Source organism: Mizuhopecten yessoensis, unplaced genomic scaffold (assembly GCF_002113885.1).
Source record: "Mizuhopecten yessoensis strain PY_sf001 unplaced genomic scaffold, ASM211388v2 scaffold11159, whole genome shotgun sequence".
In the NCBI taxonomy this organism is placed as follows: Eukaryota; Metazoa; Mollusca; class Bivalvia; order Pectinida; family Pectinidae; genus Mizuhopecten; species Mizuhopecten yessoensis.
In genome coordinates, this window is record NW_018408909.1 from 348,827 (window position 1) to 409,124 (window position 60,298).

At 35.4% G+C, this 60,298-nt stretch overlaps 2 protein-coding genes across 4 annotated transcripts; both read left to right on the top strand.

Annotated features, from left to right (window-relative positions):
• Positions 1-8,266: 8,266 nt before the first annotated feature.
• Positions 8,267-26,652, top strand: LOC110467080 (serine/threonine-protein phosphatase 4 regulatory subunit 3A-like). Of its 3 annotated transcripts, none has more exons than XM_021523985.1 (17): positions 8,267-8,389; positions 8,500-8,774; positions 9,821-9,876; positions 10,192-10,290; positions 10,704-11,327; positions 14,781-14,930; positions 15,746-15,790; positions 16,571-16,687; positions 17,296-17,350; positions 17,573-17,649; positions 18,006-18,117; positions 18,564-18,722; positions 19,468-19,637; positions 20,133-20,278; positions 23,074-23,258; positions 23,951-24,204; positions 24,986-26,652. In XM_021523985.1, exons 2-17 carry the CDS (start codon positions 8,627-8,629, stop codon positions 25,085-25,087), a joined length of 2,499 nt encoding a protein of 832 aa, XP_021379660.1. In that variant the 5' UTR covers positions 8,267-8,389; positions 8,500-8,626; the 3' UTR covers positions 25,088-26,652. The 3 variants fall into 3 exon arrangements, with proteins under 3 accessions (XP_021379660.1, XP_021379658.1, XP_021379659.1); XM_021523983.1 differs by having other exon boundaries at positions 8,270-8,389; positions 23,047-23,258; XM_021523984.1 differs by having other exon boundaries at positions 8,270-8,389; positions 18,006-18,108; positions 23,047-23,258.
• A 5,276-nt stretch (positions 26,653-31,928) lies between these two features.
• On the top strand, positions 31,929-44,581 carry LOC110467099 (mitochondrial amidoxime-reducing component 1-like). Its single transcript, XM_021524014.1, has 7 exons — positions 31,929-32,459; positions 33,478-33,654; positions 33,892-34,066; positions 39,497-39,637; positions 39,858-39,919; positions 40,590-40,664; positions 44,101-44,581. Exons 1-7 carry the CDS (start codon positions 32,227-32,229, stop codon positions 44,210-44,212), a joined length of 975 nt encoding a protein of 324 aa, XP_021379689.1. The 5' UTR covers positions 31,929-32,226; the 3' UTR covers positions 44,213-44,581.
• Positions 44,582-60,298: the final 15,717 nt, after the last annotated feature.

Genomic DNA, 60,298 nt, shown 5'->3' on the forward strand with positions numbered 1-60,298 from the left:
AAACTGAGGGAACTGAACCGCCAATAATACACGATCGACAGCCTTTAATATAAACTGAGGGAACTGAACCGCCAATAATACACGATCGACAGCCTTTAATCAAAACTGAGGGAACTGAACCGCCAATAATACACGATCGACAGCCTTTAATATAAACTGAGGGAACTGAACCGCCAATAATACACGATCGACAGCCTTAGCTGAACCGCCAGTAATACACGATCGACAGCCTTTAATATAAACTATGGGAACTTCAAAGTGTCCCACCTCAACATTTTCGGGACCCAAACTGTTGGATCAGATTCCTGTCATCTCTCCAATATCGTAATTATGATCAACGACGAAAACGAGTATTGGATCCAATACGAACGACGTCAAGATAGCTGTAGAACAAACGGTGGACATTTTCCGTAAGATGCAAGGACACGTGTTCCCGAGACAGGAAGGAAACAAGGAAAATGTGTAATAAAATAGTGCTGAAATGATTTTTGGGGAAAGTCCTTATACAGGATATAAATTAATCATACTATTTATTATCAGTTAAAACACATGTGTGCATCATCCTTTGTTCTCATTGTACATTATATAGTAGAATGCACAATGTTTATTCATTGTTGTGCATGCGTGCTTGTGTGTGTGTGTGTGTGTGTGTGTGTGTGTGTGTGTGAGGCATGGTTTATGGTGGTGTGATTGCCTCCTCGTGATCGTGCGGATCTGATGCCGACTTTATTGTGCTATCTCACTGAAATACCATGCCGAATGCACCCAGCTCAGCATTCCGCCCGGTCACATAATAGTTATATACTGACAACGGGTGAACCAGTTGTTGTCATTACCCTCAATGCTGAAAGTTATAAGGACTTTGGTATGTCCTGGCCAGGAGACAGAACACATTGCCTTCCTCACCTGGGAGAACGCTCAACACTAAAGACATAAGTAAGGTTTCGCCAAACAAGGCACTAGGAACTAAAAGGTAGTTAGAAATAGAAAGAAAGATGAAGATCCCAAGTATTGCAATGGCACAGATTTATTTTTGTCCCTTTTGTGTTGCCAAAAAGAGGGCACAAAAGCAAATCCCCAATTCTGCAGGTGGTTCCCACATTAGTCGCCTTTTACGATACATGCAGTGGGTAACAGCAGGCGTATTCTTTTCTCGATCCCCGACCTACAGGGATGAAAACCAACAGAAATTTGAATTTGACCCAGGATGATCGAGCTGCCCATATCACTGCTTAGTTTTATTGAGGAGAAAAGTCTTTGAGAACAATTAATACTGAATGCTGTAGAACTTACTCGATGAGGGAATACCATTATCCAATAACTATTTTAAAATATGAATATTGATGGAAAAGAAAAAACATCTTGATTCAGGAATTATCCAATAGATCTTCGCACACAATAACGACCCATACTTGGAGGTAGAATTAATCCAACAGACATTTCCTGTTGTTTCATGAATATAGTGGTAATTTCCTGAAAGTGATAAAATGTAACTGCTTTCTATCTAACAAATAACAGTTGACTAAATTTTGTTTCATTTTTATAGTTACTTACCTGCAGAATTTCAATCTCAAGCTGCGGACCTACACTGTAGAAAGGAAAAATAATTATAACTTCACTTTTCATTCATAGCATCACAAATGTCAGGATGTATTCAACCTTTGGGCTGGGGGCCCATTATATGGTGTACATGATATACACAAAACGATGTTTAGAGAATGTATGGAGATGATGTACATTATATACAAGACAATTAAGTTAAGGGTTCAGATAGCTTCAAGATAAATCTCCCTAACATACATATCTGTTTACTATTTTGACACTTAACAACTGAACAGCCTTAAGGAAAACCACACTGCAAGATTTTGAAATTTACTACAACTTAACAGAACGCGAAATTCATCTTTCATGTCTGTGGAGTTACATTCCTTACAATGCCTTTGTTCTCTAGGAACATTTCTTAATCTTCCAGTCTCAACGAATGCGAAGAAGTACTTTTTAGTGAGAATACATGTATTCTATACTTTACTGGAATAGGCTTCGTAAGATAAAATTGAAGAGAAATGTTGGTACGATATACCGTGGCCAATAACACCGTCGGCATGTGGTATAGACGGAATAGAAAATGAAAACTACTTTGATTATGTGTTTACCGTTATATTGCAAAAATCATTGAGTAAGGTGTACAAGATGATGTACAGTTAACATGAAAATGACCCTTCGTTTTCGATTTAAATGGTTACATTATATTAAGAAAATACTAGTTACTCGGGCTGAACTTATTGGGATATATCAAGAGACATGTACTGTAGGCAAATTATTTTTGAAACATACATTGAAAACCAAGGTTACATGACGAATTTATTAAAAAAAAAAATGGTATAATGATGTTACAGCCTTGACCAGAGGAACCACTTACGTAATTTCGAGGAATATTTGGTCACGAAGAATACTTGAAAAAAGTTAGGAATATGGGAAGAGAAATAATATGTAAAGTTAGGACATTAAATCTGAAATTCCCTAATATAATGATGAAGTCTTTTATATATAAAGTTGAAACAATATCATAAATAAATAAAGTTTAACAGCAAATATTCATATGGTAAGACACTTTATAGTACAGACTATAGTTTACCTGTAATTAAATCCTATTGTTCTCTAACTGACACCAAATCTCACCTAGCATACACCTAACACCTTACCTGTATATATAGGAAATACCAAATGTAAGATTCAAGATTCAAGATTTTTTATTACGCTCTGACACACAAAGGGTGTAACAACAGGTAAAACAAAATAACATCAATCAAATAAAACATGACAGAGAGAGTAGATTACACATGGACAGATTAAGCATTATTTCATGGACAGATTCAGCATTATTTCTTAAGTATGATAAAGCAAGATTACACTCAGATATCATTATCATCATAATCATCAATCACCAACGTATCATCCTCCTGATCCATTACCAATCATCATCATCGTCATCATCATCACCAAAGCAACGTGTATGCTACGTGAGACGGCACCGAATTTGTGAGGTGATGTGCAGTATAGTACCTCTATTTGTACCTGTCCAATAAGATTTTGAGGACTTCCCACCATTCGTAATACACATGTTTTTCTTATATTTCGCTTATTCAGGTTCATATTACATCATATTTACCAGCATAAAAGCCCATAACTGTTTTATTATATGCTTCAACAATATTTTTTTGCATATTTTTTTTTGTATAATTGATTATCAACGTAAACTTGTATCTACAAATACGAGAAAATCTATATATGCTACTTTGTATACATGAACATTGGGGTCCCAGCGCATATAAAGTGTTGTGTGTCGGAGCAATCACCCGGAACACTATTACCTCCGACAGCGCTGTAATAAGAGTATCAAACGAATAAAATTGTTCAATTTCAAAGCGCTTTCTTCAGTTTGATAAGATATGATAACCAATGATATATTTACGTCGGTGAAACGTTTCCATGATAAGTGCGATATGCACCCTGTCACCTTCATCCGATAAATGAATAAAATATAGATCTAGAGAGTAGGATATTTTCTACAAAGGCCATTATTCTACGGAATTGACCAGTGAAGTGTGCGTAAACTTGGATGTTCAGAATTTAAAAATATGTAAGTCACATTCTGTAAAACAGCACGTACTCTATCTTGAATGTACCCATTGTATATTTTCTTAATATCACATGTAAATTGTGGTTTAAAAGAATAAAATCTTATCTTGTCTTGTCTTGTGAAGAAGTGTAGATCAGAATAAGCTAATCACTCATCCGTGACCGTGTTGCCAATTAATTCAAAGTTTTTTTACAAGTTTTATTTTTACACTCACGCCACACGTATACGTGCGTAACAAGAGGTCACATAATATATAGTATACATTGATGGACATAGTACTCACATAATATGACACATGATACAATTCATACAATAACAACCCATTTCAGTAATTCTTTTAGCTAAATTATTTTAGATATTAAGTAGCTTCATTACTCTTTGTATAAATTTACTTACTTTTGTTAAGAGTACCGTGTTACAAATTGAGAACGTTCCTTTCATTTTGATATAAGTTGGGTTGACATAATAATAATTTGGTATATAAAGCTGTCTAAGAGCTACAACAGATACATTAGTACATTGGTATAAGTAGTGGTATTCGTCCCCAACACAGTTATTACATAGGGGACATAACCTTTCCTCGCGTGGGACTCTATTCCATCTTCCTGTTTCTATAGGAAATTTTATATTTGATGTTCTAAATTTACATATTACTTTTCGTTCATTACGATTTAGCTTTAAAAGATATGGTTCAATATTAAACTGAAATTTGAATAAGGAGTAAACTTGCCCTCGCGAGGAGGTTTCAACATCATGAAACCAACTTTGAATGAATTGATCGCATAATCTCTGCTTAATGATATTTTTCAAGCATTGTCTATTAATTGTACATGATATTTGGAAAGTCCATAAATTATTAAATCCAGTATTGTTTAAGATATCTCGTATATACGTTAACCATTTAAAACTTAATAAAGAATTCTGGTGCAAATTGTACATTAACTTATACATTACACTAGATAATTTCGATCCACCCGTTATAAGCTTATGCCAGAACATAACCATTCTAACACTGATTTCAATTTCTAGGGGATACCTTCCTAACTCACCATATACCATATAATTTGGGGTGCTCTTCCGAATGTTAAGAATTTCCTTACAAAACTGTAAGTGTATTTTTTCGATACTTTTTGTATTTTCATAGCCCCAGATTTCACATCCATATAATAAAATTGGTGACACAAGTGCATCAAATAATTTCAGTTGAAGATCTACAGGAATGGAAATATTTCTAATCTTAATATACAATGCATATAAAGCTTTTTTTGCTTGCTCTGTTAGTTTACTTTTGGCTTTTGTAAAAATACCATTGTAGTTTAATATTATTCCAAGATATGTGTACGAATCTTGTATCTAAAGAACAGCCTATGTCACAATATTACAATAGGTCCTGAAGACATTTAATCATTGATTTATTCAGTTGCAGATTTAGACTAACATCGACATTTTAACTCAAAATCAATATTTGAACAGAGACGTATAAAGCCAATCAAACATGATCGATGGTGACAATTTTTGATTTTCTTTTAATATGTCAGAATGGTTAGATGAAAATAATAATAATAATGTAATGGTAATAATCATGATAAATCATGATGTCAAAATGATGGAGATAAATTAATGATGCATCAATGATGTTATTTGATGCTATGGTGATGTGAGAGTGTGTGAAAGTATATTTTTTTATGTAACTGTAAAATATTTTGTGAGGTATGATTTTATTTTATAAACAAACGCCTCGCTCCGCTCGTTGGAAAGAGTTTAGAAACCCAAAGTAAGACCAACTTCTTTGCCTGAATCTACTTGTCTATAATCATAGTATCGGCCTCAATTGTACATGTGGTTTGAAAGAAATGATAAAATAACCAAAGGCCAAAGAAAAATCGAACATTAAAAGAACTTGAACATTATATCTATTGTTCAAACCAAGTATAGATATGTTTCGGAACAAAGAGCTATGGAGGTTTGCTATGCCTGTTTCCCCAAATCAATGACCCGCTATAGCTAGTGCGCGCGTCCAACCGTGCACTGTTATGACGCGTACTTCTATACAGGAAGCTCTATTGGAATCCCGTATCTAAGAATAGATTATTGTATAAAACACAAGATCGTACAATCATTACCAAGTTTGAAAGGATTTAATTCTCATTGCTATTGCCTACGTCATGCCGTTTCATGTTTTCTTAAAAGGCACGCATCTTGTTTTTGTTCTTCCTGTACCCTGGAATGGTAAAATTACACATAGTTTTCGAATAGCATGTCTTACACGTGTATTGCGCTCCTAACTTTGTGCTGCAGTCTTCCTGCATATAAAATAAATGAGACTGTTCTCGACGATGATTTTTCCGCATGTTCAGTAATATTTTGCGATAGTAACACTTCCTTTTTTTTGCTTTGCCTTTTTTTTTATTCTGACGCAACAATCCCGTATATTTTGTATTTCGGCATCATTTGTTTATATTTAGATAATAAATAAAAATACTAGTGCCAATTGGAGGGTAAAACAATTCATAAAACAAAGCGTAGCTGTACTGTGCACGCGTACAGGGATTTGTTGACATGATCCCATAGAAGATAAATCAATAGATATAAATCAATATCGATAAAATGTTCCATTGATTTGAAAACTATTTTTCACTTTACTAAGGAAAATGATCACTTGCCTAAATATTTAAAAAAAAAGAAGAAGAAAAATGTCTAACTGAATGTGAATTCGAACCTACACCGTTCATATTTCTGGTCACAAGCTAACTGCGTTACACCGGATATAGACGAACATGGAAATACAAACTCCTTTAACCCAAGAAACATCTGTCGCAGTTTTGAAAACTTGATCAACCCTGTTTTTCATTATTTTGAGCACTTTCCCAAAGGAGGACCACTTTTCCATCATACGATTTGTTTTTGCATATTACATCACGGATTAAAAGTTTATTCAAAAGTTGGTCCTCGGATGGGAAAGTATTTAAAGTATTTTTTAAGTCTAGGAAACCCCGTCACTTTCATAGATATAGTGAATATGGCTGTATTTGCAGTATTATATTAACAATACCGAATATCTCAACAGTTCAAAAATGCATATTCAATTGGTTTTATATCTATTCCATGCATTTTCGCAACTAAAAATTATTTACTCATCAATATTTTTTTCCGTTTTCAAAAATGCCGACGTATGGGAAAATACAGGCAGTTTTCCGCCATACCTCTTTTAAAAAAATGTAAGTACTTCTTTTAAAATCATAATTTACCACTCTGTACCCAAAGAAAGGGGGAGTATGCACAGACAGGTGCCCCTACCCCTCCAGAATACAGTTGTTGACCAGTATTTTATCTCCATGTACAATATACTATAGGGGCTGCGACGTACACATACGTTACACGTACGTCCCCCGCATGGACACACTAACTGCCTTAAGAGTCACATGATTGCACAGAGGATAACTTTCTAGGACAATCTAGGCCTACATATGTCTAGTCGTTTCGGTAACAAGTCGTTTCGGGACATGACACAAGATTTTTCGGAACTTAATCAAGTCGTTTCGGGACATATACAATTTTCATTTATAAATTACATTTCGCTCCCGTTTCATAAAAAGTCCTGTAAATACACAAGTATGGTTTTAGACTACGACCTGCGTCACGACCTACCCGTGCTTGGGATCATTAGTGTGGACAGATTGATAGAACTTGAGGGGATACCTACCAACATTTACCCGATTGACAGTGTCTCTGTGTTAATTGTTACCTGGTGAAACTAATCTCATTATTAAATACAGATCTAGAGGAACTTATGAAATTCAACATTCAATTTCTTTCGTTATTGATAGGTTGATTCCTTGTTTGATATTGTAATACATGTAATATGTTTTCAATTCACTATATTCTCCATTATTGACATTAAGAGACGAATCGATTCTAAGTGTTTTAAACATTTTATTTTTGCTATATTGAAATTAAATTTCACGAAAGTAAAAACGTGAGACACGTAGACTATATTTTAGACATGCGAATCGATAAATCCATGTAAATATTTTGCGGAGCGGATGTTTTTATGTTGTGTATTTATGTCAGTGAGAATATTATATATATTTATCACGGAATTAGATTCTAAGTCCGTGATATTTTTTCATGATTTATTAAAATCATGTAATGGTAAATGTATAAATGCATGACGGGAGAAGGCTATGGTTGTAACACGGAATAAGATTTGTTATCTAAGTCTGTGTTGTAATAACTTTTATCCAATCGATTGTTTAAACTTAAAAAAAAAAATGAAAAATCAAGAAACGACTTTTGACATGTCCCGAGACGACCCGGTAAAGGTCCCGAAACGACTTTCGTCTTGTTACCGAAAGGACTTGACACCATGTAATCAGCAGAGCGGGTCACTACGGCCAGAGACGTATAGGCCTACTGTATATTACATACTTCTCTGCTACGGTGACATTAAAAACATGCAATATACATCATATGGTGACAATTCATAGCTTGAAATATCCTTTTGGACCATGATATGGTAGAAATTTAACAGGAACGCACGACAATATTAGAAATTATGAAGCGTGACAGCGTAAAGGAACAGTTGATGTATTAGAACTCTTCAATAAATTTGAGCAAACGCGGGAACCGTGGAAATACAACTGTGAACCCCGTAGACAAGCTTAACACATTCAAGATGGCGACCATAATGGACTGAATCCGATGTTTATGGTGCAAATGTTATTACAAAGAACCCCTCGAAATCCAAAGGTATGAACAGATTATGATGCTAGTGTGTGCTATTTACAAATTGTGTGAAATGATTTTTGTTGTGACATCATTTTGATTGAATTATAAATAGGCGAATTTGAATTTTGCAGATCGAGTGGCGGTGGATTCAATCTCGGCCAATGTCTCGTTGATCTGGATAAAAAGTGTTATATATGACAACGGGGGCAACATCTTTTGTCAAATAAAATCAGATCGTCCCCAAGTTGATACCTGAAAATGGCTGATTCTAGTACAAGAAGGCGTGTGAAATTGTACATGCTAAATGAAGACCGGCAATGGGATGATCGTGGGACAGGTCATGTGTCATCGGCCTATGTTGAAAGATTGAAAGGAATGTCCCTGCTGGTCAGATCGGAAACAGATGGTTAGTAAATTTAGATGTTGTCAGAATGTTATACTGTTTTTGGGTCATCCGTATTAGATGAAAAGTTTACCACCCTCGTGTTTAAAATATTGTAGACTAACGAACATGTTGATGTAGGTCAACCGTCACTCTCCGGAATATGATGTGGTCGGTATGGACAACAAAGCACACGTACATGTAACGTCAGATCCCTAAACTATCAACATTTACGTTAAGATTATCAAGATATAGTTCACATTATAAAATTTTCCCATGGCCTTCAAAGTAGCTGATGTTTTCTGTCTTTCTTGTGTGGTTGCATTGACGTAGATCATCGTTGACAGTGCACCCGGTGACCCGACTAAATGAATGTAAGGACAAATGTTTGCGTTTGCATCAGTGTCCTTTTCGTAATCGAGTAAAATGTCAGTGTATTTTGTAATAATACATTAAGTCCTATTGCTACAATCGGTAAAAAGCCTACGGTTACTTCACAAAGATCACTTTATTAGTGTGTAACATCAATGTCTAGGCAAGAAGTGTGTGTGTGTGTGATGAGTGACGTATTGGAGACACATTTTTACCAATAACAGATTTACTTTGGTGGACAATGTATTACAATTGTATATTTGATCAAGTACCACATCCATTCACAATTTGAAATCTCTGCATTCTGTTTATGTACAATTAAAATCTGTAGCACCTCTCTCCCACTTTTCACAAATGTGTTCACTCTCAAGGATTCTTCGAATTTTGGAATGGTCTAACTTGACATTGTGAATGCACTTATTGTGTTTATTTTGTAAAGGCCATATGGAATAATTAAATAGAATATTTTGTTTTAAATATTTGTCTTCATGCGACATACCTGTAACCTTCAAAATGCAAATATTTGTTGAGGCAATAATTTTGCTATATTAGCCAGCTTTGCTAAATTTGAATAGATTTATATTGGATATTTAGTATGAAACAAAGCCCAAGCTAGTGTATCAATAGAGGTAAACATACAATTAAAAGCAACAAACATATGCTTTATTATACCTGATGTATTAATTTTGTTTTTCCAGGTTCAATCTTGTTGGAATCAAAGATTCAGCCAGACACTGCTTATCAGAAACAACAGGTAAATGCAGAAATAATCACCAGACCAGATCATGGATTGTGTAGTTATAAAATTGACTGAGATTTCTAAGCCATTGAGTTGTGATCGAAACATTATTCTGGTTGTTTTTCAAAAGGATAGAAGGAATGTTGCAATGCATGCCAGGGGAGAGTTCATTTATAACTAATTTTATGATAATGGACAAATGTTAAACAAAAACTGTTATTCATATTTTTGGATCAATTTCAATAACTACATTTTCCCCAGATAAAATTGATTAATAAATGCTTTCTTTATCCTTCAATTTTTAACTGTTCAATGAATTTTTGTTTGTAGGAAACATTGATTGTATGGTCAGAAGCTGACAATTATGACTTGGCTCTGAGTTTCCAAGAAAAGGCTGGTTGTGATGAAATTTGGGAAAAGATCTGCTCGGTAAGTAAAATGAGGAAAATCTAAAGGACATTTTCTTTGCCACCTCTCCTAAAATAACTATAACAGCCTGGTGCTTCTAGTTTTCTAACAATGATAATAAAGGTAATTTATCATGATTATGAATTAGTATTAATATTCTAAAAAAAGAAAAAAATGCAAGGGTCCAATTTTATACCAGTAAGAGATCAATATTTTGCCTGCTTGTGAGCCATATTTAGAAAAGGCTTTCCCTTATCATTTTATAGAAACCATAGTAATAGAGCTACTGTTGTTATGCTTTGAAACAATCTTGTGCCATGACCAAGATAAAAGGGTGATTTTTTTTATATATATTGCATGTAAAAGGGCTAGAGTGCAAACTGTATTTGTTGATGAAGCATAAAGAAATTATAGAAAGCCTTTTGATTTTACAGGTACAAGGAAAAGACCCATCTGTGGACATTACCCAGGACATAGTAGAGGAGTCTGAAGATGAACGTTTCGATGAAATGCCTGATGCTGCCCCACCTATTGAGTTACCTGCTTGTGAGCTGAGTAAGCTGGATGAAATCTCAGAACTCTTCAGCAGTGTGCTTCCGTCACCTATACGTAGAGAGAAGCTTTTCTACGCAATAGAAACTGATGGCTACATTAAGAAATTGCTGGACTTGTTTCATATGTGTGAAGACTTGGAGAACATTGATGGTCTCCATCACCTGTATGAGATCTTCAAGAGTATATTTTTATTGAACAAAAACGAATTGTTTGAAATTGTGTTTGCAGATGAAACAATATTTGATGTTGTTGGGGTGTTGGAGTATGATCCATCACTACCACAACCAGCCAAGCACAGAGAATACCTACGGAACACTGCCAAATTCAAGGAAGTCATACCAATCACAAATCAGGAACTTCTCAATAAAATTCATCAGACATACAGAGTTCAGTACATTCAAGATGTGATATTACCAACACCCTCAGTCTTTGAGGAAAATATGCTCTCGACGCTGACATCTTTCATCTTTTTCAACAAAGTAGAAATTGTCAGTATGATTCAGGTAAGTTTGAAATGAAAACAATAAGGTTTGGTGTGTAAACCATAGGCTTGCAATAGCTGACTGAGGACCATGTGGTGGTCAGTTGACTTTGAACATTGGTTTCTTTTTGGAACTCTGCTTTAGGAATACATTTACATAATTCAGACCTTTATTGTCCTTGTTTTCTGGGATTCTACTTCGGATCCTTTCAAATCATTATTATAACGGTATATAACAGCTTTAATTTGACAAAGGCTGCAACGGTTAGAAAAACGCCACTCGGATAACCGTGTGTGCTTTATCCTAACTGAAACCGGGTAACCATGTTCGCTTGTGCAATGAAATACGGCCACCAATGGCTCATTATTTTGATAAAATAATATTACTTAATTCATTAAATGCATAAACAAAGATAACTCAATACTTCTGTCTTGTGAATGAAGATGTAAAACGTTGCAAATTCCCAAAAAAAATATGAATTGGTTACATAATGCTAGCCTCCTGATAGTCCGAATTATTCTGACGTTTTATCGACTTTTTCATATCGGTCTGTCGTCGATTAACGTCAGAACTCCGGCCCTCTATAATATGCAGGAAATATGCGACCCGCCCGGAGCGCACTTCAAACTGTTTTTTTAGGAACAAATCGTCACTTTCACACACATGTCGCACATGGATCGAAAGATCTATTCTTTATGCACAAGATTAACATACATAACATGCCTCAAACAACCAATACAATCACTAAAAATATATTTTTTCAAACTTACCCTGTTTTACTTTAGTTTTTTGATAGCCCCGCCTTCCAATGCCACGTGACTAAAATCTTGCCGGCCTACGTCATAACGTTGGGAAATACCTTCGGTAACGCAAGATCTCATCAAGTCATGTGACATTGCTCATGGCCTAATTTTCATTAAAAATATAGGTTGGTATAAAAAACGTTGGAAAATACTTTTCGTAATAATCTTTGAAACATGTTATTGATACCACCTAGTACATAAAGAATAGATCTTTCGATCCATGTGCGACATGTGTGTGAAAGTGACGATTTGTTTCTAAAATATCAGTTTGAAGTGCGCTTCGCATATTTCCCGCATATTATAGAGGGCCGGAGTTCTGAGGTTAATCGACGACAGACCGATATGAAAAAAGTCGATAAAACGTCAGAATAATTCGGACTAGCCTCCTGACAGGGAAGTATTCAGTCTTACTTCACTCCTATGTGTTGTCAACGCTATTCGCACATATTTCTGTGCATCACTTCTGGTCGAAACACTGACCATAGCTGTGGGTGAATGATGAGTTACATTATTGAACAGAAGAATATCAGTAGATATTATGTTTACATTCAAAGTTTATTAACATGCACTCAATAGTGAAGCAAGTATACTGATCACGAGTGTTTTCGAGGTCTGTCCATCAGCAGTCAGGAGTGACATTTCTGCCCCAGATGTCGATAAATGCTGACCTATATTTTAGGATGGGTTTTGGGTACGTGGATTAGCTAACAGGGCAGTACTTGTAACCTAACTGCAACCGGGTACTCGGTTACCCGTTCCAGCCCTCAATTTGACCCTTCACATTTAGCAATTTCGTAAGTGAAATAACTTTTCCTCAAAACTTGAGGAGTCGCAGCACATATCATTTTAAACTTGAAAGTCGTAGCTAATTTTGGGGTGCCAATAAAATGTTCTTAAGGGTCTACTGAAAGACCTGTATTATAACACTTGTTATTTCATTGAGACATGTCCTGAAAAATGTAAGCAGATCATTGATTATCTTTCAGTATAATTTGAAAGTTAATCAGACTTCATTTATAGTTGTATAGTCATCGAAACACAGAAAATATCCAATAGCAACCACTACCCTTTTAGGCAATTGCAAGTTCTCGCTTCCAAAAGTCTTGATTGGCAACGCATTGATATCTGAATTAATTCCTGCTAACAACTTTCAAAGCACCTTATTTCAGTGTATTTATCTCAAAAGGGACACTGAGTTTGTCACTGTCCATAAACTTTGTGTGTTAAATGGCACATTCGAGCATAATTTGACTGATTGTATATGTTTGCACTACAATCTACATGGGTGTAGGGTGTACATGCATTCCTCGTCATTACACCAATACCACTTCGTTTGTATGGACTGTTACAGGTCTCTGTAGAGGTAAAAAAAAAAAAAACACCCAAAGTTATTTACCCCAGAGTCGTTTTGTCACTTATATGTTGCAGCCTAGTGTATGACCCAGGGTCATTTATTATTATCCCACCTTGCTCACTGTCAAACTTTTGTTAAATAGTCATGCTACAAAAGTTTAAGACTGAATTAGATATGTTTTACATATGCATTTACTATTTTAGAGACATATAAAAATAATGGAGATATTATGTAATGCACTGTGTTGGTTCAGAAGTTTTGTAAAGTTTACAGCCTAGTCAGCCCTCATGCTGAATGCATCTGTACATAGTCAGTGTGTATTTTTTTCAGCTTTAGTTTATTAAGAGTCGCCATTGCCTATGTGCCCTGTATTGCATAATCCATTTCATATTGAGATATTTTGATATTCACTGTTATTTTACCTGCATTTTACAGTAGCCTGTTTCTGCATGAATTCGGAAATATTAATCATTTTAAATTTCCCCACATTTTGAGAAAATACAGTACTTTTTGCTAGGGGAAGCAACCTGTAAAACTGCAGGCAAAAAAACCCTGATACTAATAACTAGGTATAAGAAATGTATGCAGTGTAACACCTAATGTTCAAGATCATGGGCCCTTTCTTTTTTGGAACCTAGTGGTCAGCTGGTTTGTTAAAAAGTCACTGTAGTTGGTTATTCCTAGTACAAATATATTGTTTCTCCTGGCTACAATAGAACTTTGATTATATACACCAATGACAGAAACCTTCTTCCAAGATCACAAGGGTCGAATGTCAAAAGTGTTGAGAAACATTATTAAACCTTCTCCTGAACAACCAAGCGACCCAGTTCATTTTGAGTAATCCTGATATTGTACTAACTATTACTAAATATAAACTATGCTTTCATAAGTGTATTATAATATTTGTATTTTCATGGAACCAAACATTGCAAAGGAATTAAAATGGTAAAATACATATACAAGTTTGAAAATATTTGTTTGTGGATATATGATGCTTATTATTTTTTGTTGAGGACATCTATACAACTCCCGAGGAAAATTTGGCCCCTAATATGCCCCCTCAAAAAAACACTATAGCTACTACACAATGAAACTTATGTTACCAAATATTTTTGTTTCTATGTATATGTTGAATAAGCTTTAATTTTAGGATTTTAATCTGGTTTACAGGAATTATTGACAAAACAAGGCAAATTTTTGAAAAAAAAGTCGTGAAATTTAAAGTGTGGTTTATATTACATTGCTTAATCACTTAAAAATAATTTGTATGTATAAGTTTGTCTGTTTTCATCAATAATAATTTTGATTTTACAGGAGGATGAAAAGTTTCTGACGACCCTCTTTGCTGAGTTGACAGATGATGAAACAGATGACAATGTTAGACGTGATCTCATCCTCTTTCTCAAGGAGTTCTGCACTTTTTCCCAGACACTACAGCCACAGAGTCGAGATTCTTTCTTCAAGGTGTGTAAGAGAAAGCAAGGCTCTTTTATCAATTAAAGTATACTTGTTAAAGATCTGTGTCTGAATACTTTAAATACCAACCTTAACTTGGTTCTACTGTGCTGAATTTGTGGAAATGTATGTGGGAGTGCTTAACAGTATCAGCACTGTTCTAAAATTTCCTAAAATTGTGTGACATTAATTGCAATGTCACAATGTGTAAATATGATAATATAGGAGCTTGTGAAAGTCAAACCAGCAGAAAAAATGATGTGATGTTATGAAATTAATTCCTACTGAGGATATCAACATCTATTGTAAGAAGAAATTAGTGTACTGTGTACATTAATTAATCAACTGGAAACATTCTTTATGAAATAATAATGCCAGCGATGTTCATTTGAGACAGGCGTTACTCTGAAATATCCTAAGTTGCTACTTGAAAAAGATTCATCTAGAGATAGTTTTGCTTTTTAAATATTGACAATCTTTAAACATAAGTCATATTTATCACAGTAATAAAACAGTTTTAACCTTATATCAGTCATAGATTTTGACAATGAAGTTAAACAATTAAAACTGTGTGATACCTGAAATCTGTTCAACATCGTGACTGATTGTATATGGGTCGCTTTCGTTGATTGTGTTCATAGTGGTTGGACCATACTTGTTGAGAAAAGACATTTAAGGCCTGTATTAAAATCTGAAGATCCTTCAGTTTTTACCCCTTAAATATTGCATTTGAAAAATAGACAAACTGGTTGGTCCGCATAAAAGGACTGGCCCATGTGTGATGAATTTTGGATGTAATCAAACTATTACCTTGCCTCTTTCAGACGTTATCAGTCCTAGGAGTTTTATCAGCTATAGAAATTATTCTGGTAAGTTTTTATCACCAACTAAGATTGAACAATTTGTTTTTCGAAAGATGCAGAAATTAAAATATTTCTGTGGTGTGTCTAGGTATATGTACAACAAGCTTAGACCGATTGGCATAGTGGTTTTCAGTTTTAAATTACACTACAGTATATATACTTGTGGATATTGTAGTGTTTGAGAATCATTTCCTATTTGTATGTAGTTACTACAGGACGATATGGATAATATTAAGGAATTTAAAGAGTGAGACAGTAAGCCTTGAAAAGTTGTGATATGTACATTGTTAACGTATAACGTAAAACCTTGATGCATACATATTTCCAAAACAGCTGAACTTTTATTGAAAAGGTCGCAAAGAATAATCATCTTTGCTTATATTGAGGAATATGATAAATGATCATGATAAGATTACTGAAAAGTGATGATCTCAGGAGCAGGTTTCGATTTTGTGTATAAGGTTATTGAAATTGGGTTATTTTGTTCAGAAGCATAACCCAATTTCAATAACCTTATACACAAAATCAAATCTTCTCCAGGGATCAACTCTTTTCAGTAATCCTCTCTGTGATGAGTTTACTATATATAAAATGATAATGTACTAAGAGGTGATCTCTGTTACGGGACCATTTTTGAGGCTTTCCTTTGGTGGTGTCATCATACATTTTGACAGTACATGTAAAAGGATTGATTCTAGTAGTACAGTCAGATGATTTATGGATAACTGGAGCATTAGACCCTTAAAACAGCAGTGATTTAAAATTATTTATCTTATTATTTTTCAGGGTCTAGACGACACAAGGATGAAAGCAGCAGCCATTGACATATTTTCTTATATAGTGGAGTTCAGTCCGTCCATGGTCCGGGAATTCATTCTTCGAGAAGGCCAAAGTCATGATGATGTATGGGAATCTCAGTTCTTTTTATGAATCACTACAAGATTATTTATGCAGTTGTGTATCAGACATTTTGTCTTTACAGTCACAAATGATACTTCCTAATAAACAATTCGGCCATGCTTATCACGTATATAAACAGAGGGGTTGGTGAACTATTTTGAATGATTGCAAGGACATTTATACTTCCCAAGACTTACATATGTTTTGAAAAAATAGCTCAAGGTCACTGTTTTTTCGGACAAAAACTGGCATTTAACAAAAAAAGGAGAAAATTGAAATAACAGAATACTTGTTTAAGTATCAAAGTAATTTGTCCTTGTTCAGAAATTTTCCAGCAGACTATCTCATGGTTCATAATGTTTAGTATGACAGTTTGAGTATCCCATTGTAAGATTTGTTTTATAATATGCCGTTTTTGTCAACTGAATGATTTGGCTGGTTCTGAAGGAAACATTGCAATTAGCACAGAAAAATAGTTCAAGATTCCATGCTTTTCAGCCAATTTATCAGAATTGTAATTACCATGTTACTTGTAAACTTCCATACTCGTTGTTGTGACAAAAACAATTCTCAATAGAAATTGTTGATAATAACAAATATTTTCTTTTCAGGATGACCTTCTCATCAATCTAGTCATCGAACAGATGATCAATGATACCGACCCAGGTAATTTAATCTCAACTGCTTTTCCTACTGGAATATTTGAAATTGTACAACATCCTCGCTAGAGGAAAGAATTATTAGTTTTCTGAATTAATTGTCATTAAAACTTTTGAAGATGAGATGCAAATGAATTGTTGGTTTGGAAAATTCTGTCATAAAGTAGTTTAGTATTAAAAACATTTAAAACTATTCACCAATATTTTGTAAAAAATTTATCTATTTTAGAATTAGGAGGAGCGGTGCAGCTGATGGGAATTCTGCGTTTACTTATTGATCCTGAAAACATGCTGGCTACTTCAAATGTAAGGGTGTGCCCTTTCTCATGATGATTACCATAGGAAGTTCTTCCTTACCATGATAGAATTTGTCATATTGCAAACTGTTTGTCTGTGTATAGGAAAGTTATCTTTCTGTTTATTGCAAAATGATGTCACTAACTGATTAAAAAACGGTCTAAACAAATTTTGGTTTGACAGCTATCACTACTGAAAGCATGGGAAATTTTCCAGTAATTGAACATCCTAAAAATGTTATATGCCGCATTAGGCCAACTTGCTAAACCGATTCGGTAATTTCATTGCAGCATTCATTCAGTTTAGGTTCATTCAGGTTTGCTTTGAGTTATAAATTTATGAACTAAGGTGTTGTTTATTTTCAGAAAACTGAAAAAACAGAGTTCTTGAGTTTCTTTTACAAACGCAGCATGCATGTTTTGACCGCTCCATTATTTGCCAACACTGTTGACGAAAGGCCAAGCAAAGGTATCATTTGTGAGTTATACATTATTAATCATCCCTTGTATTCACGGTTTTGTAGGGAGCTAAAATGGTATACATTATTCATGTAATATCCTTATACAACTTTTACAAATGTTACTTTTATGATGGTTAAACTGAATATTTGCCACCAGACTTTCACCAATTTCCTAATCCTGAATTTACATCATTTGGAGAAAATAAAGAAAAATCACAATTACAACAATATGTATTTTTTTGCAGACATGTAAACTTAAGTTTTGAATAAGAAAAGCCAAACATTGGTTATACATTTTTTTATCTGCATGATAGGACAAATCATGCTATTTTAATGCAATTATTTATACGAAATAATTAACAGAATACCAAGTAATCTTTTTTCAAAGTTCACTTAACTAGATCTATGCACTGCTACTGAAAGGAATCATTGTTGTAAGTTTGACAATATTGTGTGATTTCAGATGATTTCCAAACAGCCCAGCTGTCAAGCCTGATCCTAGAGTTACTTACCTTTTGTGTTGAGCACCACACTTACCATATCAAAAACTACATCATAAGCAAAGACTTGCTACGCAGAGTCCTAGTCCTCCTCAAGTCCAGGCACGCCTTTGTGGCATTGTGTAAGTTTTAGACCTTTACATTTTGAAAAAAACACCAAGCAATTTTCTTTAGACATGTATTATCTTTTACAAATATTTGTTTCACTGAAAATGGGATTCCCTTTCAATTATAAAGAATCAATTAATGATATCAATATGTTAGTAGGGATCAGGCCACATCATTGTTATTTTAAGTAATAAAAATGTTCTCCTTTTCTGAATGATTCCTTTTAACAGAACATTAACTGGGGGTAAAGCCTCTGCAGTGAACAGTTAGATTTACTGAAGTATGATTATGAACAAAATTGATATTGACCTCCTTTGGAGAAGAAAAACTCATATACCCAATGAACTATGATACCTCCCTTTTCAGAATATTTCACTTCTAGTTACATTACTGTAAGATTCAATAAGACAGTAAACATTGATCATGCATGACATTGCCCAGTGAATCTCAAGGTGTTAAAGGTACACGTAGTGTCACTTTTACCTGCCTCTATTTTACTTTCGCTGTAATTGATGTACATATACAGTTACATGCATAAATTTACCGAACTCCTGTTATTGCTTTGGGCATATCTTTCAACACATAGCCCCTTCCTCTACCACATGCATCATAAACTGGAAAAAAGTTCCATGTCTGAAGGTCATAAATCTCTTGTAAAATAAGTCAAAAATGTCAAAAAATATTTGTTCACTAAATAATTGAAAAATATTTGTTCACTAAATAATTGTTGAAAATTAAAACTTGTACTTATTTTTGCAGGTGCGCTGCGGTTCATGAGAAAGATAATTGGACTGAAGGAAGACTTCTACAATAGATATATAGTGAAAGGTTGTCTATTCAAACCTGTAGTAGATGCATTCAAAGACAATGGCAACAGATACAATCTGCTGAACTCGGCAATCATAGAATTATTTGAATATGTTAAACTGGTAAGTCGGGCTGTTCAAGAAACAAGTTATCTACAAATTTATTGATTTGCTAAAGTAAATTGGTTATAATCAGCATTACATTTCTGTATGATGATTTTTTGTTCATATGGTAAATAACTTAATGCCAGGTTTCTGAGATTTTCTATCCTTAATGTTATGAAATGATGTTTTCATTTCTTCTCTGAATTGAATTATTATTGAAAATATTTTGCTTCAGATCATATGTCTAAAAGTAATTCTTCACATGCTGCAGTATATAATAACGGATGAAATGAAATATATACAAATTCATGTATTTTGGCCAAAATGAAGGAATCTGAATTTCAAACAGTCTTTAATTTAAATACCTTATATCCTTTGTTATGTTCCTCTTTGACCCTCTATGCTGTCTTGTTGGTAAGAAAAACCTACTTCACTAGACTTAATACACAGTTTGCAGTATGTGTTTGTTTTGCACAAATCTGAAATGAATGCATTGTCTCTATATTTTTACAGGAAGATATTAAATCCTTATGTTCCCATGTAGTAGAAAGTCATATCAAAGATTTAGAAGTTGTTACATATGTGACGACATTCAAGTCCCTCAAAATGAGATATGAACAACAGCAAGAGAGACTCAAAGAAAAGGCCAGTCTTGATGGGTATGTAGAACTTGTTTATACGTTATTGTTATAAATGGGATAGTTTGATTTTGTATGTTTTTATCGAGGAATATTTCAAGTTGGAAATTTCTATCTTCATTGTATATCCAACAGTATGCAATGTGACTCAGAACTGGGAGCATTCACAATGTAAAAGACTGGAATGTTGGTTCCTTTACATTTGTGGTTCAAGTTTGAAAAGCATTTATATAATATTGAACAAATTTACACATGATTGTTGGACACATAATTTTAAATGTAGTTATTTTTACCCATGACAAGATATTAGCACATTATAAAGTGACTTTAGTGCAAAAGTTTTGTCTAAAACTTGTTGGATCGCGTGCAAAAAAGGTCATTATGGAATGACAAGCGACTTAATACAGAAAATGAATATATATTTGAGAAGAAAAGTAGACAAAATGGAGACAGGAAATGAGGACATACTTAATGTAAAGAATTGTAGAGGAAAGATGCATGAGAACATATATTAAATGAGAACCAACTCAGAGAAAATGAAAATATACATATATGCAAACTTTATAGAGAAAATGTGAAAACATCTATAGGAAATGAGATCGCATGCAGGAAATGTGATTTACCTCGAACTCAAATGTCACTTATTGAAAAAGCAAAGCAAAATTACAAGAGGTTTTTTTCGCTCACCTGGTCCAAAGGACGAAGGTGAGCTTATGCCATACCGTGGCGTCCGTCGTCCGTCCTTCAACAATTTCTTTAAACAACTTCTTCTTCTTAACCACTGATTGGAATTTTACTAAATTTGACTGGAAGCATCCTTAGGTGGTGGGGAATCAAAATTGTACAAATGGTTGGGCTGACCCCCCAGGGGCTGAGGGGCGGGGCAAAAAGGGGGCAATTTGGATATATTGCTTTAAGCGCCTTCTTCTTTCGACCTAAGAGATGGATATCAACCATATTAGACTGGAAGCACTCCTAGGTGGTGGGATTCAAAATTGTACAAATAATGGGGCTGACCCCCCGGGCTAAGGGGTGGGACAAAAAAAAGTTTATTGCCTGGAAATGGTTGAGATTCCCACCATATAACCACATATACAATTGCTGAGTATAAAGAGAAGAATGCACACTTGCTTCCAGGATGGCCCTAGGGTCTGGCACCACCCTTGGAAACATATTCCTTGGGCCATAACTTTAAAACGGCTGAGATCCCCACTCAAAAACTATATATACAATTGTTGGGCATAAAGAGACAAATGCAGACATGATATTAGAATTGACCCCAGGGTTTGCCCCACCCTTACAGACTTAACCCCTGGGTCATAACTTTGAAACGGTTGAAATCCCCACCCCAAAACTATTTATACAAATGCTGGCCAAAAAGAGACAAATGAAGTCATGATATTAGAATTGATCCTGGGGCTGGCCACAACTGAAGGGACCTAGTTTCTGCGTCACAGCTTGGAAACAGTTGAGATCCCCACCATATAACCACATATACAATTGCTGAGTATAAAGAGAAGAATGCACATTTGCTTCCAGGATGGCCTTGGGGACTGCCCCACCCTTGGAGACTTAACCCCTGGGTCATAACTTTGAAATGGTTAAGATCCCCACCCCAAAACTATATATACAAATGCTGGGCATAAAGAGACAAATGCAGACATGATATTAGAATTGACCCCAGGGTTTGCCCCACCCTTACAGACTTAACCCCTGGGTCATAACTTTGAAATGGTTAAGATCCCCACCCCAAAACTATTTATACAAATGCTGGCCAAAAAGAGACAAATGAAGTCATGATATTAGAATTGACCCCAGGGTTTGCCCCACCCTTACAGACTTAACCCCTGGGTCATAACTTTGAAATGGTTAAGATCCCCACCCCAAAACTATATATACAATTGTTGGGCATAAAGAGACGAATGCAGTCACAATATTAGAATAGACCCTGGGGTCTGACCGAACCCCTAGGGACCTAGTTTCTGCGTCACAGCTTGGAAACAGTTGAGATCCCCACCCCAAAACTATTTATACAAATGCTGGCCAAAAAGAGACAAATGCAGTCATGATATTAGAATTGATCCTGGGGCTGGCCACAACTGTAGGGACCTAGTTTCTGCGTCACAGCTTGGAAACAGTTGAGATACCCACCCCATAACCATACATAAAATTGCTGGGCATGAAAAATTGAATACAGATATATATGCTACAAGGATTGGCCTTGGGGTCTGGCATATTCCCTTGGATCTCATTTGGAGAATATTCTGCCATGATTGCTTATATATCAAGGTGAGCGATACAGGCCCTATGGGCCTCTTGTTTTAGACATGACCTAGAGTATAGGCAGCATACAGTGTGTCCGTGACATTAGTGTGATTGAAATTGAATAAATTGATACAACTGTGTATTATTAATACATGGGTCAATATCACACAGATATGGTTGATGAATATTGTTTTGTTATTTGAATGAAATAAGGTTTAATAACAAATTCTTTGTGTGTGAAGCAGACTTGCCTCCCCTTGATCAGTCTTGTATCCAAACACAAGAACCACTACTTTGCTAATATTTTAGCCAGACAGAAACACAGCAACTTAACAAAAGCTGATTTCAAACTGCAATGGTTATTATGATATTGAATTGAAATTCAGGTAATTTTGAATGCATGTGACCTGACAGATAAGTGACGTCTTTTAACATGCAGAATATAACGGAGAAAATAAAACCATCTTATTCGAGAGAAAAACATCTGAAAGGTAAAATTACAAGTTAATTATAAATGTTGACAGGACGCCATCACTTTTACGGAACAATAGGTACCGACGGGATGCTCGTGCCATGGACGAGGAAGAGGAGATGTGGTTTGACCAGGATGAGGAGACGGATGATGGTGACTGTACAGTCCACATGTCGGACCTTTTCAAGTCTAAGTTCCCTAACTGTGTGGTGACGGTGGAGAGGGAGCCTGTGGATACTGAGTTTGACCCCATCAATAGAAAAGGTATGGTTACAGGCATAGAAAAGAAGTGGTCACAGTTTTGCCATCCCTATATGTGACCATGCAAACAATTTACAAAAATGTCAGAAAGATCTGTATTGTATCCATATTAGGTATAAATATTATAGCCCACTTTAGAGATACAAGTAGATAGCATTAAATAATGATAATTAGAAATTAAAAATTTGGTTAAATAACAAAAAGGATTTTTTTCATATGACCACTTTAATGACGTAACTGTTTGAGACTGAAATTTTGTCTGAGGGAAGCTCAGACCTTTCCTTAAATAGCATCACTCTCATAATGATGCATATCAAAACAATACAAATTAACAAATAAACACAAATAATGCAAAAAATCCATTTTATGTGAATTAGTGAGTGATTTGAATAAATAACTTGTAGTTTTGAATTCTAGTCATGAGACATTATCCCTACCCAAACAGGAAGTTGGTATTGCAAAGTGTTGACAGTTCTGTTGGAAAAGTAAAATCTTCTTTTCTGTGATTTGAAATGACAAAGGTCACTTTAACATGAGGTAATTGAAGAGGAATTTTAAAATACCTTTGACAGCCTGCACACTCGTACCAGTGGGTTGTCGCATTCGAGAATACTTTCTGATTTGGTCTTGTTTTAGTCATCAACAAAAATGGGTTTGATACTTTTCCTATTAACAATTGATATCTTACTCTTTAGTGAAAGAACAGCCTGCAGACCTGCGTGACTCACCCCCTCGCTTACTGAATAAGTCCTCACCCACCATCAACATCAACCTGCGAGCTGGGGCAGGAAGTCCTGAGGCCAGTCCTAATAGTCCCCCTGGTAGTCCAGGCAGTCCAGGTAGCCCCGACAGTCCAGGCTGCACGAACGACCCCTGTCCTACCCCTAACTGCTCCCCCAGCGTTCCCTCTTCACCAGTAGAGAAAGCAAACACCATAACGGCTAAGCGGGTAAGTTGGTTTTAACACCTAAAATGATCTTACAAGTATCAAAATTGTGGCAACTAGAAACTATAATTAGGCACAGAAACTGCAGCTTATTGATCAGTCAATATTTTTCAAGTATTCAATGTCCTTTGCCATAGAGCTTGTGTACAGACCATTAAAAACTGGAAATTTAGCAACCTTGGATGAGGTCACTAACAAAGCCCTTTATAATTACCAACATAGGTATTGTCATAGAACATAGCATTTCATTTCATAGGATATTTAATAAAAGTGTATTCCGACAGAAACTGTTCCCATCAATTATTTTCTTAAAAAGATTTGAGATTGTGTAAACAAAGCTTTATAGAATGACGTAAAATATGAAAATATTTATTGATTTGACAATAAGCTACAGTTTTCACACCAAGAAACTAAACTTTCACAATTTTTCACTGTGAGGCTGACATCAAATGTGAAGGTTAGCAGCTTCTTGAAAAAAGGTTGTTTCTGATCATAGAGAGAGAAAAAACATAAATTGTTGACTTGATGGACAGTACATTACCCATCAACACGTTGATAGCGAAAAATGTTGATACTGAGTAAACCAAATGTAGGTAGTGAAAAGCTACGGGATATCAATCCTAGTATACGTATAGGCCTGTACATAAGTGGGTGGGTGAAATTATATTGTGCATCATTTTACTAAGTGGTTGTCTCCCTTAGTTTGTTGTCATTGTTGCATATTTCCACCACACCATAATTTAGAGGAATTTGATTTTGTAATTTCTTTGTTTTATTTTCATAGCCAACTCTGGTTGGATTGGTTGATTATCCAGACGAAGATTCAGACGAAGAGGAAGAAGATGAGGAGGCACCATCTGCTAAACGACAAAGACTAGCAACGTAACACAATCTAGTGTTATAGAGTGAAGATGGACTTAGTCATTAAATATAATGCCTCAACTGACCAACAGCCCCACCCACCCCCCCAAACAGATGTCAGGGCTAGGACAGAGCACTGTCGGGTCAGCTGTGGACCCCCTTCTAAGGCTGTGGAATGTGTCTCTTCTCATGCTTTGACCAGCATCAGTAGCAGTAAGGGTGCTAGTGAAACAATCGCCTGTGATTTGTACGTGGCTTGATAGAAACTTCTACCATTCCACTACATACATGAACTGTGGGGAATTCAAATACCAACGCAACATTTGTTGTTAGGAGATCATGTGACCATTGTTGTCATAAATCTAAATTATGTGGACCATTTGTGTTACAGAATGTTTCACCATCTGTAGAACCTCAGGATCTGATTTTTTTTATCTTTTAAAAGAACTTTAAAAAAGGAAAATAAAATGAATGTGTTTGTGAGTAAGATGTGCCAATTCTACAATGATCACCCAGAAGGTATTACAGTAGATTGAAAACATAGACCTATTGGTCACACTGCCCTAAGTTAGAATTCAAAATGTAGTTCTTTCACACAATAAATCAGTATGTATTGTTGTGGAAGACCCACAGGGGACCTAACGGATGCCAGTCGTTGTAGGAATCACATTTAAACTGGGATCTCAAATCATGATGCATGCAACATAATCCATTACTGATTATCTCCCTTGAGTTAGTAGGTAATAATGTGAAAAGCATTTCCACATCTTTGTGTGATATTTTTTAAACCAACATGTGTCATTTAGTTATCATCACCATTTTCATTCACATCATCTACACATCACTTCCATTTTCTGTTCATTTTCATCTCAGTGCTTCATCAAATTAGTAGCCTTGTGTTGTAAATGAATTTTTGTACAGTTAATTTAAAAGTGAAAGTACTTTGGCCAGTAGGTCAAAAACGTGGTCACAGACGTTTCTTCTCTTCATGCTTTATAGTTTTAAATGAGAACCAAAATCGATGACATGTGATGAATGACTTATTTATATATTATTAGAGGATAAAATATTTGTGTTGTCAAAATCAGTTGGGATTATTATTTTCTTGTAAGCTTTGTCAAAAAAGTACCTGGGAGGATTATTTTCTTGTAGGTTTAGTAAAAATAAAAAATACCTGGGAGGATTATTTTCTGGCAGATTTACAAATTATTTTGTTGCAAATAAAATTTCATCTGTGTTATGTATACACATGGTTCCTTGCTGACGGAATTCAACTGTCAGAGGCAGCAAGCATTATTTAAATCTGCATGATTGGTGCATGTCCATTATGTCATGTACACATTGTTACTTGTTCCAAGAGGAAGTGAAATATGTACATATAAATATATATCTATATAGTAATGAAATAGTCTGTGACTTAATTTTAAAATGAATGATGGAATCACACACAAAACAAGACGATATGAATCCCTAAAAGAAAAACAATTCAAATCTCATGCATTTCATTATGTGACGTTTTATGTATAAATAAGCTCATGTTTAATTAAAAAGTAAATATGACAGAAAATAAATGCAATATGAAAAAACGAATCTTATTGTTTTGTTTGTATTTTTAAAAGTTTTATATATGAACCTTTTTTATCGGGTTAACTTGGACTTTTGTCTTCCAACGGGTCTTATGTATATACATGACCCATTTTAATAAAATATTTAAAATTTCATTTAAAATTTAGCTAGCTAACATAAAATGTTCTCTTAGCTGATAGTATACATACTAATATATAAAGTTAGTGGCGTCATAAAGTGTTAAATGTAACCCTTACTTGTAATTGATGATAATACCAGTACATATATGTTAACAAGGTAAGCAATGACAAGATGGAAGTATAGCTGTTCACTGAATAACTTCATGTTAATTGAAAATAATATAGTAACTTACGGATCCTCAATCTGATTAAAATCCTATCCTAGTTCTCTACGTATCGCGTGATACGTAGGATAGGATTTTAATCGGATTGACTGTAAGCAAACTTGTTTTCCGACAAAAATATAGCAATGATGAATTATTTCTGAGAAGAAAACCATATCTTATGGAACTTTAAAGAAGAGATAATAAACAGGATTAGACAAGTTTATGTCGAGGATTCGTCAGTTTAAAAAAGATGACTGAGCTGCCTGTTCAATGGTAGTACCCTAGAAAAGTTGCACAACAAATATATCCCAAACGAAGTTAAGGAGAGGGCCGTGTGTGCGATCAATCTCTGTTTTGCCTGCAGAGCGACAGTAATCAGAGAAAGACGTGTAAAGGCATTACCAAGAATAAGGAGCACTAATCATTTGACAAAAAATCGAAGAGAACTCCGTGGATTATCAAAAGACGTATGTCCCCATACCACTAGAAGGTTCACCTCATGGAAGAGGTTATACAAGTGTCTTTCTTTGTGTACAGTCGAGGATTCCAAGAAACTTGATTGGCACATGTATCATCACTGCCTAACAAATTACAGGTCCTTTAAGGTTTGGTTTAGTATTGTTTAACGTCCTATCAACAGCTATGGTCATTTAAAGGGTCTGGTCGGGGGGAAAATGTCATATTTTCTAAAATGGCATACACATGTTTAAAATACCTTCTTATGAAATATACCGATTCAAATTTTGCTGAAATTCACTCCCTAAGAGTTAAAATTATAATTATATTAAAGAAATCCTAAATCGTCACCTGACAGTCTAAAACTCTCAATTGACCCAGATCAGTGATGTAATTTTACCGCACGCGCTTCATCAACAAGGCCAAATGTAAACATCGCGGCGAAAGAAAAAGATGCATGCAAAAGTCATGACAGGCACAGAGTATCAATACCGTTATATATAACAACAACATATAGGTAGGAATACTACACTTGTATCATACATGACCTTTGAAAACAATTATTTACGTATGGTATTGCTGTCTTGTCCGCTAGTTGAGTCCGACATGGCACATGACGGCGTGCTATTGTTGTTATCTTCACTGCCTCACTTTCGAAACAACCACGTGACATATATAAATAGATCTGCGCTAAATTTACGGGGGGCTTCCCCAAGATTTCAGTGGTCAAAACTGGACATTGCAAGCAGAACTTGACCATCATATTGCCGTGGTATAACTTTTGGAAGGCCAGAGAACGCATTTAGACCCATTTATTTTGTATTTTTTTCCCCGACCAGCCCCTTTAAGATATGGTCCGATAACAATAAAAAAATAAATAAAAAAAAACGGACATAGAAGCTACGGTTCCCGCAGCTAATGTCCTATGTACTATTACTTTATAAAAAAAAGACGTGTTCACAGTTGTTGACACGACAAGAAATTTAATTGATACATGTTTAATCACAACATAACGGGATAAATTTGACTGGTCTGACGTTGTTTATAATCGAATCTTTCTCAATTTTATGTAAATACCCATAAATATCCTTAGATTTAGCATATTTGATTTTCAGGCTAATCGTAAAACAAGGAACAAGATGGCTTCCATGAGGCAATCTTTTGTTTTGACAGTTGAATTTGTTACCGCTTGTTAAGGCAATTACAAGACATGAAAAGACGAGTACAAACATGCTACCAGTATTGACTCTAGGATTTTGCGCCGCCCCTAGGTCATAACATGGAAAAGTTTCACATTATATTCATGCGACCGAGATTGGTAAAGAGGTCCGGTCCTTCCACTAATATAGGTACTAATTCCCTGGGACATGACATGGAAACAGATGAGATTTCTATTCCGTAACCATATTTACAATAGGGGAGCGTAAAGAGACATATACATGTATATGTATGCTACCTTGCACGATTGTCCCTGGGGTTATTACTTGGCAACAGTTGACATACCCGCCATGTAACCGGTTTGTTCTTGTGATGAAATTGAGTCATGCTGCCAGTGTTAACAAAAGAAACAGGTGAAGCTATACAGGCCCCACAGGCATGTTTGTATCACAACGTAAATCATATCATTAAAAGAAACTTCAAATACGTTCCCCAATCCAATGATATTTTTGTAACGCTCTCTGAAGATTAATCCATATCACGAAGCCTAATTGGCCCGTTTCGCTCAACAACGTTACAACTCACATGTGTGACTTTCAAAGCGGGTCAAGGTCAAATTCATCCAAATAAATTTGATGACTATCAAGTTAAAGGTGGAGGCTAGATAGCACTCTACTCATTATGGATCTTTGTTGGAATATTTCAACTTATTACTGTACTTATCCAACTACAGCCCCCACCACTCTTAATAGAGATATTTCGTAGCAGTTGTTTTTCCAAATATTTGGCTCTTGGGACCAATGCCTTTTTGTTATTCAGCAGTTTTGACCCCTTCAAATCTTAAAAGTTGGTCAAAGTGATTCGTACGAACAAATTGATTTCCATTTACTCCAGCATGATACTGGTGAAATACCCGGCCCCGGCTCCCCCTTTTGGCGGCGGACTGACCTTTTCCGGGCCGGCCCGAAATGGTCTGATCCCTGGTGATGACAAATGTATGAATCCACAGGGGGCTTGCTCATTATTACCTAATTTGGCGTCCCACCTGCAAGGGGGATACGAGAGGTCCAACGTCAAAAAATAAATGTAGGGACGCACAATATCTAGTCTTCAGACATTGTACCTACAGTACAGTACTTCATGTAATAGTTTGTCGTACAAAAGAACAAATAACACCATAACATCGTTGCTGTTTAATTAATGAGTTACGCATGGCATCACTAAGTTGCTAAACAAACGGATAAGTTCAAATCAGTGCGACACCCAAGGCCACTAGCTATATAGTCTCGCGTTTTATAATTCTTGACTAATTCACTAGTGTAGACAATGATATATCTGAAATGTCCACGCTGATTAACTCATGTAAGGGCGTGCATATTACCAACAGTGGTACATTTGCTAAGCTATCTGGTTAAAATGGTACAACTTAGGAGGCACATACGCGTCACCTTTAAATTTAATTTAAAATTATCATACTTGTAAGTACAGCATATCATCTCGTACGTACAACTTATTACTACGTACACAATAGTATGCTGTGTGAAGATACTTTCTTGTACGTACACGATGGTAAGCTATAAGTACCACAATGAGATATTATGTTTTTTTCTTCTTGTTAATTAAACATAAAAACAATCCTCAGAACACGGGAAATCGCTTCTGAGACGTTCTAGAAAACACATTTTTTTGGGGGGAGATCCCCCAAACCCCCCTTACGGCAGGGGGAAGACCCCCTCCCGTACCGTCCCTCTCCTCGCGCTACGCGATCGGGGTGCTGCCTTAGGCAGCACACCGTTGACTATTGAGAAAAATTTCTCGCCCCCCCCCCCCCTTTTAGGAAATCCTGGATCCGCCCCTGATATCTAAACCACTTAGTTATTCAGTTTATGTCGTTTACATTTGAACCACGTGTCCGTCCAAGTGGGTTAAGATGATTTATAGGAATCAAAGCGATAGCCCTTAATCCAATAATGCTATTGACTACCTTTTGGTTATTCAGGCACGCATTTTTTTAAGGTAAATGGTACCACTGTAACAGTTATAATCGGAAAAGAAGAGTTCCAATCGGAGTTTGTTTTACTTTAAGTATTCTCGCTTCTATATAGAAGATGAATCAACCCAAAATGAGTTTTTCTCGCTTAGAGTAACTTCCTAAACACTGTCTTTGCACGCCATAAAATTGGACACTTATTATTTTGATGTTTTGCCGTCATAATTCCTAGGTGGCAACATTGATAAGGCGTAACTTTTGCAATGTAATGGTCGTGAGTGTGACCCCTGCAGTTTTTGTGTTTTCTGTTTTTCAAACATTCAAATTTTTGATCGACTATAATTCTGTAAAATGCATCGCAAGATCGTTGATGTGCTTTGTATAGCATACTTCTTTTGAAAGGGACTAAAACAAATACTTCATAAATAAAGTTGTAATAATCAAATTAAACTTATTGACGAAAGTCGGACGGTCGACAGACGCCACATTATCGCACAAACTCAGTCGGCCGCTAAGCTGAACGTCATAATCACAAGCTTTCTGGTTCTTCAGAAGAAGTCGTTTTAGAAAAAAAGGTGACACTGGACGCCGGGCAGCGTCAAGGTACTTTCGGCCAGGAGGGCCGGGGAAAGGTGGACTTGAAGGCAAAGACGACATATCTCAGTTACCCACCACATTTGTTCTGAGTTATTCTTTGACGTGCGACATACCTTAACCAACTTGTCCCCATAGGAAAGTATTATTGGAGTAACAGAAGGTTAACAATTGATACGTGACGTCCGTGAACCTGGGCCTGATAACGTCAGTAGGTCACCTCAACCAGTACACCAGTAGACTGACTAGCCAGCACTGACGGACTTTTGGGTGAGTATGAATGCAATTTTATCAGTAAGGCAATTTATTTTCTTTCAATACGGCTAAACCATATTATTACTAAAGTATTCGTGAAATACTAGGTACTTCTAAGCAAAGTGCATTGATGGGCACAGTCCTGGCCTGCCGGCCAAACTTACTTACTCAATATATTTGAACTTTTTGATGGTTTTGCATTTTAAATTGTCCAATATAGACAGTCGTTTTAGCCATATTAGTACGGACAACAGACATTCACAACAACAATCCCGCTATGAAAATGTGGTTCAAACAGTAACTGACGCAACCTTGTTATATACTTCTACCAAGTGAAATACACGACTTCTCGGATTAGACATCATTAAAATGTACACGTGTTGCCGTCAAGTCCTGAACGAGTTATCAAAACATCCGGTTACCTTCCCACCAAAACGGAACATTTTATAAAACATTCTCCAGGACGGTGGATATCAGTAACCCTGGTTCCCTTTATCTCATTTAAAGTACTACAGCCCTAGTGTATACAGGGCACTGGTAGTCTACCTTGTCGATGTGAAACAAAATACACATAGATGTATGTGTGTGAGGCCTATACATGGCCTATAGTATGAATGTTTCACAGTGAGCACGATCACTTTAAACTCTCTTGGTATAAAAGGTTACGTGGGTAACAAGAAGAATCATTGACACGGAAGTGAAACATAAAAAGCAGATGAACAACCCTCAGTATTTCGTCACAAACACGTTTCACTCCCCATGAGTCAAGGTCATTACTATCCTTTTCTGGTAGGTTACGATGTTGTCCCTCCTTGAAGATGATGCGACGACGACGTTTGTTAGTCTGATCGGCGCCTCCGTGCTGAAGTATGGCTTCACCTCGTGGCTAGCTCTAAATCGACCAAAGGTATACGAGAAGGTCGGAAGAGTGTCAAGTCTGCAACTTTACCCGGTGAAATCATGCCGGGGTCTGGACGTCAAAACAGCCGAATGTACATTAACAGGATTGCGTCAGTATGGCGTCACGGACAGGTTTGTATAGCCAGCACCCCTCTCCCTTCACACTCCCCATCGTCCCCACTGTCCCCACTCTAACCCCGCCCCGTCGGGGATGAGTCACACCTGTGTGGCTGAACACTTCGTTAACCTGAATCGTGTCCTGGTATCGTACTAGTACTGGTATATGTTGTTACACATTTTAACACGCATGACCTATATAGATTGTCTGTTGCTATATGACGGGTAGTGTACAGATTGGTTAGTTTGAATTTTAACTGGAGACGTTTATAAGACTGCATGGTTTTATACGTGTCTCGTTTAATGTCTCAACATGATTAAAGATTAGTAATGTTCACAGATCAACTACTGAATATCGCAGTGTCAACAAAGCCGTGATTCGAATTCAAAATCGATAAAAACTGGGACAAGATATGAACAAAGGAAAGATGAGACTCATACAATACACGATTTTCGGTTATTCCTGTATTTTTTTTTATTTTTTTGAAGTAATAATCAATCAAAAGTTGATGCAATGATTTAACATGGGAAACGTTTGTGAAAATGTCAGGTAGAAGGTACATCCTGCTGTCCACTGCGCCGATTGCGGTGGTACATAGCTAAATATATTATTTCGGTTATCTTGTCTTAGGTAACCAATGGTTGTAACCCGGTATCCGATTGACTCAAAATCTTTCCTTTCTAAACTTGATGTTTTCAATGCCCTTGTCAACAGTTCACCCGAGACGGAGGACAGGTTTCATCAAAATGACTGACCTCTTGTGCTCACCATGACCAAAGTCTAAACAAACATTTTAGTATGTGTATTACGTTTTTCGCGCGTCGGGTGACAGCATCAAAAGGTTGCGCAACCTTGTTGTCCAGCGTGACGTCATTTACGTAATTTAATTGCAGTTACATTTTCGTTTTCATACTTTAAAAAATTAATAAATTGAGAAAACTTCCCATTCGATACGGATTATATTTCACAAATATTTCAATAAAACACTGAATACCATGCCTTAACAATGATTTATCTTTCCCCACCCCCCAGGCACTGGATTCTAAGTTCCAGAGAAAACACTTGGATCAATGCTAACAAGGAGCCGAAGCTTTTACTTGTGACCGTGAAGTTGCACGATGATAAGGTGGAGATGACCGCCCCAGGGATGGAACCGCTCATGGTACCCATCACTCCCAAACTCGACCAAGCAATGGTCCGCCATATTGGGTATGACTCGCTGACGTATTACTGAACCAATCATTTCTGATCCAAAACTTTGACCTCGCCATTCTAAAAATGACGCTCGCACCGCGAAAACATTCTGAAAATGAGGTCTTTGATAAACAAATTCTTAAAGACTCAGAATTAAAATAAGATGCACAAAGCAGAGTATAAGTGTACTTTGACATTTAAGCACGATCTCTATTAAAGTGTTTTGTGATCTTAATGAATATTTCGTTTAAGGACTGGCCCGCTAGCCATAGACACGTTGGATTGCGGTGACGAGGCTGCGGCCTGGTTTGCCAAACATACGGGGCGGCAGGGGGTCCGACTTAACTACTCTCATCCTGAACTGGCAAAACGGGAATCGATCAGTTTCAAGTACCCATGGGAACACTATGCGCTGCCCGGAGACCAGGTAAGGTAGAAGATTAGAGGAATGGTCGGGGTTGAAACAGGTCAAAGGCTGTATGTTATTAGGTATCATCACCAAGAGGCCGGCCAGGTATCTCCTATGCTACTTCAGGTTAAAAAGTGAAGATGAGATAACGTTGGTTACACAGTATCACAAATAACAGCGATAAGCGTCACCGTTTGTGATACTACAGGTTACATAGCAACACCGTTTGTGATACTACAGGTTTTATAGTGTCACCGTTTGTGATACTAAATATCATAAAGCGTCACCTTTTGTGATACTACAGGTTACATAGCGTCACCGTTTGTGATACTACATATTACATAATGTCACCTTTTGTGATACTAAAGATTACAAAGCGTCACCTTTTGTGATACTACATGTTACATAGCGTCACCATTTGTCATACTACAGGTAACATAGTGTCATCTATTGTGATACTACAGGATACATTGTGTCACCATTTGTGATACTACAGGTAACATAGCGTCACCGTTTGTGATATTACAGATTACAAAGTATCACCGCTTGTGATACTACAGGTTACATAGCGTCACCGTTTGTGATACTACATATTACATAATGTCACCTTTTGTGATACTAAAGATTACAAAGCGTCACCTTTTGTGATACTACATGTTACATAGCGTCACCATTTGTCATACTACAGGTAACATAGTGTCATCTATTGTGATACTACAGGATACATTGTGTCACCATTTGTGATACTACAGGTAACATAGCGTCACCGTTTGTGATATTACAGATTACATAGCGTCCCCGTTTGTGATACTACAGGTTAATAGCGTCACCGTTTGTGATACTACAGGTTACATAGCGTCACCGTTTGTGATACTACAGATTTCATAGCGTCACCGTTTGTGATACTCCAGATTACATAGTGTCACCGTTTGTGAAACTACAGATTACATAGCGTCACCGTTTGTGATACTACAGGTTACAAAGGGCTACCGTTTGTGAAACTACAGATTACATTGTGTCACCATTTGTGATACTACTTTGTGATACTACAGGTTACATAACGTCACCGTTTGTGAAACTACAGGTTACATAGTGTCACCATTTGTGATACTACAGGTTACATAGTGTCACCTTTTGTGATATTACAGGTTACATAGTGTCACCGTTTGTGATACTACAGGTAACATAGCGTCACCGTTTGTGATACTAAAGATTACAAAACGTCACCGTTTGTGATACTACAGGTTACATAACGTCACCGTTTGTGAAACTACAATACTACAGGTTACATAGCGTCACCGTTTGTGAAACTACAGGTTACATAGCGTCACCGTTTGTGAAACTACAGGTTACATAGCGTCACCGTTTGTGATACTACAGGATACATAGCGTCACCGTTTGTGAAACTACAGGATACATAGCGTCACCGTTTGTGAAACTACAGGATACATAGCGTCACCGTTTGTGATACTTCAGGTTACAAAGTGCCCCCGTTTGTGATATTACAGGTTACATAGCGTCATCTTGTGTGATACTACAGGTTACATAGTGTCACAGTTTGTGATACTACAGGTTACATAGCCTTACCGTTTGTGATACTACAGGTTACATAACGTCACCGTTTGTGATACTACAGGATACATAGCGTCACCGTTTGTGAAACTACAGGATACATAGCGTCACCGTTTGTGATATTACAGGTTACATAGCGTCATCTTGTGTGATACTACAGGTTACATAGTGTCACAGTTTGTGATACTACAGGTTACATAGCCTTACCGTTTGGGATACTACAGGTTACATAACGTCACCGTTTGTGAAACTACAATACTACAGGTTACATAGCGTCACCGTTTGTGATACTACAGGATACATAGCGTCACCGTTTGTGAAACTACAGGATACATAGCGTCACCGTTTGTGAAACTACAGGATACATAGCGTCACCGTTTGTGATATTACAGGTTACATAGTGTCACCGTTTGTGATACTACAGGTAACATAGCGTCACCATTTGTGATATTACAGGTTACATAGTGTCACCGTTTGTGATATTACAGATTACATAGCGTCCCCGTTTGTGATACTACAGGTTAATAGCGTCACCGTTTGTGATACTACAGGTTAATAGCGTCACCGTTTGTGATACTACAGGTTACATAGCGTCACCGTTTGTGATACTACAGGTTACATAGCCTTACCGTTTGTGATACTACAGGTTACATAACGTCACCGTTTGTGAAACTACAGGATACATAGCGTCACCGTTTGTGATACTACAGGTTACAAAGTGTCACCGCTTGTGATATTACAGGTTACATAGCGTCATCTTGTGTGATACTACAGGTTACATAGTGTCACAGTTTGTGATACTACAGGTTACATAGCGTCACCGTTTGTGATACTACAGGTTACATAGCGTCACCGTTTATGATACTACAGGTTACAAAGTGTCACCGTTTGTGATGCTACAGGTTACATAGCGTCACCGTTTGTGATACTACAGGTTACATAGTGTCACTATTTGTGATATTACAGGTTACATAGTGTCACCGCTTGTGATACTACAGGTTACATAATGTCACCATTTGTGATATTACAGGTTACATAGCGTCACCGTTTGTGTTACTACAGGATACATAGCGTCACCGTTTGTGATACTACAGGATACATAGTGTCACCGTTTGTGATACAACAGGATACATAGTGTCACCGTTTGTGATACTACAGGTTACATAATGTCACCATTTGTGATATTACAGGTTACATAGTGTCACCGTTTGTGATATTACAGGTTACATAGTGGCACCGTTTGTGATATTACAGATACTACAGGTAACATAGCGTCACCGTTTGTGATACTGCAGGATACATAGTGTCACCTTTTGTGATACTACAGGTTACAAAGGGGTACCGTTTGTGAAACATACTACAGGTTACATAGCGTCACCGTTTGTGATATTACAGATTACATAGCGTCACCGTTTGTGATACTACAGATTACATAGCGTCACCGTTTGTGATACTACAGGATACATAGCGTCACCGCTTGTGATACTACAGGTTACATAGCCTCACCGTTTGTGATATTACAGGTTACATAGCGTCACCGTTTGTGTTACTACAGGATACATAGCGTCACCGTTTGTGATACTACAGGGTACATAGTGTCACCGTTTGTGATACTACAGATTACATTGTGTCAACGTTTATGATACTACAGATTACATAGCGTCACCGTTTGTGATATTACAGATTACATAGCGTCACCGTTTGTGATATTACAGATTACATAGCGTCACCGTTTGTGATACTACAGATTACATAGTGTCACTGTATGTGATATTACAGATTACATAGTGTCACCGTTTGTGATATTACAGATTACAAAGTGTCACCGTTTGTGATACTACAGGTTACATAATGTCACCATTTGTGATATTACAGGTTACATAGCGTCACCGTTTGTGATACTACAGATTACATAGTGTCGCTGTTTGTGATATTACAGATTACATAGTGTCACCGTTTGTGATACTGCAGATTACATAGTGTCACCGTTTGTGATACTACAGGTTACATAATGTCACCATTTGTGATATTACAGGTTACATAGTGTCACCGCTTGTGATACTACAGGTTACATAATGTCACCATTTGTGATATTACAGGTTACATAGTGTCACCTTTTGTGATATTACAGGTTACATAGCGTCATCTTGTGTCATACTACAGGTTACATAGTGTCACAGTTTGTGATACTACAGGTTACATAGCATCACCGTTTGTGATACTACAGGTTACATAGTGTCGCCGTTTGTGATACTACAGATTACATTGTGTCACCGTTTATGATACTACAGATTACATAGCGTCACCGTTTGTGATACTACAGGATACATAGCGTCACCGCTTGTGATACTACAGGATACAAAGGGGTACCGTTTGTGAAACTACAGATTACATTGTGTCACCATTTGTGATGCTACAGGTAACATAGCGTCACCGTTTGTGATACTGCAGGATACATAGTGTCACCGTTTGTGAAACTACAGGTAACATAGCGTCACCGTTTGTGATATTACAGGTTACATAGTGGCACCGTTTGTGATATTACAGATACTACAGGTAACATAGCGTCACCGTTTGTGATACTAAAGATTACAAAACGTCACCGTTTGTGATACTACAGGTTACATAGTGTCACCGTTTGTGATACTACAGATTACATTGTGTCACCGTTTATGATACTACAGATTACATAGCGTCACCGTTTGTGAAACTACAGGTTACATAGTGTCACTTATTGTGATACTACAGGTTACATAGCGTCACCGTTTGTGATACTACAGGATAATTGGCCTCAACGATTGTGATACTACAGGTTACAAAGTGTCAACGTTTGTGATATTACAGGTTACATAGCGTCACCGTTTGTGAAACTACAGGTTACATAGCGTCACCGTTTGTGATATTATAGGTTATATAGCGTCACCATTTGTGATACTACAGGTTACATAGTGTCACCGCTTGTGATACTACAGGTTACAAAGTGTCAACGTTTGTGATATTACAGATTACAAAGTGTCACCGTTTGTGATACTACAGATTACATAGCGTCACCGTTTGTGATATTACAGGTTTCATAGTGTCACCGTTTGTGATATTACAGGTTACATAGTGTCACCGTTTGTGATACTACAGGTTACATAGTGTCACCGTTTGTGAAACTACAGGTTACATAGTGTCACCGTTTGTGATATTACAGGTTGCATAGCGTCACCGTTTGTGATACTACAGGATACATAGCGTCAACGTTTGTGATACTACAGGTTACATAGTGTCACCGTTTGTGATACTACAGGTTTCATAGCGTCACCTATTGTGATACTAAAGGTTGGATAGTGTCACGTTTTGTGATACTACAAGTTGCATAGCGTCACTTTTAGTAATACTACAGGTTGCGTAGCATCACTTTTTGTAATACTACAGGTTGCATAGTGTCACGTTTTTGATACTGCCAGTTGCAGATCTTGTAAACCCAAACGTCCACTCCATATACATGCATTTGCTATGTGCATCGATAATGGTCCCTTTGATTTTGAGGATGCCGGTTTCAAATAGGTGCCATCTATGATACCATAGCTTAATTAGTAGTTGTAATGCCGATAATATAGCGGTATCTTCTGTGATACTTCAGGTAGATATAAATGTATCCTACCACTGTGTTCGCACGTGTCAATCTGATTATGACCCGATAACACAGCTTATACCATATGACATGGTATTTTGAAGTGTTTCAAATAGTAAGATTACCCCGTGTGTTTTACATAATTAAACTTATTTTTCACCTTTGCGTCGACACCTCTGATAACATCACATTCCAATAGGTGTATATTTGCCATCTGTATTATCATTTTTTTCATGAAAATATTTTCCACCTGACAGATGGCTTTTTCGAACTACTGTTCCTACATGATGATGACGAACGAAAGCATTGTCGCACTGAACGCTGAACTAGACAGACCAGCGGCCATCAATAACTTCCGCCCAAGCATCATGATGGAGGGATCGCCAGCCTTTGAAGAGGTTGGATTTATCAAATGCATTTTTATCTTACATTTATCAATGCAAAATTGAAGGAAAATAATTTGAATTATTTCTATAGACAGCACGCACTCGTTGAGTGATGTTTTTTTGCGATACCTCCGTTCCAAGCAACATATTTACAGATATATTAGCACGATATTTGGGACTCTGTTTATTTATATATCATTATTTAATGTGTGCTTTGTTTTACACACTGTAGGACAAGTGGGAAGCTGTGAAGATTGGCTCGGTCTCCTTCAGGATGATAGACATGTGTTCCAGGTCAGTGTCTCATTTGTATTACAGCAATGATCAGCTAGTCTTTGTCAATGTCCTTAGAAACATTAACATACAGCATTGCAGTTTATTGTCAATGTAAGGATGAAACATTCATATACAGAATTACAAACATGGTCAATATGTTATTCATGATACATTAAGTAACAATAAATAGCAATGTACTAACGAAACACTTGCATACCATATGTGATAAAAGTATGATCCGTTGAAGGATCATTGCTTGTGTTTTGATAATATTTTGTTATAATGTTCCCACTGGTAGGATTCAGTCATATTTTTTTCAGAATGAGATACCTTAATAATTGCCATATAAATAAAGCATGTAAGTCAATCATATAGATCCAACACATACAACAGTCATCAAACTTATAAATAAATCATGTAGGCCTAATCCGTCTTTTCGTATTGCAGAGTTATCTGCCCTTGAGAGCAGGTATTGATTGTTAGGTCATTTGTTTGTGAGAGTAACGTCATCAATTTTTGAGAAAACGACGTAATTTTCTCACACAAACCAATGACGTAACAATCATACCTGCTCACAAGAGAAGATAACTCTGCAATACGCAAAGACGGAATATATCAGTATACACCAACCACACAACCATTGATGAGTTGAAACTAGATACTGATTTTTTTCATAAATATTTTGTAGATGCAATCAGATCAACGTTGTAGAAAAGGAGGGAAGACACTCGAAGGACAAGGAGCCGTTTGCTACACTAAGAAGGTAAGTAACGATAACGTTGTTATTTTATGATCATCTTATTTACCCTGTTGCTGTATTTCTGGAATTTCATCGTTTTGGTATTCGGTATCAGTGTTGAGGCCTTGATCAAAATGAATATATGATCCAGTGTATGTTAACTTTATCTGAATCTCTGCATTGATGAACTAAAGTTTTTGATTGTGCTCCCTTTATGTTTCTGCTGTTGACTAGTAGTCCCTAAACACTCATTCTAGCACAGTTTCCACGAAAATGTAGTTTCAAAATATATTTGTTGTAGCTTAAAGTTGTATATTTGAAGTGTTTTGAAGGATTTTAATGACACCTTCCCCCTTTTGCTCTATTTCTACGTATGGTTCCAGATCACTTTTTTGTATTCTTTTGATCATTGTTACCAGTGAGGAGTCCTAAATTACCAAAATAGCCACAGGGAGCAGCAAATGTTTACTTAGTTTGGATGTTTGTATTGATTTGTTATATTTTTGGAAAGCTGCTTCCATAGTTCTTATAGTGATGATATTCCGTCTTTGCGTATTGCAGAGTTATCTTCTTGGGAGCAGGTATTGATTGTTACGTCATTGGTTTGTGTGATAAAATTACGTCGTTTTCTCAAAAATTGATGACGTTACTCTCACAAACAAGTGACGTATCAATCAATACCTGCTCCCAAGAGAAGATAACTCTGCAATACACAAAGACGGAATACCTCGTTCGTGTGAACAAGGTTTAAGGTGGCTCGACACATCGTCATCAGCGTCCATTTTCGTGACATACTTCGGGAAAAAGTACAGCTAGGACTCAATCCTCTTAATCCCAATCTCCATGTACACCGTGTCGTCATTTCCGTATTGCGTATCGGGCATTCAATATCGTAGTGCAAATTATAGTAACCCCTGCTGGGCCGTTTTCGTTTAAACGGTCAAACCGATCGGACCACTGTTGTTCGTTTATTAAATAAGGTCGGACCTAGTAATCTGATGCTGCTTTCAGGCGGGTCTTGAGAAAGCCTTGCAAGGCATGCATACACATTTGCAGGTCCGCCAGGATTTACCCCCGAAATTGTTACATTTATAAACGGTCAAACCGGTTGCTCCGCATAAACGAACAGGCCCCGGTAAACAATAGTACACGTGCGTGCCGATGATATGTCAACACCCGATATCAAGATTTTACCTGGAAATGTATACTCACACGTACTTCAGGAATAAAGCTTTCCAATTCATAGACATAAACAGACTCACGGGAAGACAGTGACATCAGACCAGACGACCTCAAGAAGGTCATATAGGAAACACATGGAATGCGGACGTACCAACCTCACATGTGCATATCGCGTGTTTACACGAGTTCATAAGCTCGAGGTCGTTACGATTTTCGCTGTTGAGGGAGTTTCGCTCTGTCGATTAAATCGTGTTTACAAATGTAGTCTACTAGCTTACTCTGTGAAAATAATATTTTGTAAAATATCAAGATACCTATGAAATGCATGTGTGAGAGCACGTGAGAACGGTATACGATGCGATAGCCTCTGGACTGACACGTAATTATAAATATACCGTGAGTTAGCGGACTGTGGAATGATGTCCAAAGTGTACATGACTGAGGGTAATTTGGTTCCATTAAAGAACAATAAATTGATAATTTTGATATCATATTTTTGATTTATTTCCATCATTTTTGTTATATGTAAACAGAGACATCTGTTATTGTGTAAATGTCACCCCTCTGCAAAAAGTTCCGATTTTTTCAAGGAAGATAACTCTCACCCGGATCAAAGTGATTGTAAAATGTAAAATAATTTAATTATAAAACCATTGTGTATATTTTGTTCAATTTCCCACTCTATATGTATAGAACTTTGTGTCCCGGGTGCTTTTAGCTTGTAGATAATCACTTTTATCCGTACAAATTCAATAAAAAACACTTTGTGTAACATGTGTTACATATTTTGCGATAAATAAAATATCTGTAGGGTTAATTAGAAATGCTTCTATGCATTTTATTATTGTTGTTATTGTTCCGAACAATGCCACACACAAAACAAAAACGGAAAATATTAGAATTGACGAAAATTCAATTTTTTGGTATTTTTTTTCAAAAAATTCCCCAAACTATCGGAATGTTTAGATTTTCATAAAATCAACTCGACATAGTTGCATAACAATTATATGAAAGTTTCAACGAATTTTGCTGGTTAATTGCGAAAGTGTGGAGCCACCTTAATAGGAATTAATAGGAAATGTAATGGACGCAGTCATTGGGTGCCTCTATATCCATATCTTATAACAATACAATGGACATATATCGGCAAACAAAAAGGTTCTTGAAAGGGTTCATTCTGGGAGGTCATTTATATATATATATTACAAACAATATTGGACCCAATACACTTTCCATAGGGATGCCACTGACTACCGGATGTTCTGTCGGTGAATTTCCATTGACCAATACCAACTGACAACTTGGTTACTTATACCATAACATCTGAGCTTTCCAAATTATCTTTTCAATGTGGTACATTGTTGAACGCTTTCATAAAAGCCATGTAAATGCTATCTATCTCGCCTTCCCGATCCAGTTCTTGTTCAATCTTCCAGCACCATTAAACGTCGCAGTACCGTAGATCTTTTGGCGATGAATGCAAATTGTTTGTTGCTGAACAGATTGTCTTTCTCCATAGGTTTGACAAGAGCATCTAGAACTATCCTTTCAAGAGTTATCCCACAATTCTGGTAAAGCTCACTGGTCGATACTTTCCCTGGATCTGATTTTGATCCTTTTTTAAATATATCTGTTATGCTCACTTCCTTCCCTATCGTTGGTACAAGCCGAATGAAGGTCTTTCATAACCTTAGGATACTGATCTTGACCTTGTGATTTGCTGCCACCAAGCTTTGTCAACGGTTTACCTAGACTTTCTTCTGAGCATTGTATTTCTTTAAATGCTTGTTCAATACGTTTTCTCTCCATTGTTTTACATCGTTGTATAGAGCTTCCCCAACGAGTGATTGTTGGTTATCATGCTTATCTTACTCTCGTTAGTTAATGTTCAAATTGTATAAAGACACGAGGTTTACAGAGTGACTGTTACATTTGGCAAATTAAGTAACGAGAGTAAGATACCCATCATAACCAACCATCACTCGTCGGAAAGCTCTACAAACATACAGTAGCGTCAATACTACAATGCTAGCAGATACATTTTACGGTAATATTATGAAGCCTATCCATTAGTTTAAACAATTATTGATGCATATTCAAAAACAACGCATTCTCAGACAGACGAGAGTGTGGAGAAACTTGATGTGATGATATAAGTACTATTATTCGGAGACTGTTTTACCAGTCAGGCATTTTTAAACATTCTCCACGCTTTCAAAATTGTTCTAAAATCTAAAATGTTCTTTTATATAACTGACGGATAATTTTCGCTCAACAGGATCCGAAGTTTTCCGAAGTATGGTATAAAACCCTGTATTGGTATCTACTTGGCCTTGGACGTGGCAGGAACAATCAGTGTTGGCGATGATATTTATGCCATCCGGAAGTAGACACAGGAAAGTGACGATACATTCAAAACGTTCCCATCAGGAAAATCTTCGCCAATATGATGCTTTCGATAAAGAATATGAAAAAAAATGTTGTTTCGTGATTTTTGTGTATGTTTACGTAATGATACATCGTATATACTTGTGAAGATGATAAATGACACTGCCGTATTATTTGAAGGATCCTTTAGCATCATAAAGAAAGGAAAAAGATTTTATATTTTAACGAAGTCTTTTTGCACCCATTACTTTCACATTAAAACAAAGATATTTGAAAATGTGTTCAAGCTGATTTCTGTATACGAGGTATGTATTATTCTGATTTTCTTGTTTTTATAAATTACAAATGTTTAATTAAACACTCAAGAGAACAACATGAGGCTCATTGCGTTTTGAAATCATTCAAAGTGCCAGGATTATCGACTGTAAGCTGTACCAGGTCATTAAGATTCTTTGTGTGGCTACATAATGTTAACATGGGGTTAATTGAGTGTTCATCAAAGATAGAAAAATACGAAATAGTCCAATACTCTTATAAATGATTCTGTTTCTGGACTAGTTCACATTCATGTCAGCCTGGGCCATGATATCTACAAACAATAAGATGACAGTGATAAAAATACCTGTCCAATGATATGGGCTTTAGAGAGTATTTGAAATTAACCTTCCTATAAAACGAAACATTCAGAATGTCGGAAGTAAATGTACCTTTTGTATGGACGCATTGGAATTTCAGGACATATTTAAGAGTTGTCTCTCTTTATCTAGACAATTTGCTTCCCATTGAAAATCATGATCACATTATTTGTGTACATTAACTTCTACGTGTATCACTTTGCAGAATACACAGTTTGGTCATCATGATTTTTAACACAGTAAATATTACCCCGATATGTCAGTCTAGCAGTCAGTGAATTCCTCTATATAGTTACATGTACATTTTTGTCGGGCCGAATAGAGCAGTTCATGACGAAACCTGCAGGCCTCTCCATCGCAATTTATATTTCTCTGATAAGTTAATAAAGAAGAGGTTCATTATTTAATAATCACTCTTTTATTTATTAATGGTGAATGGTACCTTTCATATGTTTGTGTAGAACCCGCAGGTGTCTCAGCTGAGTGATCATGCTTCTCTATTCTCCAAAATTGCGAATATATATAATGTTTATTAGGAAACAACGGTCTTTTAAGGTGCGGGATTTACGATGGCCGCCATGGTTCTCGATTAGGTGATGCGCTTACGTCCATTAGTTTATTGCAAATGTGTTCTAACCGATATCTGTATATGCAGTATTTATTATAATGATATTATTCTTGTTATAAATTACAAGCGTGTGATTAAACATCGAGAGAAAGTTACAAAAACACTCATTGCGTTTTGATACATCGGAAGTAGGCTCTGCTTTGACCAAACAAACGAAATTGTCCAGCTAGACTACAAATAAAAATGTGTACTGGCTAAAAGTTACATTATAACCTTTCTGGCTAAAAGTTACCTTATAACCTAAGTAATTAAACCTCCCTACCAGTAATGACAAGGGAACATTGTCCGGTTACATGTTAGTTGTAACACAAATATTCTGACATAGAGATGTATGAAAGAGTCTAATAGTCTTTGATATAATTCTGTTTTGGAACTAATTCACCTTCTATCAATCTGGGCCATGATAGCTACAAACAATAAGACGGCAGTGATACACAGATGTAGTGATGCTTGTCTTGAAAGAGTATTTAAAATTGCTTTCTTTTACACAGTGAATGCACATGGTCGGAGGTAAATGAACTAATACCTTTTGTATTAACGCTATGGTACCTAACCATTTTGTGTTGATGCTTTGTTATGTTTTGTTTTTGCGTGTCTCGCCAAGGTGTCATATTTTGATGACGATGTATGGTGTATTTGTCACAGGTTGTTGCCGGTGTATAAGGTTTCAGGACATATTTAAGAGTTGTCTCTCTTGATCTAGACTATTTGCTTCCGATTGATTATGTTTCACCTTATAGTTAATAATTAATTTCCACTTTGTCATTATGATTGTGTATCACAATTAATACTGCCCCAATATGTCTGTCTGGCGGTCGATGTCTATTTGATCATACTTCTCCATATCTTCGTCAGGCAGAATACAGCAGTTCATGACTTAATCTGCATGCCTCTCCATTGCTCTAATAAGTCCGTGTCTAGGATCAATGAAGATGCTGATGACTTAATAATTATACTTCTATATCTATTTAAGGTGACTGGTAAATTTCGTACGTTTGTGTAGGACCTCATGTTTCTCCATTCCATTCCATGTATTCGAGGTATAAATTATATTAACGTTTTAGGTTGTATTTTTTATCGAGATTTATGTTTAGTCAAACTTTTTGATCAAGTGTTATATTTTCTTAATCCTTCATTTATCTTCACGATTTAAATATTTGTTAAGTATTACGTAAGGTACTATTTTCGTTATGTTAAGTTCGATATTTAGTCTGCGTGGTGAAGTTATACAATCAAGGAACCATTTTTATATATAGTCAAGGTTTATATTGGGTTTGTTCAGCTTCATGTATTGTCAAGATTTGTGTTTTATTTTGTGTGCATTGGTGTATTGTTTGGTATCTTATATGGTCAAACATTTACGTGGTCAAGCTCTTCTACCACATCCGGACTTTTACCTGTCCATTTTGCGTAATATTTCCACAGGTACATTTCAGATTGACCCATTTACCGTGTCCTGAACCGTATCACCGAACTAAATTATCTGGAGGTTTTAAACTTTCGCAAGCGTATGTACACAGTCCCTCAGTATTGACCACTCCGTCTATGTCCAGGGGGGGTCAGGTACACAGCACACAGTTCGTTTTAAGTAAGAAATGAATAGTTATGAGGTCATGTTACTGCTGGGTCGATTCATCTATTATATAAACATTATAGAGCGATAGAGAAACTAAAGCCAAGCAAACAGTGATCTGTGGTCAGACAACGGTGATCCAATACACGACCGCTTACATACTTTTAACACACCTTGAGTAAGCAACGGCTAAATATGGCAACCTTTTACAATGACAAACCGGTTTGGTCAATAGGTAACGGACACTTCGCTTTTCAAACATAGACTTTGGCAAAACAAAACACACTTGTACAAAAAATCGTTATTGGCTAGTCTCAAAAGTTCAATGTAATATTTATATAGTCAGTTAAATATAGAAGTTAGAAGTTAATATGGAATCATAATGTGTTCTTATGTATTTCATGATATTGATTTAAATATGGATTAGATAATACCAGGGTTTATATTGTTGAGTAATATCCCAATATAACTATATATCCACATTTGTAACTACAAACTAGTTTGAAGGCAAAATAGAAAAACACAGTGAAATATATACATATACATGTACATGTACATGTAGAAAAGTCGCAAAGTGATTGCTTATATTTCTAATATACATTAACATTAACAAAATTAACATAGCTTCAAATAGAAAATTTGATTTAAACATTTTTAGCTGCAAAGTCCACACCTTATAATGTCAGTGAGCCCACTCTCCTCAGTTCTAGAGACTGTTTAATGAATAAGCAAGAGTAAGATTATTAAAAGTAAGACATATATGTCGTAGATAATGCCTAAATAGCTATTTGAATTGGAAACAACAAATCAATGATTTTAAAGTTAATGCAAAACACTGTCTTCAGACAACATTTGACTTATTTAAATGAGCGTGTTGAGTTTTATGTCAGAACACCTCATATAACAGACGTATTCTCCTTCGGGCTTTGTCACATAGGGTAAACTTATTTATTACACAGGAACAATTAGAATTCATGACGAGTTTCATCTGATACATTTAGGTGATATGGGAGAAACTATATTTTCTTTAAAACTCAGCATTATGTTTGATTAATTTCATGCTTTGCATGCTATTTCCGGGTCAACAGATAACCTCTTCTTGTTCTGCTAAAATTAGAAAAAACGGAATAATTTAGTTTTTTTAGCATAATTATTTTATGTAAATTTACCTTTTATTCCCATTGGTGAAATGATAAGTGTCATTTAAAATTCCAGTCGTGTGATCACACCTATAAACTTACCAAATAATGCAAATTAGTTCCTCATTAGGTATTCATTATGCAGGTGGACTGACACAGTTTCATGTTAAATAATAAACCATGTAAACAACATATGGCTGACATATAATAATAATAATTATTATATGAAACATTGACTCTATGAATATTATGTACAGTGTTATGATTTGAACTTTTTGTGTGTGATATTTATTGCACATAAATGATTGATATCTGCAGGTTGTTTCGACCTTGTGTGCTGATGGTCGTTGTTTGCAATCTGTCTCAGTTGATTTCCTGGCCCACCTTGGAGAACGTATCGATTGGCCACGTCAAGATTAGTGTTATATGTTTGTGAAGTTTATTAAAGGCCACGCGTATTGCTAATTGTTTCCAGCATTCATTTCTGATCAATACTTATATGCGGATTAAAACTGATGAAGATGTGATGTTAGATTGCATACATTATGTTATGCATCTATATTGAAAACTCACGAATTAAAAAAACGTACTACATGTATATAACTAATACACTTTACGTCAAGGCAAAGAACATCGTTGGATGTATTCAAGATAAGGCAACTGAAGTTATGTAGAATGTTGTTTTAGTTTTTAAACATATTTTTTTGCCTTTTTTACATAGCAATGGAATTCGGCACAATGTAGAATGTTATCATCGGGTAACCTTCATTTTCAAATAGATGATATTTTAAGCGAACCTCCGATACAGGATCTTTGTACATGTCTATCAATATGTAAATGTGATAGTCTTGGCTATTTGAGTTCTGTGTTATCTTGTTGAGTCTTACTGATTTAACAGTTCGCGTCATATCAAGTGTTAACAGGACAAATATAAAGTCATTATATCACATGTCCTTGACTATTAAAGTTCAAATATGGACCGAAAATAAGCAACACTGAGCTTGTCATTAAGATCAGTAAAGGTTGGCGTTCCGCGTTGTTAAGTATTGAAAATCTGGACAAACATAAAATGTTCCCATTTGTTTGTTTTCGGCAGAATTTCGGAGCCCTAGGCAGCGACTATTGAGCAATATCTGTAAACCGATTGGCCGGTTTACGTGTAATTGTCTAACGCTTTTGTCCTGGCCTCGGAGTGGTTTTGTGTTGTAAGAAAAGCGATCCACTTTGCGTTACGTAGAATAGCGTGTCCGGCTGAGGTCAGCTGGGCTGGTCAGTATTGGTTGAACAAAAACACAGATCCGGTTATGGGGACTTGCCAAATCATATTATTCAACAATTATGACATAAGACCGAGGGAAGGGATCAATGAAGTTGACCCATTGGCCTATTATCTGAAGCAACGGTTGGTTGTGCTAGGGTGAGATACGGAGCGCGCTTATTCATTATAATGTGGGCAACACTTTAAGTAAAGCACATAATTTGAATTTGAAAAAAAATCGACTGTTTAAAATAGTTTAATACGTCAGGAAGCTGACAAATTTTGCAGTTGGTTGACGGCATCCAAGGTAATAATCTTACTGTTCTAGATAGAAAAATTTAAATTCTCACAGCTGACCAATGGCATCCGTAGCAGTAGTTGAACATATTATTCTACACAGAAAATTAATACAAAATGTATTTAAAAGATGATTACAAGGATGCATAGTGACTGTAATTGTTACATAATTAATTATATTATTTTAAAATGTTAAAATGGCTATTTACTTAAGGAAGTCCTGGATTTGCTAATTCATTCCATTCTTATGTGTAAAAATATAACAAACGTCATACATTAAATACTTTTTTTTTTGACATTTCATCAGTTTATGTATACATATATAAACACCCTCAAAATAGGACCAAAGTCTACGAGAAAAGACAAAGTAATGATCTGATGATGTATCCGATATAAAGGAAAGACACAATGAACTTAGCTGGTAAAATCCGTAGGAAAGGCTTAATGTTGCTACTGAGAAAAGGAAAGTTAATGCTCGTGAAATTAAAATCCTCACGTGCGGCAAAGTGTTTATTGTTTGTGGGGCCAATAACTTCCGGATGATAGGGGAAGTTGTTTAGGACTTTTTTGTTAGTAACAAACATCATCAACATATTTGTTTCAGAAATTGAAATAAAAGGCTCGTCGAATTATAGTATTTGTTTGATATCTTATGTTCAAATCAGCTCCATAACAATGAATAAACATTATATAGGAATCGTACACACTCCCCATTGGAATACAGAAATAGTCTGTTGTTGACTACAAATAACGTCATGTATTATAACGATGTGGATAATTCATAAACCTTTCAGATATAAACGGTTGGATGCAATGTGTAGAAGTCGCTCATTTTAACAGCAGCTATTTTAGATGGAAAGCCAAGGTTCTTTAGAAGCGCTTCAACATTTTCTAAATCAACATTTGCGATTGGTATCAATTTTTGGGTATATTTTAAGGTCCGACTTTTCCTGCAGCCAGTATGGTGTTTAAGAATTTGGACATTGGTGCTGTAGTTGAACAAGTGGCATATCACGCAATAAACAGTTGTTTGCCAGGACATTTGTTTAGTGTTTATATAGCTTATATTGGATACAGTTTTCAAACTTCCTCAATTTAAAATCGAAACGATTCGTTGAACTTTTCACCCTTGTTCAAATAAGTTATAAATAGAACAAGTATCCCTTTGTCATGCGCAAGCTGTGATCTTGTAATGATTACATAAAGGAAATTACAATCATACGGCTGAGGCCCGAACAATGCCACACTGGCCGCGGGTCAAACGTGAGTGGACGCGTTCGATACACATACACAGCTTTTAGTTTTGATCCCCTTTTTACTAATATTTCTCCCGCGCCGGATCACGGATGATCATAGATTAATACGCTCTATAGAGGACACGACGCAAGTTTACCTTGGCGGTTACACAATGTTAAATCCCGCTAAGAAGCCCATCGAACAATGGCGATCACTTGTTATGTTTAAAGTAGGGACTGTGTGGACGTTATGGTGTGCGATCAACACCGGTGACCACGGTATCTGTCCGTAACAGGTGTTACCTGACCAGGCTGATGTCACATATTGGCTAGTATAACAGTATAAACTATTCATAACGCGGGGATTTATTATTGTATAATACTGAAACACTGAAGTAGGTCGCAAGGTCGTTCTATTACAAACGTTGAAAGGGCATGTTGCACTTCCATTTAAATAAATTTTCCTACATTTGGTTCTAAATCGCTGGTTTAATTGTTCTCATTCAGTTCAATAATGTATGACCTGTAACAGGTGTACTGTTACTTACTATTTGTGAGTATTTTATCGTTGTAACACCACGTTCCCACACAATAATGATCCTTTCTGTAAGTCAGTTCCTTAGTAGTAATGCAATAATTACTTTCCTAGCGCTTTTAGAAGAGTTTTATAAAGCAAACACACTATGCCATATCTCTTCAACTGTCCCATCGACTATGCCTGATTATGACTTCCCTAAATCGTTCCCCTGAAGCATTACAATAATTGCTATAGAGACTGCAGAGGATAGACCTTTTATTTTACATTCTTACAAGAGCTCACCTTTGGATTTGAAGAGAATGTGAAAATTGAATTTTATATTAATAATAGTTATAAATTTAGGTTGTGCACCATGCCTTCAATCTGCCAGTTGTTTTTGGTAAAGTTGCTTTAAGTTACAAGACTAACACAGAAACAGAAATATCACAGAATTTGATGACACCATGTAATTTACAACCAATTGATGTTCTGAATAGAAAAAGTAATTCTTATCTGAATGTTTGATACTGTACCAGGATGTTTGATACTGTACCAGGTTGTTTGATACTGTAAAAGGTTGTTTGATACTGTAACAGGTTGTTTGATACTGTACCAGGTTGTTTGGTACTGTACCAGGATGTTTGATACTGTAACAGGTTGTTTGATACTGTAACAGGTTGTTTGATACTGTACCAGGATGTTTGATACTGTAACAGGTTGTTTGGTACTATAACATGTTGTTTGATACTGTAACAGGTTGTTTGATACTGTACCAGGATGTTCGATACCGTAACAGGTTGTTTGATACTGTAACATGATGTTTGATACTGTACCAGGATGTTCGATACCGTAACAGGTTGTTTGATACTGTACCAGGATTTTTGATACTGTAACAGGATGTTTTATACTGTAACAGGTTGTTTTATACTGTAACAGGTTGTTTGATACTTTACCAGGTTGTTTGGTACTGTAACAGGATGTTTGGTACTGTAACTGGATGTTTGATACTGTACTAGGTTGTTTGATACTGTAACAGGATGTTTTATACTGTAACAGGTTGTTTTATACTGTAACAGGTTGTTTTATACTGTAACAGGTTGTTTGATACTATAACATGTTGTTTGATACTGTAACAGGTTGTTTGATACTGTAACAGGATGTTTGATACTGTACCAGGATGTTTGATACCGTAACAGGTTGTTTGATACTGTAACAGGTTGTTTGATACTTTACCAGGTTGTTTGGTACTGTAACAGGATGTTTGGTACTGTAACAGGATGTTTGATACTGTACTAGGTTGTTTGATACTGTAACAGGTTGTTTGATACTGTACCAGGATGTTTGATACTGTAACAGGATGTTTTATACTGTAACAGGTTGTTTGATACTGTAACAGGTTGTTTGATACTGTAACAGGATGTTTGATACTGTAACAGGATGTTTTATACTGTACCAGGTTGTTTGATGCAGTACCAGGATGTTTGAGACTGTAGCAGAATTTTGAGACTGTTCCGCTTTTGTGTGTAGACATCTTACTATTTTACTATTTTCTACATACATTTTGGAATTTTTTTTTGAACAGGATTCTCAGGAGTCGTAAAAGGACAAACTGACCGTATGATGTTGATTTTTTTTTTTTTTTTTTTTTTTTTTTACATTTTTGGCTTTCTGTTTTAATGATTAAATAACAGAATTAAATTACTTTCTGTCACTCTATATATCAATTTGATTCTTCTCAAGGGTGTTAAATTTTTCATTATGTTAATGTTTTAGGATGTTGAATACTTTTTATGTGATATTATTCTAGCAAGTTTGATATTTTCAATATGTTACTATTTAAGGATGTTTAATATTTTCCAGTGTTTGTAAGATTATTTTCAGTATGTTATTATTCCATGATTTTTAATATTTTTTTCAGTACATAACTGTTGAAGGAAGTTTGATACTGTTTCAGCATGTTACAATTCCGGGATGTTTAATACTATTTCAGTATGGTGCTTTTCTTTAATACTGTTTCAGTATAATGCTTTTCTAGGTAGTTTAAACTTTCTCAGTGTTTAAGGAACTTTAATATTTTTTCAGTATGTAATTATTTGAAATTTGTCGATTCTTTTCTAGTATGTTTCTGTTTCAGAAAGATTGATACTTTTTCAGTGTGTTAATGTTCCAGGACGTTTGGATATTTTTTCTGTGTGAATGGGACTTTTTCAGCATGTTTAAAACTGTTCAATTTTGGGTTAAACATGCTGGTCTCTTCTCCAAGTTCACGACCTTCTACGATTTCCTATATTTACTTTCTTTGATATAAATATAAAAAGTGTGTAATATGTTAATATTCCTCAACAACATTCGAATTGTGGGCTTAAACAACAATGATATTGACTTTATTCTTATCAAAATGCAAATTCATACTGTAAAGCCAGTAGCAGAGTAAAATCACAGTTAAATGTATACCAATATCACATTAAAATGTATACCAATGTCAAATTGTGATGTATACCAATATCACATTAAAATGTATACCAATGTCAAGTTGTGATGTATAACAATATCACAGTTAAATGCTTACCAACACCGCAGTAAACTATTTCCAATATCAAAGTAAAATGTCTACAAATATCACATTAATATGTATACCAACATCACTGTAAAATGAATACCAGTATCAAAGTAAACTGTAAACCAATATCACAGTAAAATGTATACCACCATTACAGTAAAATGTATAACAATATCAAAGTAAAATGTATACAAATATCACAGTTAAAGTATACTAATATCACAATAAAATGTATACCAATAGCATAGGTAAATGTATAACACTATCAAAGTTAAATATACACCTTTCACATACCAAAATGTATACCAATATCACAGTGAAATTTACACAACATCATAATTAAATGTATACCAATATCTTAGTTAAATGTATTCCAATATCTTAGTTAAATGTATTCGAATATCAGTAATGTGTATACCAACATCGTAGTGAAATGTATACATGTAACACTATCACAGTAAAATGTAAACAAATGTATTAGTAAAATGTATACAAATATCATTTAAGGAATGAAAGTCATTTTTTCAACATTCATGAGGTCATAACAACATAGGCTTTTTTGGACATATTCCATGAATCGCGTAAGCGATTCTTGGTAAATATGTCCAGAAAGTCAATGTTGATATGACCTCCTGAATGTTGATAAAATAAATTTCATAATGGTAAATATTTTAATGTGATATTGATATACATGTTACTGTGATGTTGTTATACATTTTACTGTGATATTGGTATACATTTTACTGTGATATTGGTATACATTTTACTGTGATATTGGTATACATTTACTGTGATATTGGTATACATGTTACTGTGATGTTGTTATACATTTTACTGTTATATTGGTATACATTTTACTGTGATATTGGTATACATTTTACTGTGATATTGTTATACATTTTACTGTGATATTGGTATACGTTTACTGTGATATTGGTCTACATTTACTGTGATATTGGTATACATGTTACTGTAATGTTGTTATACATTTTACTGTTATATTGGTATACATTTTACGGTGATATTGGTATACATTTTACTGTGATATTGGGATACATTTCACTGTGATGTTGTTATACATTTTACTATGACGTTGGTATACGTTTACTGTGATATTGGTATACATGTTACTGTGATGTTGTTATACATTTTACTGTGATATTGGTATACGTTTACTGTGATATTGGTATACATTTACTGTGATATTGGTATACATGTTACTGTAATGTTGTTATACATTTTACTGTTATATTGGTATACATTTTACGGTGATATTGGTATACATTTTACTGTGATATTGGGATACATTTCACTGTGATGTTGTTATACATTTTACTATGACGTTGGTATACGTTTACTGTGATATTGGTATACATGTTACTGTGATGTTGTTATACATTTTGCTGTTATATTGGTATACATTTTACTGTGATATTGGTATACATTTTACTGTGATATTGGTATACATTTTACTGTGATATTGGTATACATTTTACTGTGATATTGGTATACATTTTACTGTGATATTGTTATACATTTTACTGTGATATTAGTATACGTTTACTGTGATATTGGTATACATTTACTGTGATATTGCTATACATTTCACTATGATATTTGTATACGTTTACTGTGATATTGGTATACATTTACTGTGATATTGTTATACATTTCACTATGATATTTGGTTGTTATACATTTTACTGTTATATTGGTATACATTTTACTGTGATATTGGTATACATTTCACTGTGATGTTGTTATACATTTTACTATGACGTTGGTATACGTTTACTGTGATATTGGTATACATGTTACTGTGATGTTGTTATACATTTTACTGTGATATTGGTATACATTTTACTGTGATATTGTTATACATTTTACTGTGATATTAGTATACGTTTACTGTGATATTGGTATACATTTACTGTGATATTGGTATACATTTACTGTGATATTGTTATACATTTCACTATGATATTTGTATACGTTTACTGTGATATTGGTATACATTTACTGTGATATTGGTATACATTAACTGTGATATTGGTATACATTTTACTGTGATATTGGTATACATTTCACTATGATATTTGTATACGTTTACTGTGATATTGGTATACATTTACTGTGATATTGTTATACATTTCACTATGATATTTGTATACGTTTACTGTGTTATTGGTATACATTTTACTGTCACATTGGTATACATTTTACAGTGGTATTGGTATATATCTACTGATATATTGGTATACTTCACCTATGATATTGTTATTTATTTCACTGTGATATTTTTATATATTTCACTGTGATATTTGTATATATTTCACTGTGATATTGGTATAAATCAACTGATATATTGGTATACTTTAACTGTGATATTGGTATGCATTTAACTATGATATTGTTATATCTTTCACTGTGATATTGGTATACATTTTATTATGTTAATGGTATACATTTGTCTGTTATATTGGTACACATTTTATTGCAATATTAGTATACTTTTACTGTGATATTGGTATACTTCTACTGTGATATTGTTTTGCAATTCACTGTGATATTGTTATACATTTCACTGTGATATTGGTATACATTTCACTGTGATATTGATATACATTTCACTGTGATATTGTTATACAAATTTCAATATGATATTTGTATACGTTTACTATGATATTTGTATCCATTTCACTGTGATCATTTCACTATGATATTTGTATCCATTTCACTGTGATATTGTTATTCATTTCAATATGATATTTGTAACCATTTTACTGAGATATTTGTTTACATTTTACTGTGATAGTGTTATACATTTCACTATGATGTTGGTATACACATTACTGATATTGGGTATACATTTCAATATGATATTTGTATACATTTCACTCTGATATTGTTAAACATTTCAATATGATATTTGTATACGTTTACTGTGATATTGGTATAAATTTTACTGTCACATTGGTATACATTTTAGAGTGGTATTGGTATATATCTACTGATATATTGGTATCATGATATCATAGTAAAATGTATACCAATATCACAGTAAAATATATATCAATATCACAGTAAAATGTATTTCAATATTACAGTAAAATGTATACCAATATCACAATAAAATATTTACCAATGGCACAGTAAAATGTATAACAACATCACAGTAAAATGTAAAACAATATCACATTAAAATGTTTACCATTATCACAGTAAAATGTGTGTCGTATATCGATAGATATCATTTGACAAAACATCATAAAATATTATGAATTGACGTTCATCGTTATTCCATAAAAGAAGATGACTTTTGCATAGACTGCCCATCGTAAGATACACCAGAAAGGGATTGTTCGACTTAACACCTGTCTCGACTTCCATAACATATCAACCTGTTAATTGTTCCCCTACATTTATAAATTACCAGATATGTAAAATCCTAACCGCTGGTCTCATAATATATTCCGAGTTGTTAATTTTTCATAACGAGTGTGAATTCTGATGTCGCTGTTGTTGTACTTCTTTGCTTTTACCAAAACATGTTTTCAAAATAATTCACATGTATTTGTATATTTAAAGCTTGTATGAATGCTATTGACCTGCTAGATAGACACTATCAGGTATATCTGATGTGGGAGTAAGCCTATCCCTATTAACTTTTTAAAGGTAATTGGTGTTTACACCACACACACATGCTTGTGCTGACCACTCCAAAACACATTCCAGCAGATTCAGTTTCCTTTCCTGTTCATCGACAGCGATCATGTTAGAATGCATGACTGGAGTCAACTCATTCTAGGGGCCAAACGTAGGGCAAATGGTAAAGGTATATTGATGAAAAAAATGGTCTCCCCTTCGTGTTCCCCAAGCACGGCGATGTCTGGATCTAAATTTACCACTGATGTTGCTTGTGGCTGTGCCATGTTGATTTAGTGATTAGATGAGACAAAATTACGGCGCTACTGCGTGCGTTACGAGAAAGTTAATACGGGTTCAAGTAATGGTCAAGACTAAAAACAGATAATTCAGCGCTGGCGAACAGGTATTATTAATTATAAATATCTGTAATGTGACGCACCTATTGCAATCGCGTTTATGTGACAATACGTATTTCTTGGATGTTGTTTCATTAAGAAAATCGATTCGAGATAATTCTTCCTGGTATATTTTAAACTGGACAAAGGATGGAATAACATCACAGCCTGGCCCAGTTTATCCTTGACCGATGTGGTCAGAATATGGATGGGTATCGGGTTACCGTCAGACGTATGGAAAACATCGGTTGAACAATTTTATGTTGACGGCAAGGTTCAGTTATCATCAAGTAAGTGTATACAAGAGGCGATCCGGACCGAGGGCAAGTTACTCCGCTCAACTATGCGCCATGACCTGGGTCTTATGTGGTACCGACAGCGTCTTACACTAAGCGCACATGTGATGGGGTGTGGGTAACGATGTGAGGCGTGAGAGGGCCGTTCAAAAGTTCACGAGGAATCACCCTCTTTTCAAGTTAGTCTTCCTGGACGGTTAAATAAATAAGCAACTTATGTTTGATCCCGACGTAGCATATGCCATATACCAATCACTCAAGATTGCGAAGATTGCATGTTTTTATTCCCAGGGAAATGTCCAGATTTCTAGTTGAATCCGGATTTACCTGATAGAGTATTGGTTTATTTTCTATTGATTTAATTTGAATATGTGACGAAATCGGTCAATCAATAGTACGAATGACAAGAACAACACTGATGACGACAAGGCATTCGGTTTCTATGGTGTTAATTGTCTCTCTGTATCAACGGCCACTCATAATTAGTGAGATGTTGAGATAGAAGATTTGTATAATAAAAGAATATAAACATGTTCTCTTTGTACGGTCTAATATTTGTTATTGTAACTCTATTTGAAATATAAATAGATTTTGTTTAAATGAATCATTATGACGTTTGTGCTATTCTCGCCAAATATATTAATTTGAGATACAAAGCAAAATAACAATAAAAATGCTATATAAAAAAATGATATAATGTACGAATGCACAATGACACATTATACCACGGCGTCAACACACAAAGGCAACATAACATAGTGATACAGCGTCAAAATATAACGACAAAACACACTACAACATAATCACAAAAATACAACTTATACAAAGGCAACATAACATAGTGATACAGCGTAACAATATAAAAACAAAACACACTACAGCATCATAACACAAATACAACCTACACAAAGACAACATAACATAGTGATACAGCGTAACAATATAAAAACAAAACACACTACAGCATCATAACACAAATACAACCTACACAAAGGCAACATAACATAGTGCTACAGCGTCAAAATATAACAACAAAGCACACTACAGCATCATCACACAAATACAGCCTACACAAAGGCAACATAACATAGTGATACATCGTCAAAATATAACAACAAAACACACTAAAACATAATCACACAAATACAACTTATACAAAGGCAACATAAAATAGTGATACAGCGTCAAAATATAACAGCAAAACACACTACAGCATCATCACACATATACAACTTATACAAAGACAACATAACAAAGTGATACAGCGTCATAATATAACAACAAAACACACTACAGCATCATAACACAAATACAACCTACACAAAGACAACATAACATAGTGATACAGCGTCAAAATATAACGACAAAACACACTACAACATAATCACACAAATACAACTTATACAAAGACAACATAGCACAGTGATACAGCGTCAAAATATAATAACAAAACCCACTACAACATAATCACACAAATACAACTTATACAAAAGCAACATAACAAAGTGATACAGCGTCAAAATATAATAACAAAACCCACTACAACATAATCACACAAATACAACTTATACAAAGGCAACATAATATAGTGATACAGCGTCAAAATATAATAACAAAACCCACTACAACATAATCACACAAATACAACTTATACAAAGGCAACATAATATAGTGATACAGCGTCAAAATATAACAGCATAACACACTACAGCATCATCACACAAATACAACTTATACAAAGACAACATAACAAAGTGATACAGCGTCAAAATATAACAACAAAACACACTACAACATAATCACACAAATACAACTTATACAAAGGCAACATAACATAGTGATACAGCGTCAAAATATAACAACAAAACACACTACAGCATCATCACACAAATACAACTTATACAAAG

Bases quoted from the DNA above. Each gene is read 5' to 3' on its own strand.
- LOC110467080 (XM_021523983.1), top strand. From the start codon at position 8,627: ATGGCTGATTCTAGTACAAGAAGGCGTGTGAAATTGTACATGCTAAAT. The intron at 11,328-14,780 runs GTAAGTTTGAAA...TTGATTTTACAG, and splicing joins AAATTGTCAGTATGATTCAG to GAGGATGAAAAGTTTCTGAC. The intron at 14,931-15,745 runs GTGTGTAAGAGA...TGCCTCTTTCAG, and splicing joins GTCGAGATTCTTTCTTCAAG to ACGTTATCAGTCCTAGGAGT.
- LOC110467099 (XM_021524014.1), top strand. From the start codon at position 32,227: ATGTTGTCCCTCCTTGAAGATGATGCGACGACGACGTTTGTTAGTCTG. The intron at 32,460-33,477 runs GTTTGTATAGCC...CCCACCCCCCAG, and splicing joins CAGTATGGCGTCACGGACAG to GCACTGGATTCTAAGTTCCA. The intron at 39,638-39,857 runs GTTGGATTTATC...TACACACTGTAG, and splicing joins GATCGCCAGCCTTTGAAGAG to GACAAGTGGGAAGCTGTGAA.